The sequence below is a fragment of the Ammospiza nelsoni genome, chromosome 1 (assembly GCF_027579445.1).
Source record: "Ammospiza nelsoni isolate bAmmNel1 chromosome 1, bAmmNel1.pri, whole genome shotgun sequence".
Classification (NCBI taxonomy): Eukaryota; Metazoa; Chordata; class Aves; order Passeriformes; family Passerellidae; genus Ammospiza; species Ammospiza nelsoni.
The window spans coordinates 57,122,268-57,194,356 of NC_080633.1; the positions used below are offsets into that span (position 1 = coordinate 57,122,268).

Below are 72,089 nucleotides of genomic sequence, written 5' to 3' on the forward strand. Positions count from 1 at the left end.
GCACAGGCACAATAGTTTATGGGGGGGGGGGGGGGGGGGTCTTAGAATAAATTAGAATCACCATAACTATTTTTAAACACTTTGAGTTGATTTGTAAAGAAAACAGATGCACTCACAGAGCTATGGGAAAATTAAGTCTCAAGTGGAACTGCATTGTTCTGCCTGTTCAATTGAAAATCTCAGTTCAGGTAAAGCTTCTGATTTCTCTGTGATGATTTATTGAGTTGTAAAATTACTTGAGTGATTAACAAACACATTTAAATTTGGTTTGTACAATCACTAGCAAAATCTAGACTTCAAGTTTTAAGTAGGTTATGTTCATCTTATGTACAACTCTATAAAATATATGCTTCTATAGTCTTTTTAGTTCAATTTTTACTTTTACTAAAACATAGTAATCAATCATTTATATAAAGTGAATTTTGTAGGCCAAGATTTAATCTGGTAACTTTGATCATCCTTTTCTAAACCTTTAAACTTGGCTATTAACAGTTCTCTATATTGACCCATGAGCCTTAAAATAATGATGCAGCCTGAGATGGTGGAGTATTGTGCAAACTCTTCACATTCCAGTTATCTGAAATCTAGCCATGAGCTGTAAAATAAAACTCAACAGACTTCTGCCTTGGGATTGCCTCAATGTTGAAAAGATAGGGTATCGATGCCTTCTCAGACAATGAAATTGGCAGAAGTTACCCAGTAGCTTAGACCAATTTAAGACTGTTGCTTTTCATAACATGTGAGACTTTTTGGGATGACCTTTAGATTTCACATTGTAAAAAATTTAAAAAGAATAAAATTTCTCACACAACTACTCATGTATCACATTTTTTTAACCACAAATAAAATATATTTTTGTCACAGTTGGTTCCTGCATGCCATTATGTGAAGCTACATGATGAAACTTCTCTTTACATGCTTCGCTGGCACCTGAATCATTTACAAACTTTTAGCTGATTAGAGCCCACAAAATGTTCCTCACAACTTTACCACACATTCATCCCTCACGTACATTTGAATGAAACAACCAATTCATCATAACAGATTTACTTTCTGAGGAGTTTCTACTTTGTTTTGTAAAAATGATTGGCTCCTGTCACATTCCACTGTGAGGAACCGCAAGGAGTTCTTTTAAAAATAGATGGTCTGGAACAAAATTAGGTCAACCAAGACAACCTTGTACGTGAGAACCACTTATTGATAATGAAAATCATAAAAAGGAGTTGCCCTACTAAAGACAGCTAGAAAAAGACAGAAAAGGAGGAAGGAAATGGAAAAGGAATGGGGTGAGAGAGAGCAAGAGAGAGAGAGAGAGAGAGACAGGAGACAGAGAGAAAAAGCGGGCGTTACCATGAGCGGATCAGAGAGTGTTGTTGATGACCACGCAACACAGGGTGTGTGCACTCTGCCTGCTGGGGAGCCTGTGCAGCTCTCAGAGGCACAGCTGCTGCAGGGATGGGTGACCAGACATGCAGTGAGTGAGGAGGCGCTTGGGCAGGAGGTCCAGAACAGGGTCAGGGCGAGGATTGCAGTGATGGGTGGATTGGGGGCAGGCAGGGTTGGACCCAGGTGGCTCAGGCAGGGACGCAGGGATGAAGTGGCAGGGGGGCGCAGTCAGGGACACACGGAGGCAGGACATACAGGAGGACAAGCAAGAACCAGTGAGGGCAGAAGAGCCAAAAGGCAGGGTGGACCTAGGGCAAAAAGTGCAAAACAGGCTAGGGCCAAGGCCAGAAGCCAACTTCAGCAGGCAGGAGTTAAAGCAAAAACAACAAGACCCAAAAGGCCCCTAGACTCATAAAGCCCAAAGTCAAAACACAGGTCTAAAAAAATAAAACAAACCCCAGAGTCACCAAGCAGCAAAAAACTTCAGAGCCAAAAGCCCCCACAGCTTGTGACACAGTTAATGTTTATATCCTGTGGCTGCTCCCAAAGTCTGCCTGCTGACAGGAAACCATTGGTCCAGTCCAACATTACCCTGGAGTCCATTGGTGGAGACCTTTCACCATCTGATTGGAGAAGCCTCTCTGGAGGGTACAGTGTCTTCGGTGTTCCCCTGCTGTCTGCCTGTCCCATGTGAAATATGAAATGGTTGCCAGCAAAGTCACCACAGAGACAATGCTTTCTCCCATCTTCTCCCAGTTGACTTGTGCAAGTGTTACGTGTGTAACCCCTCCCCCACATGCCTCTGACAATCAGTGTTGAGACAAATCAAAACTAAACTGTCTCTTCACACCGCCTCTAAAATTATGCAATACATAGTCTGTGAGAATGTAATCGCTATGGCCTCTGATAGTCCAGATGGTGCTGAGAGAGGTCTCTTTTCTATTCACTCATTAAGGGTTGTGCAAGGTAACATTAAATGAGAGCTACAGGATGATTCTAGTCTGTCACCTTCTTCTTTACAAAGGTCTTTTATATGTTTAAACTCCAGTTCTTAACTGATAAATTGATCCACCTTCTTCTTGTAAATTATTTAATGGAACCACAACCCTGGTACTTGTATCTCTGCCTTCTTTTAAGGATGATGATCTACAAGAAATATAACAGCCACAAAACACTGTAAGGCTTTTATTGATGGGTTGTAGAAACACATACATATACTTTGTTATATCAATATAACTATATACATGCCTTAGCAAATTTTTTGCTATATTTCTTTAGGGGATCACATACTTATCTTTCTGCAGGGCTTTGAACTAGATGAAGTGAGTTTTGGCCTCAATTCCTATTCCACTCTGCAGGTGCGCCAGCTCGGATGAGGAACTAGGCTGTCCCTTCTTCCAAGTGTGGTGAGGTTACTGCTCTATAGTGCGTGCCTCTAACAGGTACAATCTGATTCATTCCCAGCTGTTCCATAAGAGCTTTGGGCATTATCATTCTTTCCATACCCCTTTCCACACCCCTCTGCTTTACTGAGGGAATATTTTCCACACTATGGGAATCTGTATGTTTATATTAATGCATTCCCAATTGGAAGTCAGAATTGGTTAATTGATGAAAGGGTAAGAACTGACAACTAAAAATACATTCATATTGCAGAGGGGAGAGCCCTTCAAAGAGATAAAGAACACACACAAATAGAAACAGCAAGCACCATATTTGCTAAAATTTGTGTATTCTTCATTTATGAACAAAATTCAAAGTAATGAAAAATATAAATGCAGCAAGATAACAAAGGAGAAACTGAGGTAAAGCCAGAGTACATGAAACATAAACTACATGTTTAGAACTTAGAAGAAAATCCAAGAGCTAATATTTCCTAAAATGCATAGGCTATAAAATGAAAACATAGGCTCAATAATCTATAACTGCCCATTTGTATTACTAAAGTACATGCTTAACTACACTGGTAAATCAGCTGCATTTTAGAGGCTTGAGTCCTTAACACATAATAATAAACATAAAACTAGAACTATTTCAGTGTCTTGTCAGTCATCCATTCTGACAATTATGTCACTGTCGTGATCTCCCATTTCTCCCTCAGCCTCTCTGTGTCTGTGGGTATACACGTGCAACAGCTTACTTGAATTTCTGGCTTGCAAAATCTCCCATTCTGGTGGGGTCTCTAGCTGGTCAGAGTGACCCCGAGAAAAGTTAGAAAGTCTCTTTTCCCAGCCCAGCACTTGAGGTAGGAGTCAGAGCTCTTCATTTCTCAGTCTCAAGGTTGTTTATAGTATCTTATCTATAAAATTCTCTCTCCTGTCCAGCTGAGGTCCACTCAGCGAGACAGTCAGAGGCATTCTGCCTGCCCCCAGGGCAGTGTTTTTTCTTTATACTAAAACCTATGTATACAATGTTTACAATTACTTTCCAGTACCTATCACCTATGTGAGCTTCTACTCTTAACCAATCTAAATGTGCCAAAATCACAGCAGAAGATGGAGGCCAAGAAGAAGGTGAAAGGCAGGACATATCCAGAGCCCTCCATCTTGCCCCCCTGAATCCCATTCTAAAACCCCCAAAATCTACTTTTTCATTTTGTGACAAATTCACAATCATTCTACTTAATTTATCGTGGCTTGAAGATCTTCATCTAATGTCGGTAACTGGCTCCACGGGTCATAATCAAAACCACAGGCATTTTGGGCTCTGGGCCAGGGTCTCTGAGACCCCTGGCAGGGGTCTTGGCCGCTCAGGATAGCCAGAGGGAGGTCCTGGGTCCTGACACCATTTTTTCATTCAAACATCTCCAAGTCCTCCCTTCTTAAACTAATGTGCAAGATGACTCAAGGATAAACACCCCAATGATATAAAATTAAGTCATTATGTCTCTAAATATCAACATGAAGTCATTGCCTCAGCTTACTGCTGCAAGCCTTGTTATTTTCATGTTCAATCTCTCTGACCAGTTTATTATCCTCATTCATTGAGTCTTATCTAAAACTAAAAGGTAACCTCTTTGAGATATGGGTAATATTACAGAATCATAATATTGCCTGGGTTGGAGGGACCTTAAGGATTATCTAGTTCCAACCCCCCTGCCATGAGCAAGGACACCTTTCACTAGAACAGGTTGCTCAGAAATCCTGTTCCATAAAGGCACTACAACAGTTTCAGGAAATGTTAATAATTTCATTATTAAACAAATGCCTTAAAACAGTGAAGGCTAAATAGCTCTAGTAATTATCTTTCTAATTAAGTTTTGAATTAATTTAAAATTGAATAATTTCCTGATTCTTCAACATAAATTCTGTGAACCTTTCAAATAAAAAAATCCTACTTTCATGTATTAACTAAAGTTTTAAGCTTAATCTGTTCATGTTATTATCACCATCCCATCTGAAATAGTCTTTTCCAGTTGTTTGTCTTATATACATGGAAGATACTGCTTCACTTTTTGTTTAAAAAAAAATCTATTAGTATAGGAAGCTGTTAGGACTGAAAAATATTGAATATACGTGATTCTAACTGCAGCTATTACAGCCCAAGAATCTTCACTGTACGAAACAAAACACAGTACTGTCAGGCTTTTAGCAATCAAAGCAAACAAATACCAACTTTCAGACTTGTTTTGAGCCTTAGTAAGATTTCAAATACTCCAGCTTTCCTAATCATGGCTTAAAAATTAATACATATATTAAAACACACAAAAATAAGTGAAGGTATAGTTTATGGAGGTAACTTTAGCATGGAATAATCTAACATCAAGGCAATCACTTCACTGTAAAACATTCTGCTCTGTTAGGAACACATTTTCAAACTGTATTACCTTTAGCATATCAATTACTCAAATCCAGTTAAGAGCAGGTGTTACCACAAAGCTATTAGTACATCAGAGGTAATGCAGTACAGTTGGGTGAACTGGAACTAATCAGCATAACTCACATTATAGGATATCACTAGAACAGGTTTATATTGAATACTTTAATATTTTTGCAAAGATTTCCTCATGCAACATTGGTTTTGTACTTAAGTCCAAAAATATAACATCAATCAGTTAAGGAACCTTTTTGTTTCTGACAGATTTGACTTCTGCTTCTTAAAAGAATACTTCTCTTCATTGCTACAACTGGAATTTACCTATAATTTATTAAAATATTTGCCCTTAAGAGATGACCTCCCAGTTTCTGAAAAAGTGAATAAGAAGCCCAGTTTATATGGTAACAGTGACTCAACCTTTAAATACAGAGGCATAAACTGTTACATCTGTAATTACCAGTCAGCCTCAATCTTTCCTAATTAAATTTTTCCTCCACTGGCACATATTTAAGCTTAAGCCTTACCATTTATTCTACGGTATATGATTACAATTAAACCAATATAAGTTAAATTATATAGTTGTGTCTGAATACATTTGACAAGTTCATAGAACTTGGTAAATAATTAAACTGGCCCCTCCCCAAAACCTATGTAGTAACTTCATATTTCCTCATTTTCAGAACAATATCATTACATAAAAATACATTCAACCTTCATCAAAGTATGAATTTAGCTCACTTAAACAAGAGTCTCCTGAGTCTTAGGCAATTCCAAAGTATTCTTCTTTCTGTATAAGAAATTTCAGAAGTCTATTACCTAAAAGAATTGCCTCAAAATCAGTTAAAACCATAAACAACATGAAACAAACACTCTCACACCTCACATTTAAGGATGAATTCATTACTTCTGAGAATTTATTAAATAAAATTCTTCAGACAAGTATTGTCTAATATTTACCAGTAATTAAAGGTAGAAACATCTATTATGATTTCTGTCGTTAATCACAATTGAGTTATTTGTAACTATGCCAAATATTTATCACCTGAATTGAAAATTCCCTGCCTCAGGACAAACATTTCAACTAGATTGACTCTGTAATTTGAAATAACAAAGACTTACATAGTTTAACTTGTTCTTGGTTGTGCATATGCAGAAAGATTATTTGTATGAAATCTTGTAAATCTCGTACTTGTAAATCACATATGATTTACTACTAAGAACTCTTTCAGGATACAAGCATTGCCAGTACTTCTAAGGATACATCATGTTTTAAGCCCCTCTGGAAGTTAAGCCCCATCCAACTGTTCTCCTCCCCCACCCTTCCTCTGATGAAAGAGAGACACAAAAAGCAGAGATTACAGGTCGAGGTAACAATTTACTGGAAACAGCAATGAGACAAGAAAATTAACAGCAACAATACTAATAATAACAGTGTATAAAAGAGGGTGATTACATACAAAATGCTCACCAAGTCTGACTAGATGTGATATCAGCTGGAGCACCCCATTGTTCCCTCCACCATGCTTTTTTCCCCAAGCCTGAAACAACGAAAAAACACGGCATGTTTTTCAGCACCACTCCACCACCCTGTCTGTTGTTTGCTGTCATGGAAAAGGACAAAATGGTTGCAGAACTTCTCCATGGCACCTTTTTTCTTCCATCCGAAGCCACTCTCCCTTCTTCTCAGAAGTGAAAAGCCCTTACTTCTGTCCCCCAGCAGTGACATGAGTGGTACAGAATAAAAATCTAGACATACCCACAGGCTCCAGGCTCCACCCCCTCTCAACTACTGTAAAAAAGTTAACCCTGACCTTGGCCGAAACTAGGACATTATCCACCCCTTATTCCATGGCATTTATGCCATGCCCAGATCCTACAACTTCCAAATATATACATATGTCCATCCTAGATATCTTCCAGAGCAGAAGGGCTGGTATGCTCTTGGATGACTGCCAGCTGCATCAGGAGCTCACACCTGGTGTACCTGGAGCCGTCCATCTTCACTGTCTGTAGCAGTTATGGATGCCATAACAGTGGCAGTGTCATTTAGCAATCAATATTATATAATATACAATTCAACATTACAGACTGCTCTCACCCAAATATCAAATCCCCTTGAGGTACACATTGTGCTTCCCCGTCCCCCTCCTTTACCCACCAAGTGTACACAGGTCCTTGAGCAAAAACAAATCCCACAGATGGGTTTGCCTTTGCTTGAGGCAGGACTAACCCAGACTGTCTTACCTAGCACATTCCTTATACGCATCATAGGGACTTTATGCTGTGAAGGTCCGCCCGAAATGAATGGGTGACGAATGATTTTCGGGTGCAAAAATAACCAACAAAAAGCACAGGGGTTTTGCAGTAACAAATCAACAAGGTGCAATTTTATTGATTATAACCACAGCTAAATATGCGTTTGGTTAAGGGATCCGGGGAAGAGAAGGGTAAGACAAGGAAAAAAGGGAGGAAAGAAGGTCAGGGAATGGGGTATAGCTACCAAAACGTGATGTCTTCGGGGTCCCGCCGCCGAAACTCGCTGGTACACGTCTTGGGGAGTACTCAAAGGACAGTCGAACAGAAACCCCAATATATACGCTGTTCTTGGTTGGGGGAAGGGTGGCTGAAATTAGGTTTCCATGGAGGGGAGAAGAATAGGAGCAGGAGGGGGTGAGACAGTTCCATTGTTTTCATGGCCGAATGCTCACAGGTACGTTAGGTTTTTCCCCCTCCCTGAGTTGGGAGGGAGTACAGTCCCAGTCTCTGGAAGGAGGTTGCCAGGGGGGTGCCATGGGGGTGCCATGGGGGTGCCAAAGGGGTGCCAAAGGGGTTCTTGGTTCCTTGATGAGGGGATTTGCATCTCTGTTGGTCCGTCACGGTGGTTGAAGACAGGCAAGAGAAGTCTTCTTATGGAGCGGGGGGAGCCACCCCAGAGCTCAGTCCAGCCAGGTCAGGAGTTTGGAAGAAAGTCCAGTTCAATTGTCCAGAAAAGGGCAGCATGCCCCCTTCGAGTACAGCATGGCGTGTTCTGCAAACATCACTTGTGAACACACTAGATAAGCAGGAGACTTTCTTTCCCAACCAGCTCAGCAGTTTTAACCCTTTGGTAGTCTTTTCTCATGACAATTGTGAGGCAAAAAATGAAGGATTTTCTGATGGACTTCTACATGACCCCGTGACTCACGATTGTCTTGAGGAATCTTCCTCAGAAGAGCTCTAGAGTGTCTTCGAAACTCGTTGCATGTCAGTAGCATAACTCCAGAAAAGTAGGGATGACAGGGGAGAGGGAATAAAAGGGGAAGAGAAGGAAAAGAAAGAGGGAAAAAGGGAACCAACAAACATAAACATAATTAATATTGATCATCATAACAACTTCACACGTGGTTATTTGTTATAACAATTTCAAAAAATTATGATTAATTGTAACAATTTCAAAAAATATTAATCAATTAAAGCAATATCATTTGTTTAACAATTTCAAAATGATTAAAACAAATCACAAATAATCAAAACAACAAACAAATCATAATATTATCATTGTCTTTTAAAATTATTTTCTAAAAATTAAAGTAACTTTCTGTAAATCATACTTGATATTTAAGAAGTTGTTCTAAGGCACATATGCTTGATTCATAACTGTTTCGTATCAAGTGTTTTGGGGACATCTGTTGTATGGAGTACATCAGCTAAGCGGTGTGCATTGACTACATTTGATAGTCTCTTAAGCTTTTTCATCATTCTCTAATTCAAAATGAATAGGGCTGCTGACAAGATAAAGCCAAGCGTAACTAGGATCAAAAGAACAACAATTGGATGGCACACACTGTTCAGAACACCTGTGGCAGTAGGTGACCACCCAAAAAGAGTATCCCACCACCTATGCTCAGCATCCTGCTTTACCCTGTCCATAACCCGGTGTATTTGTCTCACGTTGTGATGAACAGTCACCAGGGTCTTCTGTCCGCTCTCCTTGATTTTCTCGAGGATGTCAATCAGATCTTGATGGAGCAATAGTTGTCTCACGAGGGTGAGGTTCATTCCGATGGGAGTGGGCATCAGCTTCTGGATCAGCGTGTAGTTGGATTGCAGTAGGTGGTGAGAAGTAACTGGAGCTTCATAAGAGAAATTGCATCCTACTATCTTAGTAAAGTTACAAGCACAAAAATTTGAATGATTCTTTGTATCTACCACAACATCTTCTACAAAGACAGAATCACATGTCGTTCTAAAGCATGCACAGCCATTGCCTATGTATATAAGAACTGTCTGGGTATCCTCATGTGGACGAATCTCAAAATGACAGATGTTCTGCTCTGTGTCCAAACAGATATCCTGAGCTACAATTGCATTGCTTTCACAGATAAATCCTTGCTGTTCTCGGACAATACAAGTTTCCAGGTTAACAGTTTGCCATTTGTCATCAACCTGACGGGCCCATCCCCTATGTTCAGTAGGATAGAGAACAGCTCCGTCATGGTTTAATCTAATGCAATAACAGGGAAGACCAAATGTACAGAGGCATTGAGTATGGTTAGGACAAAAGCAGTGTCTGTGTTTGAAATGGGATCATAGGTAAAGTTCACCAGGTTCCACCAGGATTGGAATTCTCTTTCAAATTCAGTGGCACTGTCCCAGATTATTTTCCGAATTTCTGTGGGGAAGGTGCCTTCCTCGCCCTCTCTTATAATTGCAGCAGAGACAGATTGCATCCACAATTGTGCCTGGATACAGCTGAGGGCTAAGGAAACATTGTTCTGTGTAGCACTAAGTGCATCAATTACCAATTTGTGATCATCCACATTCACTCTTTCCCAATTTGGCAAAATATTTGACAGCAGCCACTGGTGTGTCCCTAAGGCTGACAGAGATGACCTCAGTGGTTGCTGCTGTGCCAAGTCTTGCTGACCACTCCCTGGCTCTCTGGAGGATGAATCATTTTATGCATGGGGAATCATGGTGTCATGGTTTGTTGTGTTACTGTCAAGGGTACGTTGTTGTGGTAGTGATCAGTATCTATTGTTTCTCACCCTCCGAAGTCCCACAGTGGAAGGGTCCTCTCAGAGATCAGGCAAGGTGTTCAGCTGTCTAATTTCCTCTGTCTGCACAGCAGCTGTGGAGACACCCAAAGCCCAGTGATGCCCTTTTGGGTCCTTGAAATACACTCTCCTGAGGTAATCTATGCCAAGGATGCACAGGGTCTCTGGACAAATCACATTTGGGTGTTTCTGCCACTCATTCCCAGTCAGGCTCACTGCAGCTTCCATTACAGTCAGCTGTTGGGATCTCCCTGTCACCCCTGGATTCTATCCCTACATATCTTGATGGCATCAGGGTACATTATGCACCAGTGTCAACTAAGGCCTCATACTTTTGGGGGTCTGATGTTCCAGGACACGGGATCCAAACAGTCCAACAGATCAAATTATCTCTTCTCACATCTCCCTGGAGGCATGACCCTTCTAGTTCTGGTCATGGAAGTCATTGCTCATTTCTTGTAATTATGAACTAGAGGTCCCTTCAAGAGCATTGGAATTAACATCAGCCCTCCTCTTCTGTCTGAGGACTTGCCAAGTAGAAACTGGAGTGCCATTTATCCTTGGAGAATTTCCTGCACTAGTTGTGCTCCCTCTCAACTCACACACCAGTGCTGTTAGGACAGAGGTGGGTTTTCTATCCCACCTCCATATGTCCTCTTTATGGTAATACAGGTAAAACCACAGGTTACCTCATGGTGTGTACTTTATCTCTCATGCAGGGAGGCTCTTGATCCCATTAGCAGAGACTCTGGTCCATATTGGTGGACCATGGGACATTTCCTCTCTAGTTTGCTCCAGTCCTTTAAAACAGTCTGCAGTCTTGGACAGTCTTTCCTAGTTGAGGTGCAGGTCAGTAGAGAGGAAAAAAGATGGTCTTCATATTGCTGGACTCAAGTAGTCTAAAGCTACCCAACCCTCTCCTTTCATTGACATCAGTGCTAATGAATTGGTGTACAAAAATGGCATATGAACTCCATATAAACTTCCACCACATTAATTGTGTGTGGTACACTGGACCTCAATTGGATCTACAGGGGACTGCTCATTATCTGAATCCCTATAGAGTACCTGCAGCCCAACCAATTCTCTCAGGTACCAGATAACTTTCTCCATAGCATTCTACCTGCTTAGGTGCACTACTAACCACCCTTGAGAAAATGCCTTTCCTTCACACTTGATAGAAGTTGTCTTCAGAGGCTGAGAGTTTCTGTCCTCTTCCCAATCTCCTTGTCCATGTTCACATTCTGAGACAGGGATCCCAGTTGCTTGGCTTCACTACCTTCTATTTTCATATCGTGGGCTACAATATCCCAGCATCAGAGCAGCCAGGTCACTAGTGGCTCATTTAACTGGCAGCTGAAACCTTTTCACATATCTCACAGCTCATCCAGGAATAAGGATCGGGTAATTATTTCTGTCCCTGTCTCTTCCTGTTCTAAGTGCCCTGCTGCCTCTTAATCCCTCACTAAGCAAAGTGATTTATCTTGGATTTCTTCTTCCGTAAAGGGGCAACTCCTATTGGCATGGTTTGTTCCTCTGGTGCAGCCTGCAGTTTGAGTGGCCACAGTGCCTGTTGGTCTGTTTTCCTCCTCTTTCCCCTGAAAGTGCTGACCAATACTGGACTGTGTCCAGTAGGAGTAGCCAGGGCCCAGCACATTGCACTAAGTTGCTCATCTCTGGAACTGCTGCAGCATTCTCCATGCAAATACTCTCTTGCTTTATCAGGATCTGGCAGTTGTTCAGGCCTGAACTCCCAAACCATTGGGGCAGGGACTTTCCCTTCATACTGGTTCATTTTCTCCCACATCTCAGACCATTCATGACTATACAACCTTGGAACAGATCTCTGAATGACCTTCCTAGAAATCTCCTTCTTGACTCTAAACATTGCAGCGATGACTGGCCGGAGACCCTGTGACCTGGCTAGCTGAGAAGGTGGCCAACAGTCCCACTGCAGCAGGGGGTGTCAGCCCCGGTGGCAAGGCCCCAGGACTGGCAGCTTCAAGCACCCCTCGGCGGTAGGAGCCTTGGGCTGTGCCTGCAGGACGAGGTCTCGGGGTAGAGCTGCTGAATAGGGCGGAGCAGAAAAGAGCCGGACACTCTCTGGGGTCAAACGAGTTTAATGTCCCGGGGGGCGACCAGCAGGGAGTGACCGTGCGAGAAAAAAAAAAGTTGGGCATGGGATTATAAAGGGAGGTGGTAACTGGAGGTGGGATTTACAAAAAACCAATCAGGGGAAGTCAGGGGACATGCTTAACATAATAGACTGTAAGGGAGAACTAATCGATACATTATAAAGGAGGGGCCCCGGGACCTCAGCCAATCACTACTCCCACTGAGAGGAACATTCTGGAAGACTGGGAGTGGTGGGGAGTGATTGACTGGGCCCAGGGAGGAGGGAAAATAATACATATTAGGAGATACAGGGTGGGGAAATTACATGACATGGGGGCAACCATAGCAACTAAATAATAGACAGAAACTAGGGTGGGGAAAACTGGGAGGACAGAACCATCGTAACAAAGGGGGGGAAGAAACAGAACATACCAACACACCACAACATCTCCCCGTTTTTTGTTAAATAAAATTGAAAAGAACGGAAAAATCTGTACTAAAAGGTTCAAAAGGCTGGATTCCGGGGCTGATCAGTCCAGGCGTCTTCTTCTTCGAAACACAGCTCCTGGTGGTATAAGGGAGGCGCAGCGAGCTCTTCTTCATCTGCGGTTTCCTCTGCCTCCGAAGGATAGGTGTCTCCCTCTGCAGATTCTCCCGCTACCACCTGGTTGACACTTGGAGCTGTGATCTTATTAACAAGTCTTTGGACCAGCCCACGGACCAGCGAAAAGCAAATCAAAAGTAAAAATAAAACTAAAACAACTTTCATAACCGATTCTAGAACAGAACTGGCCCAACTGCCCAAGCCCCAGCCCTTAAAAATGTCCCTCAGCCAATCTGATGTTTCTTGCTCCATCCGATGGACTTGGTCTTTCATCTTCAGGATGGTGTGTCTGACGTTCTCAGCTCTTGATGACAAATTCATGCAGCAGAGGCCCTCAAACTCCTCACATTGATGATGATGGAGCAGCAATAGGAAATCTATTGCTGCCCTGTTCTGGAGTGTCGCCTTCCTTGTTATTTCCTCGTCTGTGAGGAGGTCGTATATAGCAGCCGAAGTCAAATTGGCTTGCTTAACCACCCAACACTCTAGGCGGCCCAATTCACCTAGAGACTTCGCCACTGATACCCACGGCAACAGAATGGTAAAAGCGACGGTTTTGGAATGGGACCAATGTGTAATTTCATCATCACAGTCTTCTGGGAGATCTTTAAGATCTCTTTTGGACCTGGCCAATTCTGCTGTGATGTTAGTCTTCTTCCAATTCACAATTTGAGTCATGTTGGGGGTAATCAGCGTCAGCTTGCCTAATGTGCACGGCCCTCCGATCAGACCAGAGGGGATGCCTGCCCACGCTCGGTCGCCACAAATTAAGAATGCTCCCCTGGGAAGGGCGTATGGGGTGCAGCCCGTGGTGGTGGGGCCGCTGATCTTTAAAACGGCCTTGCACCACTGGTAGGCTTGATATTCAGCTTTATTCTGTTGCACCACCTCATTGCCCTTCTCAATAGAGGAAAAGGTATACTCAAATTGAAAACAAATAGAGGAATTGGCGGAACCGAGCAGGTGGAGTTCAGTGGGCTCGGAGGGCAAAGGATCCAGCTTTACCACTCCGTCTCTCCAAGCGTTGCTGGAATCAAAACTAGGAAGGATAGTAAGACTCCGTGCCAAAATCGGGGAAAGGGCTGACTGAAAAGCGGAGGGGAATTCGCCTGGAGAGAAAGGGATCCCCACAAGGCACGACGACATCGGGTCCTCTGCTGATGCTGCGTCGAGGCAGATATGATCTTGCCCTAACGCCTGAGCCAAGGTACGCCAGACATTCACCTTTGGCTGAGGGACGATCCACGCTGCCCAGGGTGGAAGGAGGAGGCAGAAGATCAGGAGATGTAAAGGAGCGCTTGGGCGCTGCCACAGTTGAGGGCTGAGCTGGGCCATTCTGGCGTGGTGTGGGCCAGGCAAAGGGAGACAAACTGAAAAAACAAAACAAGCATGGTTATAACTTAAATATTTTCTTAAAGAGATGGTTCTGTCTCAAAAAGTAAATTAAGTTCGGGGGAAGAATCTGAGACAGAGGAGGAAGGTCGGGAATCAAGAACGACTCGAAAAGGGGCGCGAATCAATGGTGGAGAGGAAGGGGACCCGGTCGGAGGGAACCTGTGGAGAAAATAAAGGTGAGAGAAAGTGAGAGGTTTCCTCCTCCGCCGCCAACATGCCTCCTGCACCTGTGGCACAGTCTCGGATGTTTTTGCCTGCTTGGGGAGGAAGGGCTTGACCCATTTTGATGGTATCCATTTCGGCCCTGAGGGAGTGGACACGCAAGCGTATCCCCTCCCCCAGGTAACCAGGTCATATGGCCCTTCCATCCGCCAGGTCTCCGGATCCCTTATCAGAACCGGAGGCCTGGCCTTCGGCTGCAGCTGTTGGTGACTGCCGAAGTGCCGGACAACTGGAGGATTCAGGTTGTCAAAAGAGCAGTTTAGGAAGTTTAAGGTGTACAAAGCTCTCGACAACCGGACGTGGGGGGTCTCCACCTTCACTGCCGCGCGTTGTTTCTCCAAGATCCTTTTCAGGCTCTGGTGGGCCCTCTCCACCATGGCTTGGCCTGTCGGGGAATAGGGGATGCCGGTCTTATGCTCTATTCCCCATTGTTGCAGGAAGCTCCGCAGCTCCTTGGAGGTATACGCTGGGCCGTTGTCAGTTTTTAAAGCCCTAGGGATGCCCAGGACAGCGAATGCCAGAAGCAAGTGCTTCTGGACATCCGCCGCCCTCTCACCTGTGTGGGCAGAGGCAAAGATAGCTCCTGAGAAGGTATCGATGGAGACATGGACGTAACACAACCTCCCAAAGGACGGGATGTGTGTCACGTCCATCTGCCACACTTCACAGCTCGCCAAGCCCCTGGGGTTTGCCCCAGCTGCGATGGTAGGCATTTGATGGGCTTGGCATTGGGGACATGTGGCCACAATCGCCTTGGCCTGATCCTGCGTGAGATGGAATTGCCTGACCAGGCCTGGTGCATTTTGGTGAAAGAGCTGATGGCTGATCTTAGCCTGGCCAAACACATCTGGGAGCGGGCCCACCGTGACAGCAGCCGCGGCCAAAGAATCAGCCTGACGGTTGCCCTCAGCGATGAACCCTGGCAGATCAGTGTGTGATCTTACATGCATTATAAAAAACGGATGCTCTCGGTGGGAGACTAATTCTACGAGTTTTGAGAGCAAATTAAACAATTTTTGGTTAGAGATCTCCTGCAGAACTGCTGATTCCGCTCTAGATACTACACCAGCCACATATGCGGAATCTGTGACCAAATTGAAGGGACCAGGAAACCTCTCAAATGCTCGGACGACTGCGTCTAATTCAGCTACTTGTGGAGAGGCCTCCACAATGGCAACATCAGCCTTCCACCGCTGAGTCTGAGGATCCCTCCAAGTCATTACAGACTTGTGGGATGCCCCGGACGCGTCGGTAAATATTGTCAGAGCATCTAGAGGCTTCTTACTCTGAATTCCCTTGACTGATAATTTAAACTCCGAATTAAAAAGTTTATGGGCCGGCCGATCGACCGCAACGCGGCCAGTGTAGCTGTCTAATGCGAATTGAAGCATTTCATTGGTTTCCAGCAGTTCATTGAAGGTCTTTAATTTGAGTTGGCCCGAAACCAATTGAATTGGAAGGTGAATGCATGCAAAATCACAGCCTGCCAGCTCCCTGATCCGAGATCTCGCCTTTCGGATCAGTTCGGCCATCAGCTCTTGTGGCCTTGTCATCCTTTTGGACCTGTGGTGGCTGAGGAACACCCACTCTATGATTAAGAGGGGGTCGCCCAGACCCTGGTCCTTTAAACTCTTGTCCCACTGATGGATCAAGCCGTGAAGATGTGGCAGCTTCCCCAGAATAATGAATTTAAATGGCAGGCCCGGATGGTAGCAGTGGGCCTGCCTGGCCGAAATGATTTTCTGAACCTTCTCCAGGGCTACCTGAGTCTCTGGGGTGAGTTCCCTAGGAGAACTCAGCTCCTCTCCCCCTTTCAATAAATTGAAAAGGGGGGCTAGGTCTTCTGTTGGTATACCTAACCAGGGTCTCACCCAATTTAAAGACCCACACAGTTGGTGAACATCCGCTAGGGTCTGGACTTTCATCCGGATGGCCAATTTCTGAGGAACAATGGTCCGCTTGGTGATTTCAAGGCCCAGGTACCTCCAAGGTGGCATCCTTTGAATTTTTTCTGCTTGGAGCTCGAACCCTGCAGCAACCAACGCACTGGTTGTCAGGTCAAGTGCATGGGCAAGTAGATCATCTGTTGGGGCACAGACGAGGATGTCATCCATATAGTGATGTAACAGGACGACATCCCCGAGGGCTGTACGGACAGGAGACAGCAGCGAAGCAACATACCACTGGCAGATCACAGGACTATTCTTTAATCCTTGCGGAAGAACTCGCCAGTGATAGCGCTTGGCCGGGGACTCACGGTTGATGGAGGGAACCGTGAACGCAAAACGCGGGGCATCATCAGGATGCAGAGGAATTTGGAAAAAACAATCTTTTATGTCGATTATAGCCAAATTCCAATTTTGGGGGAGCATTGTAGGGGATGGCATCCCTGGTTGGAGGGGACCCATGTCAATTACTTGTTCATTAATTTGGCGGAGATCGGTCAGGAGCCGCCACTTGTCTTTATTAGGTTTTTTGATGACAAACACTGGGGAGTTCCAAGGTGACATGGTCTCCACCAGGTTGCCTTTGAGCAGCTGCTCCTGAACGAGCTCGTTGAGCGCCTTCAATTTTTGTTTATTAAGTGGCCACTGCACTACCTGTACTGGCTCATCTGATCGCCAGTCCAGCTTCCAGGTAGGGCGCTCCTCAGTGGCCACTGCCCGAAAAACCTGGGGAGCCTTTGGGAGGTCAATTCTGGCTCCCCATTGGGCTAGCAGGTCCCTTCCCCACAGGGGCTCGGTGTAATCTAAAACAAATGGGCGTACAGAAGCCAATTGCCCATCTGGCCCCGTAATTTGTACAATGCTCTTTGATTGCTTCGCCAATTTTAGACCCCCTACACCTTGTATGTGTCCGGCTGCGTTTTGCAAATCCCAATGTGACGGCCAATCCCTAGAGGGAATGATCGTCACATCTGCCCCTGTGTCCAGTAACCCCCGCACGATTTTACGGTCTGAGCCCAGGGACAGTTGACATGTCATCCTGGGCTTTTCTCTTCCCACAACTTGGGCCCAAGCAACCGTTGGAGGTGAGGACCCCTTAGATGACTGGGAATCCTGTACCTCCTCCGGCACTGGAATGGCTTGGGCGATGATTTGGCCCTTGGGGAGAGAAAGCGGGGGCTGGACGCAGTACAGCCCTAATGCAAATCTGTCCCGGTCAGTTGTTACTAACCCCGGGACTATGTGAAGATTGAATGGTGTGTGTTTGGTGTCCCCAACAATGATCCACCTGCTACGTCCAAGTCTCCTCCAGCTGCCGGGATGTTGAATGTCGGCAGTCACCAGGTGGAAATCAGTGTCCGGGAGATGTATTTCGTGGGTCAGCTGCAGCCTAAAGGGAGAAAACGAAGAGGTGGTGGTTAAAGCAGGTTGAGGCTGAAGCCAACAGGTACAGTAAGTCAAGTCCGGTAAGGAAAAGTCAAGTCCAGTAGAGGCATGTGGCGGGCTTCTCCCTGTTCCCTCCTCCCTGCCTGGTGCAACCTTGCCCGCCTTATTTGTATCATGGCGCAGGGAGGAGCTGCGCTCGCTTTCTAGTTTTTTTGTTGTTTTACTTCCTGCTTCCCAGCAGGACACTCCTTCCTTTTAAATGTTAAAAATTCTTGCCGCAGTGGGCAGTCAGGCATCCAGTGCCCCGTTTTTCCACATAGATGACACGGGTGGGTCTCTGGATGTCTCCTTGCAGCTCCTGGGGTAGACGTTCCAGCTGCTGCCGCGCTGTAATCGTCCTCATCGGCGCTGGAGGTCGACGCGAACGCCACTGAGTTCCGCTTGTTCTTCAGCTTGGAGTCAGGCGCTCCTGGCAGTGGGACTTCTCGTGCCACGACCTCCATCATTTGCTCGATAGTAGGTCGTGGACTACGGGGGAGGGTTCGGATGGCTCTCCGGCATTCAGAGTTTGCGTTCTTGAACGCCATCCGCCGCAACAGGTTTTCTCTTTCTCCCTCCTCGGAAGCTTGAGTCTCCACGTATCTGTAAAGTCTTTCTAAAAAACGTAAATAGGACTCCTGTGGCCCCTGCTGGGGCTCTTCCTCGTCTTGCTGAGAGAAGACCGCTGGGAGCTTGAAAAAGGCCCTCTCTGCAGCCCGACAGGACTCGGTGATCTGCGTCGGGAAGTGCACCCGCGCCTGAATCGCCCCACTGGCCCATGCCCCTGTACCCACCAGATGATTCGTGGATATCAGTTGGCCATCTGCGTCATGTGCAGTCGCTTGGTTCTCCCAGAGAGCTGGGAGAACTTCCGCGACTTCCCTCCCCCACTCTACCGCCCAGGCCCTAAACTCCATAGGTCCTAAAAGGCTGGAAAAGAGAGCTCTCAGGTCAGCAGGGATCAGATCTCCCGGTGCAAGGGCCGAACAGAGAAGTCCCCGGAAATACTCCGATTCCCGGGAGTACTCTCTCTGGGCCTTGCACAGATCTTTGATCCGATCTTGTGCAATTGGCACCCACTGAGCCTGGGAGCTCCCCTCCCCGCTCAGGCGGTAGGTAACCGGGGCGGCTTCAAAAACAGGGGCTCGCCCTGGCTTCCAGTTACCCACACCCCCCCCCCCCCCCCGGAACACAAAGCATGGGAACCGGAAGGGAAGGCGTGGGAACCGGAAAGGAGGGAGGCAGAGGCGGGGCCTGGCATCTGGGAGGGGCCAGCTGATGGGCATGGTGGAACTGGAGGTGGCGGCTGGGTTTTCTCCGCCTCCAAGGTGGAGTCCGGAGGCGGGGTGGAGACAGGAGGCAGGGTGAAGGAGGGGCTATTGAGGGGTGGAGCGCAGGGAGGAACAGAAGGTGGAGGCAGGGGAGGAAAGGGTGGATCTTGGGATAGGAAAGGATTTGACTGAGGGGTGAAGGGATTATGGGAAGGAGAAGAAAAATCGGCGGGAAAATGCACGTGGCCGCCCCCATCTTTGGCTCCATAGGAGCCATCTTGTGGAGGCGGTGGGACATTAACTGGGGGGACATTAAACAGAACACTCTTGGGAATGTCAACCGGGTACTGGGGAGGTTGGGAAAAGGGGTAGGAAAACCTGCTCCGAGGAGTCTGGCCAGTATCTCCTCAGAGTCCTCCTTTTGGAGGGCCAGGTCGGACCGATCGAGAGGGGGCAGAGGGAAGATGGAGCCTCTGCTGTGGGTTGGCCTTGAGGACCCCCCTCAAGGGCTCCGACCGAGGGACACGGGGTGAGGTAGACGGGGTAGGGACAACAGAACCAGGGGAACTGGGATTCAACCGCGACACTGATGAATTTTTTCACAGTTCCCTCTGCTGAGACAACAATTGCAAAACTTTACCCGCCCAGTAAGCGGCCGGGTAAAGCTTTGCCTCCCCAGAGCTGACCTCTTGATCTAATTTTGCTAAAACAGCTTTCCAATAGAGAGGGTCTCTAATTTGCTCTGGGGTAGTGTTGGGGAACTGAGAAAAAATCCACTTTACTAAACTCTTTAAAGCAACCTTCGGGGGATCTAAACCTCCCCCAAGCAACAAACTTCTAACCTGGTGAAAGGCTCTTTTTTGAGGAGAGCTCTGACGCGCACCCATCGCGTAAATTAAAAGAAAATGACAGAGAAAGTAAAGAAAAGAGCACTCCTCTGATGACACTGACCGCCTAAACCGAAGTAAAAAAAAACAACTAAAACAAGAACTGCTCGTCCGCCCGCTCCCACGCTGCCGCTTGCCTAGAAGACCAGTCCCAAAGCAGGCATGAGCCCCCAACAGCAAGACAGCAGGAAAGTGAAGGAAAAGAGGGGTTGGGAGCTGTCCCCAAAGCAGGGCTCAGGTCCCGGGAAGATTAAAAAGGTGGGAGGGAAGACCCCCAAGGCAGGGGCTTACCAATCAGACGAACGGCGAAAAGAAGATCCGGTAGAGGCAGAACTCCGCCCTCGGAGCTCTCCTTGGGTGAGAGGAGTTGTGGCTCCGGGTCCACCGGGAGCGCTGCTCCTACAACGGAGCCTGCTGCGACCGGTGGTAGATTAGTGTCCAGAGGTCCGATGACCTCGTCCACGGGGTCCGAGCGAGGGCCACGCGGTGGGCGCCAATCTGCAGCGATGACTGGCCGGAGACCCTGTGACCTGGCTAGCTGAGAAGGTGGCCAACAGTCCCACTGCAGCAGGGGGTGTCAGCCCCAGTGGCAAGGCCCCAGGACTGGCAGCTTCAAGCACCCCTCGGCGGTAGGAGCCTTGGGCTGTGCCTGCAGGACGAGGTCTCGGGGTAGAGCTGCTGAATAGGGCGGAGCAGAAAAGAGCCGGACACTCTCTGGGGTCAAACGAGTTTAATGTCCCGGGGGGCGACCAGCAGGGAGTGACCGTGCGAGAAAAAAAAAAGTTGGGCATGGGATTATAAAGGGAGGTGGTAACTGGAGGTGGGATTTACAAAAAACCAATCAGGGGAAGTCAGGGGACATGCTTAACATAATAGACTGTAAGGGAGAACTAATCGATACATTATAAAGGAGGGGCCCCGGGACCTCAGCCAATCACTACTCCCACTGAGAGGAACATTCTGGAAGACTGGGAGTGGTGGGGAGTGATTGACTGGGCCCAGGGAGGAGGGAAAATAATACATATTAGGAGATACAGGGTGGGGAAATTACATGACATGGGGGCAACCATAGCAACTAAATAATAGACAGAAACTAGGGTGGGGAAAACTGGGAGGACAGAACCATCGTAACAAAGGGGGGGAAGAAACAGAACATACCAACACACCACAACAAAACATAGTGTAGATTGAGGAGATCTGGTAGACATAGCAATAAGAATGTATGATTGTATGCTTTTCTAAACATACAAAATAACTGAAAGCTGTCATAACAAGCCTGAAGGAGTAAAAAGAGGTGAAAAGTTGGAGAAAATCACCATCTACTGTTTCCCTCACTGGCCAGGTATGATTATTAATGAATTTCCAGAGGCAGCACCTGAGCCCAGGACAGGAGAATGACACTGAATATACATCCAAAATGACCTTCATTGCCCCTGGTGTTATCATGTCATAAACCGGTATCAGACAGTACGTCAACAAAGTAACCCTGATCCCTCTTCCTGCTCTGAAAAAGAACACTAGGAGGATCACATGTGAGAATATATACAGGGTTTGGTACCACACCCACATAATAGACCAAGCAACATTGTGACTCGGCGGGGTATGGTCAAGGGGGGGGAGTTCCACACTCAATACACAAATGCTTAGATCAAAATTGTTTCCAACTCCCCCTGAGCAGATCTGTTGTCACCTCAACCCTTTGTGGCTTCATACTGGCTGTCAATTAAATGTTATCACAGTTTAAGCCCAGCTGGAAGTTAAGCCCCACACAGCAGGTCCCCTTACACACTCTCTCTGATGAGAGAGAGGAGAAAGAGAGAGAGACAAAAGGCAGAGAATACAGGTTAAGATAACAAACAACAAAATGGTGATGGAACCTCCATGCACCACCTTTTTCTTCCCACCTGTCATGGTTTGACACTGGCACAATGCCAGTGCCCCCATGAAAATATATGCCCCCTGGTGTCTGCTGTGAGATGTGACCAGGAATAAGCAAAGCAGGCCCCCACTTAGAAATAAAGAAAAGAGAACTTTATTAACTAAAGTACAACTATATGTAAAAAGAAACACACAGGAAAAATGAAAACCTTCCAAAAACATTTCCTCCTCCCCCCACCAAATTTCCAATACATCCATCCCTCAGATCACCAACTCTCAGTCCATCACCACCCTTTAGATAATCAATTCTCAGTTCATGAAGAGGAGAGGAGTCCCTCTTGTGCCATAGGCTTCCCCTGGAAACACAGTTGAGGCCTTTTGTCTTTCCTGTCACATGTGGCACCACCCGGAGATCATTTGCCATCGTGACATCTTCCTTCCATGCCCAGTGCTCTCACCACTGAACATGGCCCAGAGCTGCTTGCAGGGTTTTCCTTTTAAGGATGCTTTGTCCCGTTCCAAAAGGAGCAAAGTCTCTCACCTTTGGGACACCTGTCCCCCCCAGATTTCACCCCCTGGGGCCGAGGGGTCTCAACACTGAACCCTCTTGGCTCTGAGCCATTGCCTCCCCCTGGATGCAGTCTCTGTGTCACAGGAAACATGGTTCTCTCCGTGGCTATACAAGAAAAGTCCAGCTAAGGCCACTCCATCATCTCTTCTCACCTAAGATTCTTCTCCAGTCTTCCAACATCTTTCACTTGCACGAACTTTCATCACACTTGCCCATTTCCTCCTCCATTTCATCTCTATCTCTCTTCTCATTCAGATCCAGGAGGATCAGTATTTGTAAGGTTTCCATTATTCGAGAAAGGGTTAAAATCTCAGACTCTGCCTGCTCAGGGCTCCCACTGCCCTGCCGGCACCTTCTTATCGCACCCCTCCCTTCTCCTTCTCCCGGCCATCAAATTTCAAGGCGGCACCGGCACAGGCCAGCTCTCTCTCTCTCTCTCCTGGTGGGAAGGAGGGCTGGGGGGGTGGGGGGGTGGGGGTGGGGCTGGGGGGGCGGGTGGCTGCCCGATGCCTCTTGATGCTCCTCCACCCTTCCATCCTCAAGGGCCTCTTCACCTCCCCTCTCTGTCCAAGACCCGGCCTACCTCACCCGGCCGCACGGCTTCCCCTCCCCTGCCCAGCAGCACCAGCAGCGCCAGGGGAGGCCCGAACTCTTTCCCCACCGGAACCCAGGAGAGCTTCCCCTTGGGAGTTCTCTGCTTTTAACCCCCTGTGTTCTCAGAGGTGTATCCATGTCTTCAGTGGCCACACCAGGTGCCAATATTCAAATCTGGGCACCTATTGGCTTGACAACAGCATTCCAAAAAACTCACTTCCTCTCAAACCACGACACAACCAAAGCCACATCCCCTTCTTTTTGGAGGGAACAATCCCTTAATTCCCATCCCCACCTCCCCCTTCCCCAGCAATGATGTACACCAAGCCTGTCAGATTTCAAGGAGCATTTGGACAATGCTCTTACTCAAATGGTTTAGTTTTAAGTAGTCTCATAAGGAGCAGGTGTTGGACTCAAAGACCATTCTAACCCGAAATATTCTATAAATGTATGATTCTATGATTTGCAATAGAATCTATTGTAGGCAAGCTTTTATGGTGGAGAAAAGGTCAGATTTACACATTATTTCTTTCTTTTTTTTTCCCCCCCTTTTCTGGCACACAGTTGTTTGCATTGCTTTGCTTGAGGGAATGACAGAGATCTCTTCATGTCAGTTACATGCTCACCTTCCCCCATCCCCTTGATCCAGAAAATTGACATAATTTAAAAAACAAGTATTCATATTTAAAATTGCATGCCACTAGAAAACTCTTATCAGACAAAAAAGATCTCAAGCATATGGTATGATTTTGGGGTGTCCTGCATAGGGCCAGGAGTCAAACTAGACGATTCTTACGGGTTCCTTCCAACTGAAGATATTTTATGATTCTATGATCATGCCTAATATAAAACTGAAAGGCATGTTGTTGGGGGAAATTCCTTCTGAGATGAAAGTTGATGGCAGTTGCTTTTAGAAATTAAAATGAGGTAATACAGTTCTAAAAATTTATATATCTAAACTTTGCTGCAACAAGTTACTTGAGCCTCAGGATGGTACTAGGAAAAAAACTGAAAAAGAACAAATGTGGGAAATCTAAATTTTTGATTTTGTAAAATTTCTGCTTCTGAAAGTTAACATTAATTTTCTGCCTGATAAAATATGTCCAGTTATATAGCATATTACAGCAATAGTGTCACCTGGTGGTTAAATTTACTAGTAGTGGTCAATCAAATCCATGTAGAAAAACACAGCAAAATCTCTGATCTAAACAGCTGAGTGAATTGTTTAAATTCATGAGCAATCTGATGCTAATAACCAAATTATGGTGTCATTAATTATAGTAAGTGGTGCTAGCATCACGGTAGTGGGTCAGGAAAACAGTAACTAAGTACTTTGTTATGGAAAGTAGATAGTTGGCCCTATGTGATTATTCCAGTGGTTGATTCTACTGCTTTTGCTTTGAACTAATCTTTCTATGGAAGTAAATAAGGTATTTCAGGGGCAAGAAAATACAGAGGGTAGGAAAACACAGATAGGTATAGCATACACACATAGAGCATTTTTTAGTGTAAATATGGCAGATTTTGGCTTCCAATAGCTAAACAAACCAAGGATAAAGAAAAAGTAGAAATTAAACATTATCACAGTTTTAGTTGGTACTAAACCATACTATACATACATGTTGCTATTTTAGTTATAGAAAACAAACTCAAAGAAAAATATCTTCATTTTGGAACATATTTAGATGCGATAACCTCTAGTCCTTAAAACCTTTCATAGCATAATATTAATCTTTAAATTTCAGCATTCTCCACAGATGAATTTTATCAATGCAGCAGACGTACAATGTGTTTACTATACTACTACTATACTACTGCTATACTACTATTGCCCATTTCAATTGCTTTGTTTTTATAAAACCCATTTCTTAGCTGTCTAAAGAAGTGGAATCATAAGTGGAATCATGATTTAGATTTTATAAGCTCTGGGAGAACTGATAGATTCACAGCCCTTTCCATGACAAGGAAAGGATTAGTTTTAGTTCTTTAGCCATTAGGAGGCTTTCTCTTTTGCATCTTATCCTTCTTTGGAGCATAATATTAAGTACTTGATGATTATGCTGTTTATGACTCCACTCTCCATTTTTTTGAGGAAAGGTGCATCCAAAATGTTCACAAGTAATAGAAAATCCTGAAGTACTGATGGCATAAAATTATCTGCTACTTAGAAATAAGAAATAACAAGGCTGTGAATATTTAATTCAAATAATTTATTCCTTGATATGGCATTTCTCCTAATGTTAGAAAAATACCACTTGATTCTGCCATACAGGAACTTCAGTCTTCTGAAATCAGTCAGAAACATCAGATGGGCTGCAGTTTGAGCTGATCAACTATCAACATGGGCCTCTCATTAGATCTTTAAAATCCATTCGTTTACTACACAACTGCAGTTTTCTCTTGGTGGAAGCCATTTACAAGCAGTGGCTCTGTGAATTCAGAGTGCATGCTGGTGTCCAGTTTCAAGCTGCTGCAGATAGGTGAGAAAATGCATCAGAAGAGAACTGATGTTTTGGGGTTCCATGCTAAAAAAGTAGATCAGATGCTGTGGACACACAGGCTTCTCTCAACTCTTGAATTTCTCAACCTGAGATAGATCCAGTAATTTTTATGTTTGAATTCTCCAAAATAAGGAAAATTTACACATGCTGCAGAACGGCTCTTTTGAGGTCTTTGTGTTCAAAGTTCTTTGTGGCTATATTTTACTATTTCAGTGCTGTTCCTCTGTCCCGCAACACAGCTTCAGAAAAGACTAGGAGACATTTGTTACCTTTCTCCTTGGATTATCAGCTGCATAAGAACTTAAGTACCTGGAAAGAAATATGAACTGTGAAGAAGAGAAACACTTACATGTTACTTAGATATAAGCTGTAGCCAACAAGGAAATTTCAATTACAAGGAAAATTCAATTAAGTGAATTAGTTATTCATTTGCTTGCGCTCTCTACAATGTATTCAATCAAATGAGAACAAGTTCCTTTCATGGAAATTACTCCTCTATGCATGGAGATTTCTTAGAGGCAGAAAGCTGACCAAACTGCTTTATTCTCTTAGAGCTCCTTAGATTATCACAGTACAGGTGGTAAAGCTTTATTAAAGAAAAAAACAACAAGAATTTCCTAGAGCCTCATAATTTTGATTCTTTTTCCTTATCTGTGAGACTCGAGTGTGGGTTCTGCCTCTGGTTTTCCATTACTGTCCCCTGTCTTTTTCATACCTTCTTTTTGATTTGATATTACTTATGCTGGAATGCAGCAGAAGAGGAGAAAATACCATTCCGCTTCTTAATTGTTTTCAGACACTGAAATCAAGCAGGTCTTGGAGACACAACGGTCAGTAAACCAAACTGTTGCTTTTTCAGAACAGAAATTTAAACACCATTTTAGAGTTAGATTATTAAATATATTTATACCACTTTTTTTAAACTTTTCAAAAAGACAAGCCTAAGGAGAGAAAGGAAATAGAATTAAAAGATATTTCAAAAATAAAAGGAAGCATAATGCCTCTTTTACTTTATTTAGTTATTTAGTTACCCTGACTGGGAACATTTTGAGCTCAGAGGAAGTTATCTGTGCAACAGGAGAGCAGACCAGAAAAAAAAAATCTCCGCTTGTTTTGGCTTAGCAGAAGTCAGGACTTCAATAGACACAACCAATCTCATTGAGTTCTTTTTTTCCTATTGTGTAGAAGCATCAGGGCTTCATCTAGTGTTCATAGAGAAAATTACAATTAAGAAGAATAAAATGTAAACCAAACCAGGATACACAGCACTATTTTTAGTCAAGACAATTTCCTTTTAACTTTGTCAAGAACAATGTCCCATACATTATACAAAGTTCAGGCTGCTGGTAACATAGATGATTCACAGCATTACCTATCTTACAAAATATATTGAGAGAGTGCCTTACTCTATAGATCATATGTACCTAATCCAAACTGTGGAGATTTGATAAAGTTTCCTTGATGTTTTAATTGTTTTTAAATCAGTCTATGTATAAACATAAGCATCAGTTAATGTATAAACATGTTCAAATACACATTTGGTTTCATTTCATTTGGTTTTAATTCTCCCCTTCAACACAGTTATGGCTCACAATTCAAGTGGCTTGAGCTGTCAATTGGTCAATGATTTCAGTAGGAAAGTTGTTCGCAATCCAATTGTTTCAAAAGAGCTCAGCCAGTTTAAGAATGGGATGCCAATCTGCTCCTGATTATGCTGACATCTAGCTCAAGGCCAATGAAGAAACCAAGCACCTTTTCATCAGCTGTGTCAAACTACTCCTTAGATGGTACAAAATGTACTGAGTACTGTTTATAAAGGCAAAATCTGAACTGTGGAAAATGGTATAAGATTCTTATACCTTCCTACAAGTTGCTGACCATTAAAGGCCCTGAAGATTCTTAGTCCATTTTCAAAGCAGACCCAGAAGGTTATTTTCTAAATGGAGCAGGTAAAGATATAAAGGAAGAAAGATGACATACTGATGCTATGACATGAATCAGAGGCCTCAGAATATCTAAAGTAAGTATAGTATGAAAATAGGAAGTCATGATTAATAGATTTTAAGTTACATTCTCAGGTATCTCCTGTTCTAGAAAAATTTCTTCCTTGAAAATATGAACTGATTCTAGAGTTCTCTGTTTACCCAAAACCAACTTTTCAAGATGGTATTATTATAATTGTATGCTTCTTTCTGACCAGTATGCTTTTTAAAAATTATTTATTTATTATCTACCCTTGTTTAACTTTCAGAACTAGCAAGGGCTGTCTATCCCTTCAGCAGCATCCACCAAAAGGAATATATTTTTAAATAAGTTGAGTGTCGTTTCCATTAGCCTACCAATTTTTTTCAGGAGCAAGCCTATTGCTGATATACATGATCAGTTTATATTGTAATACTGTCTCTGGAAAATATGGAAGAGACACGTGCGGATATGCCCTAGTGCCCAAAATGAGAATAAACTGTAACAAAGTCTGCATCTGCCACATTTTTTTTGTCTCTAACTATGCAGCAGTAGAGGAACCACTTACCTGCACTCTTTACATCCTTACTACCGAAGTGCAAATATGATCATGGACACTGATTTTACACATTGGACATAGTCATACTCCATTGAGCAAGTGCACTGCAAAAAGTTCCAGTTTTTCAGTATTTTGCATGTAGGGCTGGTATGCATCTGCAAAACAAAAACTAGAATTATCTTTGAATTCAAAGAGAGATGAATTTTCTGCTATTTTCAATAGGGATCTTTCATAGACTTCTAACCTCAGTGTCATCTTTCACTCACTTTCCCTTTTCATAGCCTTCTGAAATCAAAATCAAGACAGGAATTAAGTGCTGGCTTCCTTGGTTGTAAGACAGCTTACATAAGACATCATGAATCACACTTTACTAACATATTTCTTTCATCTACTAGCTGATACAGCTGATACAGGGGTAAGGCTTCATTATTCTCCCTCTGTCATGCTCAGTGTCTGCACAGAAAAGAAGCACTGAGATGGGTTAACATACAAAAGAGATTAGGCTGGATTGTTGCTTTAATAAATCACATCATCTATTGACAGTTCACCTAATGAGGTTTACCAATGACTCATGTTTAGAGAGACAAGGAAAATGATATTTTCTGGCTACTACATGCCAATCTCTCCTAGAAATATTAGTTCATAGTATATGAAATTCAACATCAAAGCTAAATTAGCATAAATAATTTCAGTAAAATTTCCCAAACACCAAGATTTCAGACATAAACCTGACCAGGAATCCAGGCTGATTATCAGAATTATAGTTTAGTGAAGTTTAATTCAACAGATTACTCATTAGCAAAGCAACAATAACCATTGACACTACTTGTAAAGCCCTGAATTGCATAACATTTTTTCTCTGCAGCAATCAGTCAGTTCCATGAGTTATCTAACCAGCTATTTTGGAGTATCTATTTATTAGTAGCAGAAATAAGAACACCATTTGAATTACTAGAAGCTATGCCTGTAATTTTCAAAAAGCAGAGCCTAGAGTTGGTCCTAAAGATCTTCTTTAGACTATCTGGGTTTATTGGGAAAAAGCCCCAAGCACAGCCAAACTGCAAAACCACTTAGAATCCAGTATGAATTCTTTGAACACTTTTGCTTGTTATTTACTCTGCCATATTTTTGAAGCAGCAATAGAGTTAATGGAAACATAAAACACATGCAAATGAAAAGGAATAGGGAAAATGCAATGAAACATCTCATTGTAATTAAATTTACTTAATATTTATATAGCATTTCACGGTTTGAGATCACAAAAAATGATAATTGAATCAATTTGAGGTTAATGGTATTTCTCTTACACTTCAGAATAAATGAAAAAAAATCAAAGTCCTCTGTCATATTACAAAAAGGCAATATAGATTGTGGCTCCACTTTAGACATTTGTCACCCTGATGTCAGTATGTCATGGCCTAAGTTACAAACAAGAGTGGTATCTTTTGCTAAATCAGAAGTACAATTCAGACTATATAGGTGGTACCAGGCAAGCCTTCCAGCAACACTAGAATCTGTCCAAAGGTCAAAATTTAGCCTTGTAGCTATGTAGGAATGCAGTGTCCTAATATGTCAGTTCAGCTAACTAATTTCAAACTTTTTCACATCTACCTATTTGTGACGGTGTTCACAGGGGTGTCAGGCTGAGGGAAGAGGTGAGGATTTGCTCCATGTTTCAGAAGGCTTGATTTATTATTTTATTATATATATTATATTAAAACTATACTAAAAGAACAGATGAAAGGATTTCATCAGAAGGCTAGCTAAGAATAGAATCGGAAAGAATGATAACAAAGGTTTCTGTCTCGGGCAGAGAGTCCGAGCCAGTTGACTGTGATTGGCCATTAATTAGAAACAACCAACATGGGCCAATCACAGATCCACCTGTTGCATTCCGCAACAGCAGATAACCATTGTTTACATTTTGTTCCTGAGGTCTCTCAGCTTCTCAGGAGGAAAAATCCTAAGGAAAGGATTTTTCATAAAAGATGTCTGCGACACCTGTTCACTTGACAATCATTTACTTGCACTACAGTATATATGCTCTATAAGGACCCAAATTTGAAATCCTAATTTTTATACATTTCAGCATCATTTTGTGTTAACCTTCTAAGGAAGGAATATTATGTTTGTTTATGTTATATTCTTCTATGTATTATCCTCAGACTTCTCCCCTCAAGCATGAACATGTTGCATCTACTGCCTACTTGCTTTCTACTACTCGACACATTATTTTTCTGAACTCCAGACATTCATCAGGATTTCATAAGAAATTTCTCCTGAATTTTTTAGCATTACTTTCCTTTCTTCTCATGAAACTTCTCGTTCACCCAGCCTTGAAAGTTCTCTCATTGATTCAAATGCACATGTGAGTCTAGTTTACTGGGTGATCTAATCTCTCTGGGAATTATTTTTTTAAAACTTTTTTTTTTTTTTGCATTTAAAGTTCCGAAGATTGTATTTTGTCTAACTGTCTACTTGTTTGCATGTGATTTACATGGCTTACTAGTTTTTTTCCTTATGTTATGGAGGAATTTTTTCATTACTATGATGAAAATAAAAACAAAAAAACCCCAAATCCTGGATCATCAAACAAATTATTTAGATCAGGATTTTTAAAGCTGATTAATAGCATGTATTTTCTTAACATCCTTCTGCTCAACTTAGAACATTTATAATGTAACTTTCATTAGTAGAAGATCAATTAACTCTTTCTGGACACATCAGCCTATATAAGAAAACTGAAGTTACATATCCAAAGTGGAAGTATGTAGTTCTTTCTTTTACTCTGTCATTTGGTGATAAAATAAAACAGGCAGATTCCTTTTTTAGAAATGGCGTAGTAAGCCATTCGTGGTATAAATTATGCAAACACTGGTGCTAATTTTATATATTACAATGGGAAGTCCCCATTTACTGAAGGTTACCTAGTGTGATGCCCATCTACAAGAAGGGTCAGAAGGATGATCCAGGGAACTGCAGCCTGACCTCGGTGCCTGGGAAGGTTGTGTATCAGCTCATCTAGAATGCCATCACATGACATGTACAGAATAGCCAAGACATAAGGCCGGGACAGCAGGAGCTTGTGAAAGGCAGGTCCTGCTTGGCCAACCTGATTTTCTTCTATGGCAAAGTAACTCACTTATGGATGAGGGAAAGTCTGTGGATGTTGCCTATCCAGACTTCAGTAAAGCCTTTCACACTGTTTTCCCACAGCATTCTCCTGGAGAAACTGGCTGTTCGTGAGTTTCATAGGTAGACTGCTCACTGGGGAAAAACTGGATGGATGACAGGGCCCAGAGGATGGTGGTGAATGGAATTACATCCAGCTGGCAGCCAGTGGTTTTCCCTCAGTATTGGGGTCAGGCCCATTTAGAAGTCTTATTGATGATCTGGATGAGGGAATCAAGTACAAACTCACTTACTTTGCAGACAACACCAAGTTGGGCACAGCTGTTGATATGTTTGAGGGTAGGAAGGCTCTACAGGGGGATCCAGACAGGCTGGATCCATGCACCAAGGCCAGTTGTATGAGGGTCAACAAGACAGGTGCCAGACCTTGCATTTGGGTCCCAAAAACCCCATACATTGTGTTACAGATGGGTAACATGATGGTTGGCTCTCACAATTAGGAGCTGAATATTGTGTGTATGTTAAGAGAAGTTTTATTTATGCATGGTTATGTTGCGGTGTTCTGTTGTTTGTACATCCTCTGTTCTTTCCATAGTCCCCTTTCCCCCCCTCTGTATTGTTGCTACTGGTCAGCCTAGGCCATCCAAGACATGTGAGGGGAGGGTGTGTACCTTGTACAGAGCTTTTGTGAATGGGGGAGGCTTGTTGCTAGGGAGGCAAGCCATGACAATACCTGACCTCCAATAAATTTGCAAGGAAGTAGTCTCCACCAATGGATGGCAAAGAAGAGTTTGTTGACAAACTTTGGGAGGTTAAGGTTGCCTGATGCAACACCAGGGGTATAGAAGGCAGAGCAGCCATTTGTGGGTGAGCTCATAGCAGCCAATCACAAACTCCCAATACGCTGTCCTTTTTCCTTATTCAGCAATTTGTTGTATTTTGTTAAGGTTTAATAAACATTAAAATTTTTAAAAGTGAGAAGTCATTTCTCACACAGTGCAACAGGCTGGGGGCAGAGTGGCTAGAAAGCTACCCAGCATTAAAGGAACTGAGCATGTTGGTTGTCAGCTGGCTGAACATGAGCCAGCCACGCCCACATATCCAAGAAGACCAATGCCATCCTGGCCTGTATCAGAAATAGTGTGGCCAGCAGGACTAGGCAAGTGTGTGACCTGTACTCAGCACTAGTTGCACCAGGCTGTACCACAAATCCTGTGCTCAGTTTTTAGCCCTTCCCTTCAAAAATGACACTGAGGTGATGGAGTGTGTCAACAAAGCTGGTGAAGTATCTGGAGCATAGGTGTTATGAGGAGCAGCTGAGGGAGCTGGGAGTGTTTATCCTGGAGAAAAGGAGCCTCAGGGGGACCTTATCAATCTATACAACTACTTGAAAGGAGGTTATAGTAGGAAGAATGTCAGTCTCTTCTCCCAATAACATGCATAGAACAAGAGAAAATAGCCACCAGTTGCATCAGGGAAAGCTTTAGACTGGATATGAGTACAATCTCTTCACAAAACTCCTATCAAGCATAGGAGCAGGCAGCATAGGACCACCCAGGGAAGTGGTCGAGTCACCACCCCTGGCAATATTTAAAAGACATGTGGATACAGTGCTTAGGGACATGGGTTAATGGTGCGATTGACAGTGTTACATGAATGGGTAGGCCTGATGATATGAAAGGCCCCTAACAACTCACTCAATGAGATTTTTAAAAGGGCTTACAGTTATTCATGTACTCTGAGTTAGATACATGGGAGAAATATGGACAAGATATTCTTAAGAGATCAGAACAAACAGAACAAACTGGCCACTTTAGAAAATCACAGAACTTTGGAAAAGGTTTAGTGCAACATTCAATCAACATAAAACACTTTTCTTAGGATTAACCTGGCTCATTCAACTAAGCAAACTAGATTTGATTTTAAGTTACTCAAAAATTCCAAGAAGAGGGAATTAAAAGAAGGAGAAAGAGACAAAAAAGATATAGAAAAGCACATGTATAGCTGCCAACTTCAGGATTCCAGCAGGGTTCAGATAGAAATTTCAAGGGAAATTTCCCTTGAAGGGTCAAGGGTCAAGACACACACTTGTCTCATGTTCAGCCTTAAATACTCCTTGGCCTTCCTGTGGTGTTCCCCCAGGTGGGACTTCCAATCATCCAGCCTCTCAGGAGCTAGGCTGGGACTCCAGAGGTAGGTGTGGAGCATTGCCTCTGATAGCCGCTGCCAGGCTGGGATACAGGCTGTAGGGGAGGGGGTGTACAGGGCAGTGCATTGCCTCATCAGAACAAGGCCCAACCTGGCTCCTCCTCCCTCAACATATGTATCCCAAAATGTCATAAATACATTAATCTTTCCAGTTTTTCACATTATATTAGAGGTCTTTTTCAATACATAGGATTCTATGATGCTATAACTATTCTGGTTTTTAAGTACTTCAGTAGTTCAATGGTCAGAATTTGTCCCAACTGACTTTGTACAAAAACTAGAAAAAAGTAGAAAAAAAAATTAACTTGTGGATAACACACAACATTAATATTTTTGCTTTCTTCACACACTTTCTGTGCAATGGCACTGAAAAAATTACAAATGTGAAAGTTTTTGGTGGTCAAAAAACAACTTTGTTAATGTTCATGGAAATTTTGGCTTGTGTCTCCTCTTACTTGAAACAAGATCTTTGGTCACATTAAAAACACTATATTCATGTCATAACAGCAATTGGATCTCTCTGTCATCTGGATGCGTATTTCAAAGAGAACTAAATACTGCTTTTTGTTCTAAAACCAATAGGATACTTCTGAAATAAATATTTATTTGTTCTGATAATACCATTGATACAAAAAGTACAACCATAGCTTCAGGGTAAATTTGTAAAAGCATCTATTTATTCTCAAAGTACCGTCAAAAGAGAGTTTATTTAATGTAAGCTGTCTTTAGCTAGGCAAATATTAAGCTATTGGCTTTTCTTTGAAGTCTTAACAGAATCACAGTCAATAAAGTCAAAGGCAGCAGTGCCTTTGACCAAAGAGTGTTTACAGATGGATGTAACAGTATTAATATCCTTATTTGTACTCTCTCAGCAGCTTGTTGTCCATCAGCTCAATGGCTGCTGCCTCCCACATTATGAACAAGTCTGAAACAAAGTAAAAAGGCATTAGAGTTACTGTAGGAAGAAAACAGCTTTTTACATTGGCTTCTTGATAACCTTACATAGCAAGTAAGATTAGAAATTGTTTTCAACATATTGAAAGTATTTTTAAGGCATAACTTGCAACATATGTGGGTAGTTTGTCTTTGATGGCAAACAATCTTCCATAAATTAAACATTTCCATCTTTTTAACAACACACTCAAGTATTCTGCTTTTTAACCAAAGAGATTTGAGCAGTTTGGCATGTCTGCTAGCTCAGACTTCCTCCAGTCCCTTTACAACCTCTACTTGCATGGTTTGCCAAAGTTCAGACTCACTATTCCTTTTTTTTTTTGGCTTTTACAAGGCTAGAGATGATGTCTAATGTTTTCTTGTGCAAAGAGTCTCAAAGGTACTTACAGTAGTTGTATATGGTACAATATAGCCTTGATTACAATTAGATACATAATGGATATAAGTAGAAAAATATTATTATTTCTTTGTGAAAATTCTTCAGTTTATGTATATAAGCTTTCACATGGAAAAAAAAATACTGTTGCAAGATTATGTTTTTTCAAAATTGAAAGAATATCAAAACTTGAGATACAGGTTAGTATTTAAGAATGTCTGTAATCAGATTTAAAAATTAATTCAGTAATTAAAATCAGTTATCTGTTAATTAGAAAAACAGTGCATTATGCCTATAAATAGGAATCTTGTAGCAAAAAAACATTATGAGATAATAAGAAATTTATTTCTCCATTTTGTTGTCAAAATTAGCTGTATTTGAGGGTCTTAAGAAATGGGTTTTTTAGTAAAGTTTGGCAGGTTTTAAAAAGTAACAATATAAGGAAAGTATTTAATGAAATAAACAGGGCCAGGAAACTTCTTCTCCTTTTTAATGCCTTTATTAAAAGTGATCAGCTCAGGATTGGGTAGCTCGGCAGGGCTGCAGCCTCCTGGTCGTCTCTCCCAGGGTGACTCAGAGGAGGAGGATAAGCACAGCTCTGTCCACTAGGGGCAGAGCTGGGGAGTCACGTCCTCGTGGGAGCCTTTGGGGCGTGATGTTCCCGTCCGATGTTAGTTCCCTCTGTTCCCTCCTGCCCGCTCCCGGTTTCGGGACGACTCCCATAGTCAGGGCGAGAGGGGCTCTGAAGGTGTTCAGCATCTCTGCAGGCTCAGCACTCGGCTCCTCACATTCAGACATCATCCAGTCTCTCAACTCTTAGGTGGCTCGTTGTTTTGGGGGTTCTTCCTGCACATTTGGAGTAGGGGTCCCACACAGCATGCTGGTCTTGGAGTCACTTTGCATAGCCCCCCCCCCCCCCCCACCCTCTCAGGTATCTTCACTATTCTGGGAAAAGTACAACTTAGCCTAGGGCAAGGCTCTGCTAATACAAAAGGAGCAATTAGCCACAACGACCCATGATTACAATAACAAAACACACAGAACTTCGGCAGGGACAGTGATCTGGCTGCCTTTTTGTACCTTTTTCTCACAAAAAAAATTAACCGAATTTTTGTTCATAACAGTCCCTCCTCTTTTTCTTTGATCGAGCTTAAATTTTAAGCTTGCATCAACTCACTTTTTTTTTTTTTGTTTTGTTTTGAATCTACTATAAATTTCTTGTGCACTTTGGTAATCATGGTTACTTAACCTTGTTACTTTCCTTAGTTTCTTCAGGTTGGTCTGCATGGCAAATACTATTTTACTGAAACAGATATTTATCTGTTTATTTATAAGCATAGTAAAAAGAGCAATCCTCCAAGTACACACACAGTGGGAAAAACTACCTTTTCCCATACATCTTTTCTGAAAATCTCCAGGTTCTCCCACCCACTGGGATCAGGTGTAGGAGTTTGATCTTGATTATTTACACATGCTAATCTTTTTATTTCGTTTGAAATGTTCCTAATTATTGAATTCTTTATTTTTAATACTGCCTGGAGCCGGATGACTTTGTTTAACATAGATATTGGGATACAAACTTGGATTTTACAATCTTGGATTTTCTCAATTTCTATTTCACTTTGCCTGTTTTGTTTAATTTCTCCCAAATCATTATATATAGGAACTCCCAAACTTGATCCGGTTTCTTTGGGTAATAAGAAGATTGGTTTTATCACTCTAGCAATGCAGCTGCCAGACCAGTCTCCTGACAATTTGGTGTGTGTTGTGGTATCAGAGATCAAACCTAGGGGTTTAGAGCTCCCCTAAAATGCATTCCAAAAGGGGTTTATCTCTTTTTCAGTACACTCATATAAATACTTGTTACAAACAATTTTTCTTACCATTTTTACCATTTCTTTTCTTCTTACTAGAACTGCTGAGCTTGTTTCAGCAGCATCACATTCAAAGCACAACCAGGCTTCCCCTATAGGGCACTCTCCTAGGAGTGGCTGCCTAAAAGTGGCAGTATTGTATGCTATCCAATACACTCTCTTATTTTTCTGATAAAGGACCAATTGGAAGAGGTTAACACAATCAGGGTTAGAGCTGATGTGGACTCTCAACAAGGAGCTCACTTCCTCCTCATTGCGGGGTTGGTAGCACTCACTGCACGGCTCAGCTGGGCTTCCCAGAGCACCACCAGCCATCAGAGCCATCATTACTACCCTTCCCAAGAGTCCGGTATGGGTCATCTTGCACAGCCTGCCCACCCGGCCTTGCCTCTTGGGGAATTTTACTGAGGAAAAGCTTCCAAGCTCTTTAGAGTCTCTTCCACCCGCTTCTCTGGTTAAACCTCTCTTGGTCTGTTCCCTACCAATTTTGGTTTCCCCCCCAGGGGAGCGTTCTGTAGAGGATTAACCTGGAGTCTTTAGAAATAAATTGGGGAACTTAAACCAGAATTACTTATTTACAGCCTTAAACTTTTTACCAACATAGTTTACACAGAACAGTCTTGAAACATTTTAAGCAATGTTAGAACTCTTGATACCAATTTTTTTCCCATACAGTTCAGTCTTTTTGACTTTTCCTTCTGAGAGTCAACTTTAAATCACAGTATACTCAGGTGAATTAACTTGTGATGTGGATGAATCCTTATCCAGTGCCTGGAGGTGAGTGGTGTGGACTGTGGCCCAATGCCAGAGGGAAAAACTGGGAGTCTTGCCCAATGCCAGAAGGAGAAAGGGGTGGAGTCCGGTCCAATGCCAGAGGGAGAATGGGGTGCAGTCCAGTCCAATGCCAGAATGCCAGAGGGAAAAAAACGTGATGTTGAATCCTGGTCCAATGCCAGGGGGTGAGAGTGATGTGAGTCCAACCTTTTTCCTTTGGTCTGCACAGTTGAATTAGTAATGAAGAGTACCTGAAATGGGCTTTCAAACACAGGCATTAATGGTCTGCTATTTTATGATTTTATCAAAACTCAGTTTCTCTGTTTAATGTTATTGGTTAACTTCTCTTTTTCCAGATCTTGCATGTTTCTCTCATCACCCTCTACATACTCTGTATTTTGCAAGGAGTTGTTTTTCTCAGCTAACTTAACTCCCAAAGTACTTTTATTCCCCTATTTTTCTGTGTATTTAATTCACCGGTTTTCTGTTCTATTTTTCAAGATCTTATCTATTTATCTCTTGCTTCTGTTTCTTACTTTCACTTACAGCCTAAATACTTCTTTCAACCCCTTACACTTAAATTTATTTTTTTTTCTTACGCCATTCTTCTACACAATACACTTCCCTCTAAGGAGATGTGGTAAAACTTGTAATGCACAATCTACATTACTTCTATTCTAATTTGTCTATATTCATTCTCACACATTCCTTCACACCCTCAAGACACAAACTGGATCCTTATTGCTAGAAAATCACGGGTATCTCTGGGCCTCTTGGAAGGGCCCTGGCTCTGGTTGCCTCTGGTGCACATTCATCTGTGAGGCTGTCTGCGTGTCACTCATGCTCTTACAGCTACAGCTCCCTCACACATCTGGGGAGCCCGAGTCTGGTTTGCAGGTCACACACACTCTGGCCACAGCCCTCTTCCCACCTGCCCAGGAAGTTGAGGCTGACTTTGTGACTCACTCTCACACACACAACAAGACAACAAAAAGGTACCTTTTACTTTCACATCACTTATTACAAGTTTAGTTTTACCTAGCTGTTTTTGTCTAACTTCAGATGTTTTTCACTCAAAAATTCTAATTCTTCATTTAGGGGTCCCACCTCAAAGTTTACCAAGGGCTCTTCTAGATGTTGCATCGGGTCCCCTAAAGTGTGAAGCCCCTGACCCTCTAATCGTCATCTTTAAAGATCTCCTCGAAATTGTCTTGTTCCCTGGCTATTGCCGGATCGAGACTGAGCTTTCTACAAAACCTCCTGACGCGTCCTGCCTTTCCACAGTAAGAGCAATGTCGTTCTCTCAAAGGGCCTTGGGGTGTCTCCATCCCTCTTGTCCCTGACAGTACTGGCCTATCCTTGCCTCCTCCTGGTGGTGGACCTGCCCACCCTGCACTTTCTCTAGCTACAGCAACCATGATCTTAGCCTTGGCCTTTGCTTTTTCTTCCTCCCTCCTTAAATACACCTTCAATGCTTCTCTTAATAACTCATTTATGTCCTTCTCTTGCCAATCTTCAATCTTTTCCAATTTTCTACTTATATCAGGCCAAGATTTGGTAACAAATTGGACTTTTAGTAGCATTTGACCTTCTAGGGTGTCTGGGTCTATTCTAGAGTACAACTGGAAGTTCCGCTTTAGGCGGTTAAGCCAGGCAGTGGGAGCTTCATCTTTCTCCTGTGTACCCTCAAATGCCAATTGGGTGTTAGTTCCTTTGGGAACTGACTCTTTGATCCCCCGAATTATCAAAGACCTATATTCCATCATGGCCTTCCTCCCCTCCTCCTGGTTAGGGTTCCAGCTGGGATCCGTTAGTGGCAATTTCTGTTCACCTGATGGGACCTAGGGTCCTGGATGGTTATCTTTCTACCAAATTCTTATGCCAGCCACCCTAATCATCTGGACCTCTTCTGGGGAAAATAATATACTCAGGATGGAATTCATCTCCCCCCAAGTGTAGATATTTGGACCTAGAAATTGATCCACTTGGTTGGCTATGCCCACTGGGTCCTCAACTAAATGCCCCAACTCTTTCTTGAATCCTCTCACCTCAGAAGCAGTTAGGGGAGCATTCACAAAGCCAACACCTCCCGCTACTCCTCCCATAGGAACCTCTCTGAGGGGAAACAGTCTCTCCGCCTTGGAGGTCTTGGATCTGGTGCTACAGTATGGCCCATCTTCAGATGCCAAACTACTTTGAGGGATATCTGGGTTACCCTGAACGTTCTGCCCATCAGCAGGTGTATTTGCTGATAGCTGTTTACTGGGCGAGGAGGCATTTGTGTCCCAACTAGGATGAGGTAAAGGGACAGCAACAGGGGGAGAAGAGCCTGAGTGAATATTAAGCGGAGCTGGAGAAGGGGTGGAGAATGCAGCAAGTGGAGTAGGCACTTGTGGTGATGCAGAAGGAACTGGAGGCACTGGAGGGGGTTGTGGGGGAGTGGTTACCGGAGGAGATAAGGGGTTTATCATAGCAGAAGCTGAAGAGGTAGAAGGAGGAGTTTGAGCAGGTGGTAATGAGATGGCAGCCGGGGGAGGAACCGGACCTGCCATTTGAGGTGCTTGAAGAAGAGGATTATAAAGTGGAGGGGCAGGAGGAGGCAAATTATCCAGGGGGTCCCATCTTTTACTAGTCCTATCATCCCCTCCTTCATTCCCCTCTTTCTTCCTCTGTACCTTACAAATTCGCACCCCTTCATCCTCAACAGCACTCTTTACCCAGCAAGCCACATACAATAATTGCTCAGGATCAGTATCTCCTCGAGCTGTCAAATAATTATTTAATTGTTGGCACATCCACTTATCCTTTGTCCCACACCAAGGCCATCCTCCTTGCACCTCTAATTCTGGCCAAACTTCCATACAATAATGGATCATTTTTACTTTATCTAATCCCTCTGTGGCCTCTATAGAATCCCATTTTACTAACAGGTCTCCTAAGGGACTATTGGGATGTATATCCCTCAGTCTCTTGCCGGTCTTTTTACTATTACACCCTCCCATTTTACAGGTCTCAACAGTAAAAAGTCCCAAAGGTGCCTTTACTGACCGGTAATTTAAAAAAAAAATCTTCTTTGAGGAGCTTCAGCCTCTTCCACTGAACTTCAAATTTCTGCCTGATGCTCAGGACTTTATACTGAAACAACTGCCCAATCTCTTGATTGCCCAACTTTCCCAGTGTCAGGTCTTATATATATCGGGACTTGAACACACGAAACCTCAGCCTAAGAATCCGGGTCGTGCCTGACTCCCTCAGTCAGGAATAACAACTGCCTGATTTTTACTTTGCCTAACCCGCCTTCACCGTATCAGGACTTAAAAGCAAACCACAGCCTCCTTCGCTGGGGTTTGTGCCTGACTCCTTTGTCAGGACTTACTTTGCCTGCAGGGCTTGTGAGCTACCCGAATCCTTCTTGGGACTTACAAATCTTACTCGAATCCTTCTCGAGACTTACAAATGCTACCCGAATCCTTCTCGGGACTGACAACTGCTACCCGAATCCTTCTCGGGACTTACAAATCTGCCTGACTTCCCTCTGTCAGGACTTGCTTTGGGTGCGTGCCACTCATACATAACTATTCCCTCCGCACGCCCGGAGAGGGGGGTGCCCCTTTTTCCCCCTTAGGAGACGACTCACTCACACTAATTCCAAGCACCGCCCCCTGTTCCTGGCTGGCTTTCTCGCAAAAGCTCGGAAACGCAGTACTAAGAGGTCTGCTCTCACGGCGAGGGTCCAGCTGCCGGCCCTCGTCTCATTCACACACACATACGCACGTCTCCCACTCCCGCCACCGGATTTCTCACCAGTCTGGTGCTCCGGTGCTCCTCTGCATGGCTGCTCCTGAACCGATCCCTCTGGTCCTGGTAGCCAGCTGTCCTGGAGGTCCAGATGGCCAGTCCTGAGTCCTCTTGCGGCATGGCTAGTCCGGACGAGCGCCCCAGCTGAAATAAACAGGGCCAGGAGACTTCTTCTCCTTTTTAATGCCTTTATTAAAAGTGATCAGCTCAGGATTGGGTAGCTCGGCGGGGCTGCAGCCTCCCGGTCGTCTCTCCCAGGGTGACTCAGAGGAGGAGGATAAGCACAGCTCTGTCCACTAGGGGCAGAGCTGGGGAGTCACGTCCTCGTGGGAGCCTTTAGGGCGTGGTGTTCCCGTCCGATATTAGTTCCCTCTGTTCCCTCCTGCCCACTCCCGGTTTCGGGACGACTCCCATAGTCAGGGCGAGAGGGGCTCTGAAGGTGTTCAGCATCTCTGCAGGCTCAGCACTCGGCTCCTCACGTCCAGACATCACTCCAGTCTCTCAACTCTTAGGTGGCTCATTGTTTTTGGGGTTCTTCCTGCACATTTGGAGTAGGGGTCCCACACAGCATGCTGGTCTTGGAGTCACTTTGCATAGCCCTGTTAGCGTTCAAAAACACATAATCACGGAGCGATTATATGCGGTGCTTTTTATTAAGAGCTCTGGGAATCAGGGTATATTCAACCCAAATCTGACTCCGACCATACATCCGAATTGATCATGTTTTATACTCTATCGTTACATAACTTTCATGTTAATTATTAAACTTATATTGTTCTATTGTATACATAAATTTAGCCCCTCTCTCAATTTCCAACATAGTTTCTCACTATTCTTCTTATGGTTATATAATAATTACATTTAATTGCTAAACAATCATCACATCTAACAATTATATAATTTATCATACTGCTTACGCAGGTGCAGTTGATCTGGGAAAGCACAAAGCCTAACATTTTAGATTCTATCTTTAACTTTTTCCAGGGTTCCACTATCAGCCCCCCCCACCCTCACAGGTGTCTTCACTATTCTGGGAAAAGTACAACTTAGCCTCGGGCAAGGCTCTGATAATACAAAAGGAGCAATTAGCCACAACGACCCGTGATTACAATAACAAAACACGCAGAACTTCGGCAGGGACAGTGATCTGGCTGCCTTTTTGTAACTTTTTCTCACAAAAAAAAATTAACCGAATTTTTGTTCATACATTTAACACAGCGGAAACAGGACTTAAGATCATGGTGAATATAGTACAAAGTCTATATTCTGTAAACTGAGTGGCTTAATTTGGCTATTAAGTCATTATTTAGTCTACAGAAAGTAGGAATACATGTTCTTAGAGGGTGTAAATATGTAGCATTTCACTGCTGATTTCCATGAATAAAGGATCTGACTTCCATGGTAAATAGACAGATATATTTCCTTGGAGATGCTCACTGCTACTTTTAATTTAAAAATCAGTTAAATCATTACCATATATTCCTTTCCAAAGGTAATGGAAAAGAACTAATTAATCTTTAAATGTATATCTACTTTAAACACTGCAGCTCAAACCCCTAAAGAAATCACAGTAATAGTATTACATTGCAAATTTCAGAAGAAAGCAGGCTTATTTTTGGTCAACAAAATGGTCAACAAACACATTTTTGTGGGCTTGGACAGGAACTGCTCAAGACAGCTAATAATCTAACATAAAAGCTTGAATAAATATCCACAAACCAGGGTAATTTGTATGGATAAAGTATATTTTTCCTTTCCTTTTTAACAATTGCTTTGAGTTGATGAGCCCACCCACAGTGAGATCATTCTGGAAAGTCAGGAGGGAAATGCAGACAAATGTAAACTAGAAGCATATCTGTGAATATCTGATTTTAAGGACAGGATAAGTGGAAGACACGCCCAGTATTACAGATGGCAGCTTTTCTTAATAGACCAAAATACACTTAATGTTGGAGGAAGTGAGACTGCTTTAGTACAAGGGCTAGTCTAGGTGATCTCTAGAGACCTCTTCTAACACCAACTATTTTGTGATTCTGTGACTAATTCACTGTCTGGTAAATTCACACAGTTTTCTTTCCCCACTTTATTATGTATTTTAACATTAAAGAAGCAAGTTTATGCCTCAAATAGCAGAAGTATCAGATCATGAACTGTTTTAACTTAGTATTTGCAATGCCTCATGTTGTGACTTGCAAGGCTAAGCAATCTTTTTCTTCTTTTTATGACTTATTTCAACACAGATCCATCCATAAATCTGTAGACTAAGACTGTATTATGAATCGTTACTATTTTTTTTCTTGATAATTCATCCATTCTTGTTCTTACAGTAAATACTATTTATAATTAAATTACTACTTCAGTCAAACTATGAGTCACACCAGTATGCGCATTTTTACTGGAAAAAAAAAGTGTCTAACTGATGAGCAATATAATTTTACATCTCCCTATATGCTCCAGTCCTGCAAAGGACACTGCACAAAAGCTTCAAAGATATTTAAGCACGCTATGTCCTGTTACAAAACAGGGGCAATAATCTGTCAGACCTTGATTCCATTCCTGTAAACTTCAAATGGAGCAGAAATACTTTGCTGTAACCCAAATCCTGGAAAAGAACTTAACTTCTTCACAGTTTCATGTCTTCAACAAAGACATCACATTGATCACTATTAAATGTGATTATCAGCATGTACAGCTCTCTTACCCAAACTTATAGGTTACTAAATTCTGATTCCATTAATTTATTTTGTTGCGTTTGCAAACCTGCAAATTTAGTTTGGATCAGGAGTGCTTTTCTGAAGCTAAACTCCTTAGCAGTCCCCTCTTGCTCCAGTTTTCCATCAAAAAACAGTTTCATAGCATGTAAAAAGAATTCCTTTGGATGAAATTAAATCAGAAGGAATAATCCAAGAACCCAACTATTGAAGTTATGATCCCAATATTGCCTAATGGAATGTGCCTGGGCTCATCTGGCCTTGCTGCTGGACCAGAGGCGGCAGCTGTAGTGGTCTCACCCAAGAGACACCCCTGGCTAGCTGGGTGCTGCAGCTGGTGCTTGGGACAAGTCCAGGCAAGTAGGAACTCAGGTTTACCTCTGGTGGAAAGGCTTTAGGTGATGGTGAAGGAAAAAGGAGACACGTCCTGCTGGAGGGTTTGATCCAGAGCTTTATTCTAGGTCTCAGACCTCTGAATGTTACAACAGCTCCAACAGAACAAAGAACTGCATGGTTACTGTGTCTTTTAAGCCCAGAGAGAGGGGGAAGGAAGGGGAGGTATGCCAGCCACCGGTGGGAGGGGGAAAGTCCCAGGGGACAAGTGACACCTGGATAGAGACAGCTGGCTCCAGTGCCAAGTCAGGCTGGTTTGACAGTGCCAAGTGGCTCCTGCAATCTGCCATCAAGAAGCCGGACAGGTGAGTTTTGTTTGCCAGGGAAAAGGGCTGAGGTTTGTGCTTCTGGGCCCGTGACGACGAGTGTCCGGCTGCCTCCTGAAACTCCACGATACGTAGGATTGTTCCAAGACCCAAGCTGGCACCACTGCCTAGTCGGGCTGGTTTGACAGTGCCAAGATGCTCCTGCAATTTGCCATCCAGAAGTGGGGCAGGAGACTTTTGTTTCCCAGGGAAACATGTTGAGGTTTCTGTTCGGGAGCCTTGGGCTGGGAGGGGCCACCTGGCTCCTTAAATTCCATGATAGCCAGGATGGTTCCCAGACCCAAGCTGGCACAAGTGCCAAGTCGGGCTGGTTTGACAATACCACGTGGCTCCTGCAATCTGAAATCCAGAACCAAGGAAAGTGAGTTTTGTTTGCCAGGGTAAAGGGCCGAGGTTTGTGTACAGTGGCCTGAGTCCGGAGTGGCCGGCTGGCTCCTGATATTCCAAGCTATGCAGTATGGTTCCCAGACCCAAGCTGGCACCAGTGCCAAGTAGGGCTGGTTTGACAATACCAGGTGTCTCCTGATATCTGCCATCCAGAACCAAAATAGCTGAGTTTTGTTTGCCAGGGAAATGGGCCGAGGTTTGTGTTCGGGGGACTGTGGAAAGGAGTGGCCGGCTGGCTCCTGAAATTCCACGATACGCAGGATGTTCCTCAGACCCAATCAGGCTCCAGTGCCAAGTCGGGCTTGTTTGACAGTGCCAAGTGCCTCCTGCAATCTGCCATCCAGACGCGGGGCAGGTGAATTTTTTTTGCCAGGGGAAAGGGCCGAGGTTTGTTCTTGGCTGCCTGTAGCTAGGTGCGGTCAGCTGGCCCCTGAAATTCCAAGATACGTGGGATGGTTCCCAGACCCAGGTTGGAACCAGTGCCAAGTCGGGCTGCTTTGACAGTGCCAAGTGGCTCCTGCAATCTGCCATCCAGAAGCGGGTCAGCTGAGTTTTGTTTGCCAGGGAAAAGGGCTGAGGTTTGTTTTCGGCGACCTGTGGCCGGGAGTTGCCAGCTAGCTCCTGAAATTCCACGATACGCAGGATTGTTACCAGACCCAAGCTTGCAGCAGTGCCAAGTCAGGCTGATTTGACAATGCCAAGTGGCTCCTGCAATCTGCCATCCAGAAGTGGGGCAGGTGACTTTTGTTCCCCAGGGAAATATGCCAAGGTTTGTGTTCAGGAGCCTTGGGCTGGGAGTGGCTGCCTGGCTCTTAAAATTCCTTGATAGCCAGGATGGTTCCCAGACCCCAGCCTGCACAAGTGCCAAGTCAGGCTGGTTTAACAATACCAGGTGGCTCCTGCAATCTGCCATCCAGAAGCAGGGCAGGTGAGTTGTGTTTGCCAGGGAAAAGGGCCAAGGTTTGTTTTTGGCGACCTGTGGCCGGGAGTTGCCAGCTAGCTCCTGAAATTCCACGATACGCAGGATTGTTACCAGACCCCAGCTGGCACAAGTGCCAAGTCAACTGGTTTGACAATACCAGGTGGGTCCTGCAATCTGCCATCCAGAAGCGGGGCAGGTGAGTTTTGTTTGCCAGTGAAAAGTGCCGAGGTTTGTGTTCTGGGGCCCGTGGAGGGGAGTGGCCAGATGGCTACTGAAATTCCACAATATGCTGGATGGTTCCCAGACCCAAGCTCGCAGCAGTGATAAGTCAGGCTGCATTTGCTGTGCCAAGTGGCTTCATCAATCTGCCATCCAGAAGGGGTGCAGGTATGTTTTGTTTGCCAGGGAAGAGGGCATAGGTTTGTGTTCGGGTGTCAGTGGCTGGGAGTGTCTGGCGGTCTACTGAAATTGTACGATATGCAGGATGGTTCCCAGACCCCAGCTGGGACAAGTGCCCAGTCAGGCTGGTTCGAGAGTACCAAGTGGATCCTACAATCGACCATCCAGATGCGAGGAATGTGAGTTTTCTTTACCAGGAAACAAGGCACAGGTTTTGCTTGGGGGCCTGTGGCAAGGAGTGCCCGGCTGGCTCGTGAAATTCCATGGTACGCAGGATAGTTCCCAGAGCCAAGCTCGCACCAGTACCAACGCAGGCTTGTTTTACAGTGCCAAGTGACTTCTGCAATTGGCCATCCAGAAGCAGGGCAGGTGAGTTTTTTTTGACAGGGAAAACTGCCGAGGATTGTGTATGGGAGCCTGTGGCTAGGAGTAGCCGGCTGGCCCCTGAAATTCCACATAACACAGGATGTTTCACAGACCCAATCTGGCACCAGTGCCAAGTCACGCTGGTTTGACTGTGCCAAGTGTGTCCTGCAATCTGCCATCCAGATTCAAGGCAAGTGTGTTTTTTGTACCAGGGAAAAGGGCACAGGTTTTGCATGGGGGACTGTGGACTGCAGTGGCAGCCTGGCTCCTGAAACTCCACGATACAGAGGATTCTTCCCAGACCCAAGCTGGCACCAGTGCCAAGTCAGGCTAGTTTGACAGTGCCAAGAGGTTCCTGGAATCTGCCATCCAGATGCGGAGCAAGTGAATTTTGTTTGCTAGGGAAAATGGCCAAGGTTTGTGTTCGGGAGCCTGTATCTAGCCGCGGCGGCTTGCTCCTGAAATTCCACGATACGCAGGACGGTTCCCAGACCCAAGCTGGCAACAATGCCATCTCAGGATGTGTTGATAGTGCCAAGTGGTTCCTGCAATCTGCCATCCAGAAGTGGGTCAGGTGAGTTTAGTTTGCCAAGGGAAAAGGGCCGAGGTTTGTGTTCGCGGGCCTGTGGTGGGGAGTGTCCGGCTGGCTCCTGTAATTCCACAATATGCAGGAGGGTTCCCAGACCCCAGCTGGCACAAGTGCCAAGTTGGGCTATTTTGACAGTGCCAAGTGGCTCCGGAAATCTGCCATCCAGAAGCGGGGCAGGTGACTTTTGTTTCCAAGGAAAAATTTCCGAGGTTTGAATTCGGGGGCCTGTGAACGGGAGTGTCCGGCTGCCTCCTAAAATTCTGAGATACACAGGATGGTTTCCAGACCCAAGTTGGAACCAGTGACAAGTCGGCATGGTTTGACAGTGCCAAGTGCCTCCTGCAATCTGCCATCCAGAAAAGGGGCAGGGGAGTTTTGTTTGCCAAGGAAAAGGCCCGAGGTTTGTGTTGGCGGGCCTTTGTCCTGGAGTTGCCGGCTGCGTCCTGAAATTCCACGATACGCAGGATGGTTTCCAGACCCAAGCAGGGACAAATGCCAAGTCGGGCTGGTTTGACAGTGCCACATGGCTCCTGCAATCTGCCATCCAGAAGCGGGGCAGGTGAGTTTTGTTTGCCAGGGAAAAGGCCATATGATTCTGTTCAGGAGTCTGTGGCCATGAGTGACTGCCTGGCTCCTGAAATTCTGTGATACGCAGGATGGTTCCCAGACCCAAGCTTTCACCAGTGCCAGGTCGGGCTGGTATGACAGTGCCAAGTGACTATTTAAATCTGCCATCCAGAAGCGGGGCAGGTGAGTTTTGTATCCCAGGGTCAATGCCCGAGGTTTGTGTTTGGTGGCCTGTATCTGGGAGTGACCGGCTGGCTCCTGAAATTCCATGACACGCAGCATGGTTGCCAGATCCAAGCTGGCATAACTGCCAAGTCGGGCTGGTTTGACAGTGCCAAGTGTCTCCTGCAATCTGCCATCCAGAAGCGGGGCAGGTGAATTTTGTTCCCCAGGGAAACATGCCGAGGTTTGTCCTTGGGGCCCTGTGGCAAGGAGTGCCGGCTGCCTCCCGAAACTCCACATTACCTAAAAGGGTTTTAAGACCCAAGCTGGCACCAGTGCCAAATCGGGTTGGATTGACTTTGCCAAGTGGCTCCTGCAATCTGCCATCCAGAAGCGGGGCAGGTGAGTTTTGTTTGCCAGGGAAAGGGGCCGAGGTTTGTGTTGCAGGGACTGTCGCGGGGAGTTGCTGGCTGGCTCCAGCACTTCCAAGTTACGCAGGATGGTTCCCAGACCCAAGCTGGCAACATTGCCAAGTCAGCCTGCTTGGACAGTGCACAGTGGCTCCTGCAATCTGCCATCCAGAAGCAGGGCAGGTGAGTTTTCTTTGCCAGGGGAAAGGGCATAGGTTTGTGCCTGGATGCTTGAGGCCGGGAGTTTCCGGGTGGCTCCTGAAATTCCACGAGTCACAAGATGGTTCCCAGACCCAAGCTCGCACCAGTGCCACGACAGGCTCCTAGACACTGCAAAGTGGCTTCTTCAATCTGCCATCCAGAAGCGGGGCAGGTGAGTTTTGTTTGCCAGGGAAAGGGCATAGGTTTGTTCTGGTTGGCCTATGTCCTGGAGTTGCCAGCTGCCTCCTGAAATTCCACGATACGCAGGATGGTTTCCAGACCCAAGCTGGCAGTAGTTCCAAGCCGGGCTGGTTTGACAGTGCCAAGTGGCTTCTGCAATGTGCCATCCAGAAGGGGTGCATGTGAGTTTTGTTTTCAAGTGAAAAGGGCCAAGGTTTGTGTTCGGGTGTCTGTGGCCGGGAGTGTCCGGCTGGCTCCTGAAATGCTGTGATACACAGGATGGTTTCCAGACCCAAGTTGGAACCAGTGACAAGTTGGCATGGTTTGACAGTGCCAAGTGGCTCCTGCCATCTGCCATCCAGAAGCGGGGCAGGTGAGTTTTGTTTTGCCAGGGAAAAGCCCAAGGTTTGTGTTTGGGGGCCTGTGTCCTGGAGTTGCCAGCTGCCTCCTGAAATTCCACGATACGCAGGATGGTTCTCAGACCCAAGCTGGGACAAATGCCAAGTCGGGCTGGTTTGACAGTGCCACATGGCTCCTGCAATCTGCCATCCAGAAGCAGGGCAGGTGAATTTTCTTTGCCAGGGGATAGGAAATAGATTTGTGCTTGGAGGCTTGAGGTCGGGAGACACCGGCTGGCTCCTGAAATTCCACGATTCAAAGAATGGTTCCCAGACCCAAGCTGGCAGCAGTGCCAAGTTGGGCTGGTTTGACAGTGCCACATGGCTGCTGCAATCTGCCATCCAGAAGGGGTGCAGGTGAGTTCTGTTTGCCAGGGAAAAGGGCCAAGGTTTGTGCTTGAGGCCCTGTGGCAAGGAGTGGCCGGCTGCCTCCCAAAACTCCACGATACGTAGGAGGGTTTTAAGACCCAAGCTGGCACCAGTGCCAAATCGGGTTGGATTGATGTTGCCGAGTGGTTCCTGCATTCTGCCATCCAGAAGCGGGGCAGGTGAGTTGTGTTTGCCAGGGAAAAGGGCTGAGGTTTGTGCTAGGGCGCCTCTCACAAGGAGTGGCTGGCTGGCTCCTGAAACTCCACCACACTTAGGATGGTTCCAAGACACCATGCTAGTGCCAAGTTGGGCTGGTTTGACAGTGCCATGTGGCTCCTGCAATCTGCCATCCAGAAGCGGGGCAGGTGAGTTTTGTTTACAAGGGAAAAGGGCCGAGGTTTGTGTTCGGAAGCCTGTGGCTATGAATGCCCGGTATGAATGCTATGAATGCTGCCTCCTGCACTTCCACGATACGCAGGATGGTTCCCAGACACAAGCTGGGACAAATGCCAAGTCAGGCTGGTTTGACAGTGCCAAGTGGCTCCTGCAATCTGCCATCCAGAAGCGGGGCAGGTGAGTTTTTTTCAGGGAAAAGGCCAGAGGTTTCTTTTTGGGAGCCTTTGGCTAGGAGTGGCTGCCTGGCTCCTGAATATCCATGATATGCAGGATGGCTCCCTGACCCAAGCTGGCACTATTGGGTTAAAGGGTAGATATAAGTCTAATTGTGTCAGGAACATACGCATTACTGAGGAAACCATGGGCTGCTGCAAAACGTCCAGAAATGGACACCACTGGACAAACTAGACTAGTGAAGAGCCTTTTTTTACTATTTGCACATCAGTCTCAAAGCATTGTTCCAATGGAGACAGGATGTTAACAGCTCCCTGATCCACACAAAATGTCCCCCGAGGGTGGGGTGATACAGAAAGACATAAAATCATCTCAGTTTAAATTTCAGCCAGTCATACATAGAAAAAAACATATTGACAAGCATTCTATCCAATCTTATAAAACACACGTAATGGTAGTTAAAACAAAGACTGGTTCATAAGAGACAAAGAAGAGAGCTCTATTCCTGCTAACCTTCTAAAGATATACATTAAATAACCTTGTTGCCATCTTAAAGCCAATTCTACAGAGGCTTATTGTTATTTGTCACGTATGCTCTACTCCTTGGGAAACTTTTCTGCTTGCTTGGGTAACTTTTCTGCTGTATATGCAATGCTAACAGAAATTCAGTCTGAGAACGATATACTTTTTTTAACCCGTTCAACCACTTCCCAAAAACCCTCTAATTTTATGGATTCCAACAGGCACCAGTGCCAAGTCAGGCTGGTTTGACAGTGCAAAGTGGCTCCTGCAATCTGCCATCCAGAAGGGGGACAAGTGAGTTTTGTTTGCCAGGGTCACTGCCCAAGAGCCTCTGTTCGGGAGCCTCTGGCTAGGAGTGGCCAGCTGGCTCCAGAAATTTCACAATACGCAGAATAGTTTCCAGAGCCAAGGTGGCAGCAGTGCCAAGTCGGGCTGGTTTGACAGTGCCACATGGCTCCTGCAATCTGCCATCCAGAAGTGGGGCAAGTGAGTTTTGTTTGCCAGGGAAAAGGGCATAGGTTTGTGCTCAGGAGCCTGTGGCTAGGTGTGGCCGGCTGGCTCCTGTAATTCCACGATATGCAGGAGGGTTCCCAGACCCAAGCTGGCAACAGTGCCAAGTTGGGCTGGTTTAACAGTGCCACATGGCTCCTGCAATCTGCATTCCAGAGGCGGGACAGGTGAGTTTTTTTTGCCAGGGAAAAGGTCTGAGGTTTTGTTCCGGGGCCTATGGCTTGGAGTGGCCGGCTGGCTCCTGTAATTCCACAAAATGCAGGATGGTTCACAGACCCAAGCTGGCAACATTGCCATGTCTGGTTGGATTGACAGTGCCAAGTGGATCCTGCAATCTGCCTGCCAGAAGTGGGGCAGGTGAGTTTTGTTTACCAAGGAAATGGGCTGAGGTTTGTGTTCGGCAGACTGTGGCTAGGAGTGGCCCGCTGGCTCCTGAAATTCCACAATATGTTGATGGTTCACAGACACAAGTTGGCACCAGTGCGAAGTTGAGTTGGATTGACAGTGCCAAGTGGCTCCTGCAATCTGCCATCCAGAAGCAGGACAGGTGAGTTTTTTTTGCCAGGGAAAAGCGCATAGGTTTGTGTTTGGGAGCCTTCGGCCAGGAGTGTCCAGCTGGCTCATGGAATTCCACGATACACAGGAATCTACACAGACCCAAGCTGGAACCAGTGCCAAGTCGGGTTGGTTTGACAGTGCCAAGTGGCTCCTGCAATCTGCCATCCAGAAGTGGGGCAGATGAGTTTTGTTTTCCAAGGAAAAGGGCTGAGGTTTGTGTTCGGGAGCCTTTGGCTAGGAGTGACTGGCTGGCTCCTGAAATTCCATGATACACAGGATGGTTCCAGGACCCAATCTCGCAGCAGTGCAAAGTCAGGCTGCTTTGACAGTGCCATGTGGCTCCTGCAATCTGCCTTCCAGAAGCAGGGCAGGTGAGTTTTCTTTGCCAGGGAAAAGGACCAAGGTTTGTGTTCCAGGGCCTATGGATAGGAGTGGCCTGCTGGCTCCTGAAATTCCACAATACACTGGATGGCTCCCAGACCCAAGCTGGCACCAGAGGCAATTCAGGGTGGTTTGACAGTACCAAGTGTCTTCTGTAATCTGCCATCCAGAAGCAGATTTCTTACCTTTGCCAGGGAAGAGGCCCGAGGCTTGTGATCGGGAGCGTTTGGAAAGGAGTGGCCTGCTGGCTCCTGAAATTCCACGATACGCGTAATGGTTCCAGGACCCAAGCTGGCACAATTGCCAAGTCCGGCAGCATTGACTGTGCCAAGTGGCTCCTGCAATCTGCCATCCAGAAGCAGGGCAGGTGAGTTTTGTTTTCCAGGGAAAAGGGCTCAGGTTTGTGCTTGGGGGCCTGTGGCCTGGATTGGCAGGCTGGCTCCCAAAAATCCAAAACACAGGATTGTTCCCAGACCCAATCCTACACCAGGGCCAAGGCAGGCTGGTTTAACAGTGCCAAGTGACTCCTGCAATCTGCCATCCAGAAGCGGTGCCGGTGAGTTCGGTTTTGCCAGGGAAAAGGGCCGAGGTTTCCATTTGGGGCCTTTGGCGGGGAGTTGCCGGCTGGCTCCTGAAATTCCACGATACGCAGGATGGTTCCCAGACCCCAGCGGGCACAAGTGTCAAGTCGAGCTGTTTTGAAAATGCCAAGTGGCTCCTGCAATCTGCCATCCAGAACCAGAGCAGGTGAGTTTTCTTTGCAAGGGTCAATTCCCTAGGTTTGTGTTCGGTGGCCTGAGTCCAGGAGTGGCCGGCTGGCTCCTGAAATTCCCTGACACGCAGGATGGTTGCCAGATCCAAGCTGGCACCAGTGGCAAGTCGGGCTGTTTTGACAGTGCCAAGTGACTCCTGCAATCTGCCATCCAGAAGAGGGGCAGGTGAGTTTTGTTTGCCAGAGGAAAGGTCCGAGGTTTGTGTTTGGGAGCCTTTGGCCGGGACTGGCAGTCTGGCTCCCAAAAGTCCACGATTCATAGGATGGTTCCAAGACCCAAGCTGGCAACAGTGCCATGTCAGGCTGGTTTGACAGTGCCAAGTGGCTCCTGCCATCTTCCATCCAGAAGCAGGGAAGGTGAGTTTTGTTTGCCAGGGAAAAGGGCCGAGGTTTGCATTAGCAGCCTGTGTTTGGGAGTGTCCATCTGTCTCCCGAAACACCACGATACCCGGGATGGTTCCCAGACCCAATCTGGCACAAGTGCCAAGTAGGCATGGTTTGACAATGCCAAGTGGCTCCTGCAATCTGCCATCCAGAACCAGGCCAGGTGAGTTTTGTTTGCCAGGGTAAAGGGCCAAGGTTTGTTTTTGGTGCCTTGGGTCCGGGAATGGCCGTCTGGCTCCTGAAATTCCATGACACGCAGGATGTTTTCCAGATCCAAGCTCGCCCCAGTGCATAGTCAGGCTGGTTTGACAGTGCCAAGTCGCTCCTGCAATCTGCCATCCAGATGTGGGGCAGGTGAGTTTTGTTTGCCAGGGAAAAGGGCCGAGGTTTGTGTTGGGGGCCTGTGGCGGGGAGTGTCCAGATTCCTCCTGAAATTCCACGTTACGATCTATGGTTCCCAGACCCAAGCTGGCACAAGTGCCAAGTCGGGCAGGATTGACAATGCCAAGTGGCTCCTGCAATCTGCCATCCAGGAGCAGGGCAGGTGAGTTTTGTTTGCCAGGCAAAGGCGCCGTGGTTTTTATTCGTGAGCCTGTGGCTAGGAGTGTCCGACTGGCTCCTGAATTTCCACAATACACAGGATGTTTCATAGACCCAAGCTGGCATCAGTGCCAAGTCAGGCTGGTTTGACAGTGCCAAGCGGCTCCTGCAATCTGCCATGCAGAAGCAGGGCAAGTGAGTTTTGTTTGCCAGGGAAAATGGCACAGATTTGTTCTTTGGTGCCTGTTGCCGGGACTGGCCGGCTGGCTCCCGAAACTCCACGAAATGCAGGATGGTTCCAAGACCCAAGCTGGCACCTGTTGGAGAATTTTGCTCAGACATGGCTTGAAGGAAAAAAAGCCATGAACATATACAGCTGGTTAAAAAGTAAAAGGCAGCTGTAAACAGCAAGTTCTCAGGCTTTTTCTTAACAACAGTAACCACCACGTCCTTTGGGAAGTGGTGAGAAAAAAGGCATGGTAGAAAACATGAAGGCCTTGAGAATGATAAATAAGTCAATAACAGGATGAGAAAAACAAGTGTTAGTCTCAACAAGAAAACCACAGCTTTCGGCAACAAAGTAGGGTTTGGTGTGTAATCCGTGGCCAATGATGAGCTCGGGTTCTGTAATATGTATAAGCTTCATTAACACCACTATAAAAGAGTGTAAGCTAGATCAATAAATCGGTGTTCGATGCTGATCAATTAGGATGGGTCGACTCCCTTCACTTCCTCAAATGGTGACTCCCGATTGTGATACGGCAACGCACCACGGAGGAGTGAAGACACGGGTCGGGTTCCGAAGCAGGCGGAACGGCAGATAAGCACGGAGTAAAAAGCGGATAAAAAAGAAGCTGAGATGCGCCGTGCCCTGGGTGTCGTTTTGATGAGCCTGGCCGATAAGTGCTGCCGCGACCTTGAAGAGCTGCAATCAGCGCTGACGATTTTAGGTATGGAAAGGCAAGCAGCATATGATTTATTTACTGCCTTTTTATAAAACGGCAGGTTAAGGGGATAGATTTGCAGGATTTACCAGGGCTTTTGGCTTATGGCTATGATAGGGGAGTTTTAATGAACCCCCATACGGTTCACGAGTTAACAGAGTGGCGTAAATTCAGTGATTTATTATGGGAGGCTACTTTAGAGGACGATAAAACTGTCAAGAAGTTAGGTAAATTATGGTGGATCGTTTGCAATGAATTACTGCAGTTTCAGGCCGAGAAAGAGCATGCCCAGCAGGCTAACGCTGCTCATGGGCGTAATAAAGATTACGGTCAGGAGAGGGGATAGGATCAGGACAGGGGAATACCATTAGCCCCTGCAATGAGGACGGTCTTATTACCTGCTTCGCCACCCTCTTCTGCTTTAAGCCAGGCTACACAGAGCACTTCTGAGGCTTCCACACCCCCTGAACAACACAAACTATAGCCAAGACCACCCGATAATCTCCCGAAAATCAATGAGCCCATCCCTGGGGCGGCAAACGACCTAGCGGGGGCTATTGCAAGGGAGCGGAGGTTGGCTTGGGCTAACCTTGCCAGAGATGCTATGAAAAAGGGTGATAAGGAAGTTATCAGCGCTGTTACGCAGCTGGCTTTTCCTGTCGTATTCAATCCGCAGGAGGGAGGGGGCATGCAGGCTACTATTACAGCTCTTGATTAGAAATTGCTGTCTCAACTGAGGTCTACTGTTAGTCAGTTTGGAATGAAAAGTGAGCCAGCTAAACAGATGTTAGATTATATTTTTGATACCAGTCTCCCTCTGGTGAATGATTGTTGGGGATTAGCTAAATTGATTTTTACTCAACATCAGCAGTTGTTATTTAATGCGCATTGGCAGGGGCTTGTAAACAAGTGTGTGGTGCTCCAGAGGCAGCCCGGAGACCCTCTCCATGGCATAACTGTTAATGAGCTTATGGGCCTGGGACCTTTTCTTCGTACTGAGGCACAAATTTTATTGGGCCAGGAGAAGTGCCGGGAGGCTATGAGGTTGGTCAGGCTTGCTATAGAGAGGGTAAAAGAGCCAGGAGGGATACCCATGTATATGGGAATTAAGCAAGGGGCAGAAGAGTCATTTGGGTCATTTATTGATAAGGCTGCTGCCGCAATTGAAAGGGCTGGTGTGCCAGAATATCTTAGGGGGGCATTACTCAAGGAGTGCGCTCTCCAAAACTGCAATTCTACTACTAGGAGAGTGCTTAATACTCTGGGTGCCAATTGGACTATAGAGGAGGCATTAGAGAGGATGGCTTTGGTGCCAACAGGAGCAGAAGCCTTTGTAGTAGATGCAATCAAACAACTAGGGCTAGGCTTACAAGAACAAGCAGGGACCTCTCACAATCAGGTGTTAGCTGCTCTTGCACCACTTCAAATATCAGCAGCACTGCCTCCAACGCCTAGTTGGTGCCAGAACCGCAGTGACCACGCACCGACACGAGTCGTCGCTGCAGCATCAGCACCCTTTCCTGTCTCACACCCGACACCACATAGAGTTTTGTTTTGCCAGGGTCAATGCCCGAGGTTTGGGTTCGGTGGCCTTAGTGAGGGAGTGTCTGGCTGGCTCCTGAAATTCCACGATACACAGGATGGTTTCCAGACACAACCTGGCACCACTGCCATGTTGGGCTTGTGTGACAGTGCTATAGAGACACCAGTATAAAAGAGTGTAAGCTAGATCAATAAGTCAGAGTTTGATGCTGATCAATTAGGATGGGTTGACTCCCTTCGCTTCCTCAGGCACCAGTGCCAAGTCGGGCTGCATTGACAGTTCCAAGTGGCCCCTACAATCTGCCATCCAGAAGCGAGGCAGGTGAGTTTTCTTTGCCGGGAAAACATGCCAAGGTTTGTGTTCTGGAGCCTGTGGCCTGGAGTGGCCAGCTGGCTCCTGAAATTTCACGATACGCATATTACAGCGGCCTGAGTCGGTCGCTGCTGGTGAGAGAGAGACAGTGAATCTTGTATCTTGATCAGAAGGCTGAATTTATTAATATATGATATATAATACATTATTACTATACTAATAGAATATAGAGAGAGGTTTGCAGAGCTGCTAGCTAAGCTAAGAATAGATAGAAAAGAATCCACAACAAAGTTGTGTCCAGGGACTCAGTCCCCTGGCTTGCACTGATGATTGGCCCTTAATTATAAACATAGAAAATGAGCCAATCAAGGTGAATCCTATTGCATTCCACAGCAGCTGATAATAATTGTTTACCTTCTCTTCGGGGGCCTCTGGCTCCCGAAGACACAGAAATATGAAAGAAAAGGATTTCTGTGGAGAAATGTCTGCGACATACGCAGGATGGTTCCCAGACCCAAGCTTTCACCAGTGCCAGGTCGGGCTGGTATGACAGTGCCAAGTGACTATTTAAATCTGCCATCCAGAAGCGGGGCAGGTGAGTTTTGTATCCCAGGGTCAATGCCCGAGGTTTGTGTTTGGTGGCCTGTATCTGGGAGTGACCGGCTGGCTCCTGAAATTCCATGACACGCAGCATGGTTGCCAGATCCAAGCTGGCATAACTGCCAAGTCGGGCTGGTTTGACAGTGCCAAGTGTCTCCTGCAATCTGCCATCCAGAAGCGGGGCAGGTGAATTTTGTTCCCCAGGGAAACATGCCGAGGTTTGTCCTTGGGGCCCTGTGGCAAGGAGTGCCGGCTGCCTCCCGAAACTCCACATTACCTAAAAGGGTTTTAAGACCCAAGCTGGCACCAGTGCCAAATCGGGTTGGATTGACTTTGCCAAGTGGCTCCTGCAATCTGCCATCCAGAAGCGGGGCAGGTGAGTTTTGTTTGCCAGGGAAAGGGGCCGAGGTTTGTGTTGCGGGGACTGTCGCGGGGAGTTGCTGGCTGGCTCCAGAACTTCCAAGATACGCAGGATGGTTCCCAGACCCAAGCTGGCAACATTGCCAAGTCAGCCTGCTTGGACAGTGCACAGTGGCTCCTGCAATCTGCCATCCAGAAGCAGGGCAGGTGAGTTTTCTTTGCCAGGGGAAAGGGCATAGGTTTGTGCCTGGATGCTTGAGGCCGGGAGTTTCCGGGTGGCTCCTGAAATTCCACGAGTCACAAGATGGTTCCCAGACCCAAGCTCGCACCAGTGCCACGACAGGCTCCTAGACACTGCAAAGTGGCTTCTGCAATCTGCCATCCAGAAGCGGGGCAGGTGAGTTTTGTTTGCCAGGGAAAGGGCATAGGTTTGTTCTGGTTGGCCTATGTCCTGGAGTTGCCAGCTGCCTCCTGAAATTCCACGATACAGGATGGTTCCAGGACCCAAACTGGCACCAGAGCCAAGTCAGGCTTGTTTGAAAGTGCCAAGTGTGTCCTGCAATCTGCCATCCAGAAGTGGGGCAGGTGAATTGTGTTTTCAAGTGAAAAGGGCCGAGGTTTGTTTTGAGGGTCCTGTAGCAAGGAGTGGTAGGGTGGCTCCTGAAATTCTACATCTTAGAAAAAATTATTCACTATATCTGGCAAGGAGAAACTGTACCAGCACAGAAAATATCTCCAGTCATGTTCAGAAAGTTGCACGGAGGTCTTCAGAGTGTTTGGTAAGAAGAAAATAAAGTTGTCCAAAAAACGTTCCAATTGAATGTTCATGTGATTGGAAAAAGCAGGAGAGAGGTAAGGTACCATTTTCTATCAGTTTGCAAGCTGCGCCCAAAATACCAGTGTCGTGCAGCTTCCTTCTTCACCTTTCCAAAGCTGCCGCTCTCTCCGGCTCCCCGAGGCGAAGAAGCGGCTTCTTCGCACAAAGACAATTGTGCCGGTCACAGTGCTTTCAAGAGCACGGCTTCTGACAAACGTCACCTGAGAGGGGCACTTAGCTCCCAGGAACTCTGTACTTTGCTCTTCAGCATCTTTAGTCATCTACATCTTAGCAAAAAGCTATTCCACTATGTCTGGCAAGGAGAAACTTTGCCAGCACAGAAAACGTCTCCCAACGTGTTCTATAAGTTGCATGGAGGTCTGCAGAGTGTTTGGCAAGATCAAAAAGAAAGTTGCCCAAAACACCTTCCAATCGAATGTTCATGTGATTGGAAAAGGCAGGAGAGTTATAAGATTCTGTTTTCTATCAATTTGCAAGCTCCCCACACAATCCCAGTGTTGTGCAGCTTCCTCCTTCACCTTTCCGAAGCTGCCGCTCTCTCCGGCTCCCCGAGGCGAAGAAGCGGCTTCTTGGCGCAAAGATTATTGTGCCGGTCACAGTGCTCTCCAGACGGCGGCTTCTGTCGAAAGACGACCGGAAGCGGCGCTTAGCTCCGGGGAGCTCCGTACCTTGGTATTTAGCATCGCTTGTCGTCTACATGTTAGCAAAAAGCCTTTCCACTATGTCTGGCAAGAAGAAACTGTGCCAGCACAGAAAACATCTCCCATCGTCTTCTAGAAGTTGCAAGAACGATTGCAAGGTGTTTGGCATGAAGGAAAAGAAAGTTGTCAAAAACACCTTCCAAGCAAAATTGAATATAACTAAAAAAGGCAGGAGAGTGGTAAGGCACTCTTTTCTATCAGTTTGCAGGCTGCGCACACAATCTCAGTGTTGTGCAGCTTCCTTCTTCACCTTTCCGAAGTTGCCACTCTCTCCGGCTCCCCGAGGCGAAGAAGGGGTTTCTTCGCGCAAAGGCTATTGGGCCGGTCACAGTGCTCTCCACACGGCGGCTTCTGTCGTAAGACGACCGAAAGCGGCGCTTTGCTCTGGGGACCTCTGTACCTTGGTCTTTAGCGTCTCTTGTCATCTACATCTTAGGAAAATCTTTTCCACTATGTCCGGCAAGGAGAAACTCTGCCAGCACAGGAAACATCTCCCATCGTATTCTAGAAGTTGCACGGAAGTCTGCCGAGTGTTTCGTAAGAAGAGAAAGAATGTTGTCCAAAACAGTTTCCAATTGAATGTGACTGCAATTAAAAAATGCAGGAGAGTAGAAAGGTACTGTTTTCTATCAGTCTGCAAGCTGCGCACTCAATCCCAGTGTTGTACAGCTTCCGTCTTCACCTTTCTGAAGCTGCCGCTCTCTCTGGCTCCCCGAGGCGAAGAAGCGGCTTCTTTGTGCAAAGATGATTGCGCCGGTCATAGTGCTCTCCTGAGAGCGGCTTCTGCCGAAAGGCATCCAGGAATGGCTCTTAGCTCCGGGGAGCTCCGTACCTTCGTGTTTAGCATATCTTGTCATCTACATGTTAGCAAAAAGCTTTTCCACTATTTCTGGCAAGGAGAAACTGTGCCAGCACACAAAACAACTCCCATTGTCTTCTAGAAGTTGCACAGCGGTCTTCAGAGTGTTTGGCAAGAAGAAAAGTAAAGTTTTCCCTAACACCTTCCATTCGAATGCTTATGTGTTTGGAAAAGGTGGGAGGTGGTGATGCACTCTTTTCTATCAGTTTGCAAGCTGCGCACACATTCCCAGTGTTGTTCAGCTTCCTTCTTCGCCTTTCCGAAGCTGCCGCTCTCTCTGGCTCCCGGAGGCGTAGAAGCGGCTTCTTCGCGCAAAGACGATTGTGCCGGTCACAGTGCTCTCCGGACTGCGACTTCTGCCAAAAGGCGCCCGAGAGTGTCGCTTAGCTCCGGGGAGGTCCGTTCCTTCCAATTCCATTTTTTGGCTCGACAAACCAAATGGTATACCTGCAGCAGTAGGGTGGGACATCGAACTGGACTTTCTCTTTTTAGACTGAAGCTAATGAATAAGTTTCACCTGAATCAGAGCAGGCTGTAAAACAAGAAAAGTGTCATGAAAAGAAGCCAGCCTTATTTTCTTAGTATTGCTAGTTGCGATTGGACAAGGATGATATGTGTCACCTCGGTGTTCCTGGGTATCACATCAGTAACAGGTACTTCAGCTGCTGTACTTCTCTCCTAAAGTTAAGAACAGAATCCAAGGAATTCTGATTCCATGGTCACAATTCACCCTACAGTGCCGAAAGGTGAAAAAGGAGTGGAAGGTGCACGGGTCAATTAACTTGAATGGCCTATGTAAATCAGCGGCCACTGATTTCCTGAAGGCTTCAACAGGTCAGTTGCCTATGTTTTTCTTGGAATTGTTTTAACCTTCGGTCATGTTTTTCTTGGGATTCTTTTACCTTTTCCCCATTAGTTCAGCCTTTGTTCTCAAGCCTTTGCTGACATTTCCAATATCTCGGTAGCCTGGAAAAGTGTTGTCTTGATTGATCACATCATTATTCCCTTCCAAGGGTTGTTTGCTCAAGTCTCAGTTTTGTTGGTTTTCTTCTAGTTCATTGTCAGAGGGCTGCAGGTGTTGTGTAGGAGCAAGTACACAAACCCATAGCTTGCTTTTCTTTTGATTTGGCCTGTCTAGCAAATGGAATGACTGAACATCTCTGAGAGGCTTTTCTCTCCCCATTAGGTTTCACTGGAAGGGCAGATGCAAATCGTCTACCTAAAGTCTTGGCACAGAAGAAAGTAGTGGTTTGCTGCTGCATATAGCTAGAAGCTTACAAAAGGAAGGCCTTGGGCTGAGGCCCATTACTTTGGCTAAGTAGAAAAGGACTGTGGGAAGGTGAGGCAGCTGAATTCGAGGTAGATCAACAAGTTCTAGAAGCGTCGTGTGTTCACAGCATGGTGCATGGTGGTTGGTTGAATTGTGTTTGTTATGGCTTAAAGCTATGGAACTGATCAAGGCCTGAGTGTTTCAAAAGCCTGGTTGTTGCAAGAAAGCAGCTCTCCTTTGCATCTCTCTGGGGACTCTGCATCACCACAGACCCTCACTGCCAGTTTGCCAAGGAGATGATCAGTAGGAATGTTGCAGAGCTGCTGTGTGCATCTGAATGGAATGGCAGAGAGTGAAGCGCTGGACATTTCTGGCTTTAGTACAATGCTGCTGCATTGGTGCCAGTTTAGTTGGTTTTCCATCAGTGGCCTTTCTGTCTAGAAGTACACTGCCCAGAGTCTTTCTAGCATTTGATGCCATTTCCTTCCTGTTGTTTTCATACCTTCCTTCAGTTGAAAGGATGATACAATCTTTACATTTTGAAGATCCCTGTTAGGAAACACTATGCCAGAGGAGTCATCGCTCCCTTTTCTTCTGCCTCCTTTGTCATTTTCAGAGACTCATTTCAAATTTCTGCTAATGTCAAGAAGAATACTGAGACTACTTAGCAGGGTTGACACTCTCAGCTGCTTTCCTCTTTCATACTGCTTCATACTGGATGTGACTTCAAGGCCTCGTTTTGTCATCTGCATTTTGCCGTCATCCAAAGCTAAATATTCCAGGCCTGTGAACACAAAAAGAACTCTTAGTCTTTTGCAAGAACTACCCCTAGGAGGATTTGTGTTCAGTCTGATTTCTACAGTGTTTCAGAAAAAAGGAGATTGTACTCTCTTCTTGTGTACTCTCTTCTTGTGCTCTCATTTCCCTCTCTCTGCCTTGCATGCCCTAGTTAATCTACCGGCGTGACTCATTTGGCATCATCTCACCGTGCAAATTCTGCATAGTTTCATGTCCTTACAAATGCCAGTTGCCAAGGAGCCTATCTAACCATTCAAGGGGCAAAGAATTGTAGGGCTGGCAAGTTCAGGTGCTGAAACTGTAAGTCATGCCGTATCAAAGTGACAGAGCAAATCAATTGATCTAGGACTTCAAGCTGGACACCTCTGAGAATAGCAGCTTGTCAGCAAGGACACAGCCATCTTCCTAGCTGTATTCCAGAAAGAGGAAAGGGACACCTTCAATGGTTAATATGTTTGGCATGAGAAAACAGCAAGAAATGTACCGCAAAATACTTGAGTCAGACAAAGTGCGTTTCTCTAGTGAGAATTTTGCACTTGTTCTTTCTTGTCTGTGCCTTTACTTCTCACAGAAGACAGGGGAGCATTTCATTATTATTGTTCTTTTGTTTTCTTTTGTTGGCCTCCCTCTTTCCACCTGCAATTAACAAATTTGCCTTTCTTTACTGGCTTCTCTTTCTTTACTTCTAGAAGTTTACATGAGGTCATCCAACCTTATAATCAATGTTCTCAGACAGTGGAAAGAAGTAGAAGGTACAGCTAAATGGATAAAACAAACCCACAAAAATAGACAGGTTTTGACAGTCTTCTGTGAGAACATTAGGACACAAGATGTCTTTGAACTGAGTAATACTGTATTGATTTAAATTTTAGTCCACTCGTTACTATTATTGCACGTGTTTGGCCTTTAGTACAGAGCCTTGGAACTAACCCAGGCCAATATTTTGGCTAATTTTGTTTTATTTCTAGTGAGGACTTTGTTTCTTAAGGAATAGTCCAGAGAAAGAGCGTCCACGGTACAGTTACAGGTCATAAATTCTGGTACAGTTTGTGCTGGTAATACATCTAGGAAAGAAAGGTTTGACATCTTTTTTGACTTTCAAATGGAACCATTATTTGAAAAACCTAAGAGTTGCAGTTCCCCCCCCCCACCCCGCCCCAAATACTTCTCTCTGCAATATTACTCAGGGATTACACATAAAAGCCCACCCTGTAAAAGACGTTGCAGATACTTTGCAATAAGTGCAGCTTAGCAGCTAGAGATGATAACGTGGATTAAATAACATTGCTTCTGCAGTGATGGAAACTCTGTCTATGCAGACATACTCAACAAAGGTTACAATGGCTTAGCTCCTGTGCTCAAGTTAAGGTGCATTTTAAAACTTCCCAAGAAGGTGAATTCAACCTCCTTCATTGTTCTCTGCTGGAGTCCCAAGAGAATTTCAGTCTGCTTTTTATCATTTACAGCTGTCACTGCTTAGCTCTTGAACATGAGGCTCCTTCATGACTGATGAAAGTTGTCTAGTTAAGAGTGGGTCAAAGACATGGTCTTGCTCTAGAAGGAGATGAGAAGGTTTCTGCAGTCTTTGTCATCTCTACTGCTTGTGATTTCTATACAAAACCAGTGGGAAGTTTTCTGAAGGCAGTCCAGAAGCTGGCAATATGGACAGCTTACAATCAAACACTTGCTGCAGTGCAACCATGGTGACACCAGAAAGGACTTCAAAAATTTAAAAGGGCAAACAAAGCAGTTGGAAGGAAAAGAACATGAACCATTATTCCATTTTTCTAATCTATCTTTCTTTCAATCATCATTTTCGTGCAGTTTCGCGGCTTGCGTTGGTATCCCTCCAAAGGAATCTGAGACAGAGTAAGCTTTTGAATGGAGTAGAAGTGAGAAACGCAGGCCAAGTTGCCTTTTTTGCCATTAAATACCAGTTCTGCTTGAACTACCCTTTGCTCAAGGTGCTTAGCTTACACTAAGAATTGATTAGCACATTTTGATGTGAGCAAATTTTACTGTCATGATTGAGTAAATTTTGCTGTCACTCAGAATTTTACTGTCGTCTGAATAGCAATGTTTGTGTCAAAATAGTATTTTGTCTCCTGCATCTGCAGCAGGTAAGCCTTTTGCTGTCAGCAGTGTTGCTTAACCTTTCATGTCATATCCCTCTTCACATCCATCTTCTGCTTAAGGCTTATTAATCTACTTTAGAATTGGCACGTGGAATAAGACTACTTTTCCTTTTTGAAAGCTAATGTCATTTGACCTACTTACAGCAAATAATTCGTTAATTGCAAGTCTCCAGCTAGCATCTTTTCGGCATATTCTAACCTTCTAAAGAAGTAACAAAAGCACTCTCCAATACTTGACATTCTCAAGCACACAAAATGCTTCCCTCCTTTGCAGTTGGCATCTCTAAAATGAACCACATGTCTCCAATATTTGAACATGCGCCATATTTAGCCAAGCAATTCAAAACAAACAAAAAGCAGTCCCTTCAATTCAGAAATAGTTTTCAATTGTTCTTGAATATACAAAACATACCCTTACCGTACGCATTGCATGCAGATTTAATGGTCGTGAAAGCAAACCCTATGTTTCTTTTGTGATAGAATGGTTTTCCACAGTTTTCCACAATTGTTCTTGGCACAGTTTTCTACTGATGTGACTGTTAGGAAACTTGAAGGCACTTCTAAGGTACTGTAGTAAGCAGAAAAGGAGGAGAGGTTGTGCCTTATTTCTGGCTTCCTTTGGTTTTCTTTTTGGTTTTCTTCCTCTTGGTCTTTTTCATGTCACCTTTCTAGATATTGTGATTTAGATTGGTAGTTTACTAAGCTGTGTTTTCTGTCGGGAATTCTTGTAAATTCCGAAAGGAACCCAACTGGTGAATAAGCATCTTGTTATGATTTGCTAGCTGCATAGAAAATCTTCCTGCTGCTCTAAAACGCTTTGATTTGATACGCATTTTTATCACCATTCAAATGAAAAGAGAACGGTTCCTCTAGCCACTGCTTTTGTATTGGATTCAGTTCAGTGTTCGCTAACGGTGCAAAAAAGTCCTGCTGGAAGAAAAGATCTGCATAGAAATTGACCAAGACACGTGCTACGGGTCTTGGAAATGTCTGAAGTTTCTCTACCTTTCTGGCAGTCTGTCTTCACAGCAAGACTTGAGGAGGGCTTTTGCTAGCATTTCTTTGACAGAAAGCAAGAACAAAGCAAGCAAAATGGAGCAGCAAAAGAAGATAGCAGCAAAAGGCACATTATCCCCTCTGTTATTCATGCATCGATGGAGTATACCATCTATGCATACTAATGAATGGGGACTCCAGACAAAGGAGCAAATGCAGATGAATTTCAGGGAAGGAAATTAGTGGAGAGCTAACTGCAGTCCCTCGACTTCACAAGAAATGATGTCCGGTAATCCCAACCAGAAACATATAGAATTCCATTTTCAAATGGGTTGCCATCTATGGTCCTCTGTTCTTCCTAGATGAAGGAACTGCGTTTTGAATCAGTCTTCAAGATGGGATGGCTAAAGACCTTAGATGCCTCCAATTTTTTTTTCTTTTTTTCCAGAAGCAACTGTCTCAAAATCTCTTTAAAGCTGACTTTTTCCCTGAAGATGGCATCATTTAAAAGAGCACCTTTTAATTTAACAGGGTATTTCAAACATAATTTACTAATTTAGACTAAAAGTAACACTTTTCCTAGTAGTCTTTCATTTTTTGCAGCTCAGTGCTAACATAGGCAGCAAAGAAGAGAACAGACCACAGCTCTTTCTGGAGCATCTTGAACAAATGCCCTTGCTTATGTTCTAATCATTCACTTCACCAAAATACCTAATGATGAGTTAAAGATTGTTTACATGGCAATGAATGGGTGTGATTACTCAAGTAGAATTTGTATCACATAGAGGATACTTGGCAAACAGCAAATGAAGGGGTTTTCTTCAGCTCTCAGACTGATGCCACGTGTGGGTAATTTAAAGAAAAGATAACAAGAAGGATATTTTTTAACATGTGAATTTAATTACACCTCTACCATGGGCATCTGAATCTTATGAATAGACAGTGTCTGATTTAGAAAAAAATAAAGAATGATCACAGTTTAAAGAAACATAGGATCATAAACCCTTTGCTGATGGAATGTAGCCTATTCATTGGTAGAAATGAAGCAGGTAGACAGGACAGGACATATGAAATATGTTTTTTGTGGATCAAACATTTATTTCTAAAGTGATGCTGACAGATGGTGAACTCACCAACTTAGATATTGCCAGTAGACAAGGTTGCATAACTTGCTCCATCAAGTTATCACTTGGAATCATCATCCAAGGAGATTTTCCCTGCATCTGTGAAAATGTACCTACCTTTTTCACAATACTTTTGCAGCAGCATTGTTAGGCCTGATCAGCTGGTGTGGAGGGTGAATTAGCAGAAGCAAGGTGACGGGCCAGGGGAATTTGCTTCAATGGATTTTGATCTCCTGGACACTTTGAAGATCTGCTTCAGCCCTGTTTTAGCACCTTTAAAGGGTGCTAAAAAATTGTTCAGGCTATGGATCACATGAAGAAATACTTTCTGGTGTCCGTACTGGGCCATATGCTCTTTATTCTCTCCCTCAACTTCTCCAGCACCTCTCATCTGTTTCACATGAGCTATCTTCAAGGTCCACAGGCTACTTTTCACAGAATCTTCAGGCCTGATGCAGTAAGAATGACGAATAGAGCACAGCTGGGATCAGTTTTCCAGTTTGGATAAAAGGCGTTCTGCACACAAATCCAATGAGAAGGTGTTCCCCCAATGCCCAGAAAAACTTTCACTACTACTAGTGTTCTACGCCAACCGCAACTTAGTCTGAAAGAAAAGCTTTTTCTCTGAGAGCATCTGAAAGGTTTGCATGAAGCACTGATATCTGACATATGCAATTTTGAATATGAGATGAAAAAGAAAATGGCAAGAAGTTTTTAATTTTACTGGTTTCAATTTTAAATTCCATGCACTTTTTCAAAAATTGTCAGCTCAAATGCCCATCAACATCTTTTAGTCATCTGTAAGTCAGTATTCATATAAAATATGCTTCAAATCAAAAGAATTTCAAATTTGCACTCCAAGTTTCTATGCCTAGATTTATGATTTCCTACACATATTAGATGAAAGGAAGGCCTTTTTTACTGTGGGAGTGCTGGAACACTGGAACAGGTTGCCCAGAGAAGTTGTGGGTGTCCCATCCCCGAAAGTATTCCAGGTCAGCTTGGACGGGGCTTGGAGCAGCAACAAAGGAGAATCTTGATGGTAGAGAAACAAAGTTGGACTATAGAAGAAACTGGGATTGAAGTATAGGAGCAAGTTTTCTCTCAGCTCTTGGGGTAAATTCAAAGTTGTACAAAATGACATTTATCTGTGATTTTCACTACTGTAACAGAAAGGTTCATGACAACTGTACAGAAGATAGCAAATTTAAAAAGAGATAAGAATTACGGCATAAAATCCATGGGATGGGTTACAGCATGACACACTCTGAGAGAAAATCTCTGTAGTTCAGCACTTCGTCATGGTAAGATTTCATGTAAGCGGCAAAATATCATTGGGGACATGATTTAGTGGAGTTCATTCGTAGGAACTGGCCATTAGTAGGAAGTGGGTTTGAACATCATGTAGATATACCACACACACTTTCCCTTCACTGAAAAATTACTGTTTACAACGAATAAGCAATTGACAATCAAAATTGATTGAAAGCATCTTAAACATGTCAAGTATTTCATTGTAGATGATCTGTGATCCAAATACTTCTTCCACCTTAGAGAGGGACAAAAAAATTCTTCCTTATCATGATGGTTCAAAATTGTATCAACCAATGTTTTCTGCTGAAAAGATATCATCTATTTTTTTCCATTTTTCCAAGAAAATATTCCTAGACATACAACACGTGAGAACTAAGAAATTTTAAAGATAGAAATGAAATGAAAATATTCTGTAAATAGAATTAAATGAAAAGTTGTGTTTTAAATAGGAGATAAATATTAAACAGAATTTTTGTACCAGGCATTCGAATTATTGCACCAGCTCTTTTGCCCATAAAGAGAGGCATTTAGCATTTCAGTCTTTTCCAAGGTGTTCCTGATCTGCTATGCTGATCTCTGTGTGTGCCTAGGTGTGTGTGGAAAGGGGGGCACGTGAAGGGGAGTGTGTATGTTTGCTTAACAATTGTTACGGCAGATTCATGCCTCAGCTCCACATTTTGTTTTAAAAACGTCACACAGAGTGGATATGAAGTTTAATATCAACAAGAGATCAATTCCCAAATCATCCATTTGACTCTACCTTATAAATCATGTGCTTTGTTGCATATTTTATCAAATCTACTTTCAAGCCAGATGGAGGAAGGAGGATGTGGGAATCCCTCCACCATCTTGCAACTTTTATGCAAGTAGGTTTTGAAGAAAATCATCATTTCTCCTTTAAATATGTCTGCAACAGGCATGACGGTGGTGTCAACCTGTTGGAGTTTTTGTTGCTGGGAGAAGTTGTACAAAAGGATTGGTTTTTACATTGACCAGTTACTGAATCAAGCACAGGAATACATTGGAAATTCAACTGGGGGTTCCTTTTCCCAGCAGACTACTTCTAGAATGAGCTTGTACACTGAAGATCTTTGGCTCTCTTTTTGTTTCTTTCCTATTTTCTTGTCTTCTTTGCCACTATCTAGACAATTCTGGAACTTTTTTACCAACTAAAATTGTTTCAATAGTCTGATTGTGATCATACATCTTTACAAGGCATTTTTAAAATCTTTCTTCGAGTTAAGAAAGTCAAGGACTTAGGTCTTTTTCTTCCCTTATCAATATTGCAATGAAATTGATAAATAAAGACCAACTCTTTATTTTTGTTTTTAACCCAAGTAGATAATTCCCATCCATTAATCCATTTTGTGCACCAATATTTGCCATTCTGATGTAAGTTGTCACTTCTTAACAACAGACATTCTGTGACTATGTTGACAGCACTTTGGGTGAAGATCCTAACTGGTCTTAGATACACATAGGGAGAAATTTGCTCAGCCAGTGTCAGTCTTAAGCATGCGTATCAGAAGATCTTTCTATAGCTGGGAATTTTCCCATGAAAGGGATTCAGTTAGGGAAGAGACACTTGTCCCAGAGTTTTACATTCTTCTTGAACGCTGCTTAAGGAACTTAGATCCCATGTCCATTTGGATCTCTGTCTGCACAGAACTTTGTCATGCCAGTGCTTGAAATGCATCTCGAAGAGAATTCACTAGCACAGAATGAATGAGAGTGGAAGGGGTTGGTGGGGCTAACCAGGCCCAACCCCCCTGCTTAAACCAGGATCCCTAGAGCCTCTTGCCCAGGATTCTATCTAGGTGTACTTTTAATGTCTTCAAAGATCCAGGCTCCACAATCTTTCTGGGCAGTCTGTGCCGTGGTTCAGTCACCCTCACAGTAAAAAATTATTTGGTGATGTTCAAAGGCAAGCTCCTGTATTTCAGTGTGTGCCCACTGCCTCTTGTCTTTTCACTCAGCATCACTGAAAAGACACTCGTTCCCTCAACTTTGCACTATTGCTTCCGGGATATATGTCTGCTCCCATGTAGAGAAATGTCAAAAACCTCCCTGAAGGCAAGGCAGACAATATTCCCTTCATCTACCAGTCAAGTTGATTCATCAGAGGAGTGGAAAAAGTTTTTCAGCATGGAATACCCCAGGAAAATCAATGCTGACTACATTACTTTGTCCGCCTACATATGCCTGGAGAGGCTTTTCAGGAATAGCTGCCCCATCAACTTCCTGGGGATAAAAAAGAAGCTGCCTGATTTGCACTTTTCCGAGTCCTCCTAATTGCCTTTTTTGAAGATGGGTGTCATGTGCTTTCATCCAGTCTTAGCTCCGGGGAGCTCCGTATGTTCGTTTTTAGCGACATTTTAGCAAAATGCTCTACATTTTAGCAAAAACCTTCTCCACTATAACTGGCAAGGAGGAACTGCACCAGCACAGAAAGCATCTCCCATCGTCTTCTAGAAGTTGCACTCAGGTCTGCAGAGTGTTTGGCAAGCAGAAAAAGAAAGTTGTCCAAAACACCTTCCAATCGAACGTTCATGTGATTGGAAAAGGCAGGAGAGTGGTAGGGCACCGTTTTCTATCAGTTTGCAAGCTGTGGCCACAATCCCAGTGTAGTGCACCTTCCCCCTTCACCTTTCCGAAGCTACCGCTCTCTCCGGCTCCCGGAGGCGACGATGCGGCTTCTTCGCCCAAAGAGGACTGTACCAGTCACAGTGCTCTCCTTAGCGCGGCTTCTAACTTAAGAAGCACAGCAGCGACGCTATGCTCCGGGGAGCTCCTTGGCCTCGTCTTTAGCGTCTCTTGTCGTCTTCATCTTAGAAAAATGCTTTTCCACTATGTCTAGCAAGGAGAAACTGTGCCAGCACAGAAAACATCTCCTGTCATCTTCTAGAAGTTGCACGGACTTCTGCAGAGTGTTTCGCAACAAGAAAAAGAAAGTTGTCCAAAATACCTTCCAATCGAACGTTAATGTGATTGGAAAAGGCAGGAGAGTGGTAAGGCACTGTTTTCTATCAGTTTTCAAGCTGTGCCCACAATCCCAGTGCTGTGCAGTGTCCTCCTTCCCCCTTCTGAAGCTGCCGCTCTCTCCGGCTCCCGGACGCGAAGAAGCGGCTTCTTCGCACAAAGACGATTGTGCCGGTCACAGTGCTCTCCGGAGCGCAGCTTCTACCTTAAGAAGCAGGGCAGCTTCGCTAGGCTCCGGGGAACTTCTTGGCCTCGTCAAGAGCGTCTCTTGTCGTCTACATCTTCGCAAAAAGCTTTTCCACTATATCTTGCAAGGAGAAACTGTTCCAGCAAAGAAAATATCTCTCAACGTCTTCTAGAAGTTGCTCGGGGGACTGCAGAGTGTTTGGCAAGAAGAAAAAAAAGTTGTCCAAAACACCTTCCAATCAAATGTTCTTGTGGGAAAAGGCAGCAGAGTGGTGAGGCACTGTTCTCTATCAGTTTGCAAGCTGTGGCCACAATCCCAGTGCTGTGCAGCTTCCTCCTTCACCTTTCCGAACCTGCCGCTCTCTCCGGCTCCCGGAGGCGAAGAAGCGGCTTCTTCGCCCAAAGATGATTGTGCCAGTCACTGTGCGATCTGGAGCGCGGCTTCAGTCGAAAGAAGCACAGCTGCGGCGCTTAGCTCCGGGGAGCTCCGTACCTTCGTCTTTAGCATCTCTTGTTGTCTACATCTTAGCAAAAAGCCTTTCCACTATGTCTGGCAAGCAGAAACTGTGCCAGCACAGAAAACATCTCCCATCGTCTTCTAGAAGTTGCACGGAGAACTGCAAGGTGTTTGGCCAGAAGAAAAAGAAACTTGTCCAAAACACCTTCCAACTGAATTTTCATGTGATTGGAAAAGGCAGTAGAGTGGTAAAGCACTGTTTTCTATCAGTTTGCAAGCTGCGCCCACAATCCCAGTGTTGTGCAGCTTCCTCCTTCATCTTTCCGAAGCTTCCGATCTCTCCGGCTCCCAGCGGCAAAGAAGCAGCGTTTTCGCGCAAAGACAATTGTGCCGGTCACAGTGTTCTCCGGAGCTCGGCTTCTGTCTAACGACGCCCAGGGAACGGCTCTTAGCTCCAGGGAGATCCGTACCTTGGTGTTTAGCGTATCTTGTAGTCTACATCTTAGCAAAATCTTTTCCACTATGTCTGGCAAGGAGAAACTGCGCCAGCAAAGAAAACATCTCACATCGTCTTCTAGAAGTTGCACGGAGGTCTGTAGAGTGCTTGGCAAGAAGAAAAAGAAAGTTGTCCAAAAACCTTCCAACTAGATGTTCATGTGATTGGAAAAGGCAGGAGAGTGGTAAGGAACTGTTTTCTATCAATTTGCAAGCTGCGACCACAATCCCCATGTTGTGAACCTTCCTTCTTCACCTTTCTGAAGCTGCCGCTCTA

General features: G+C 44.9%; 1 protein-coding gene across 1 annotated transcript; it reads right to left on the reverse strand.

Moving 5' to 3' along the window:
- Positions 1–12,858: 12,858 nt before the first annotated feature.
- Positions 12,859–41,404, reverse strand: LOC132070160 (uncharacterized). Its single transcript, XM_059466831.1, has 4 exons — positions 41,257–41,404; positions 20,395–20,637; positions 13,487–14,327; positions 12,859–13,054 (listed from the first exon to the last, which is right to left on the reverse strand). The coding sequence occupies exons 1-4, from the start codon at positions 41,402–41,404 to the stop codon at positions 12,859–12,861; spliced, it is 1,428 nt and encodes a 475-aa protein (XP_059322814.1).
- Between the last annotated feature and the right edge of the window lie 30,685 nt (positions 41,405–72,089).

Coding starts and splice junctions, on each gene's coding strand:
- LOC132070160 (XM_059466831.1), bottom strand. CDS start 41,404: ATGCCGCAAGAGGACTCAGGACTGGCCATCTGGACCTCCAGGACAGCT. Junction 14,328..20,394: donor TTTCGCCGTTCGTCTGATTG/GTAAGCCCCTGC, acceptor TTGTTTTTTCAG/TTTGTCTCCCTTTGCCTGGC. Junction 13,055..13,486: donor GCTTTTACCATTCTGTTGCC/GTGGGTATCAGT, acceptor GCTGGTCCAAAG/ACTTGTTAATAAGATCACAG.